General features: G+C 36.1%; 2 protein-coding genes across 2 annotated transcripts; one reads left to right on the top strand and one right to left on the bottom strand.

Annotated features, from left to right (window-relative positions):
* Positions 1-32,945: 32,945 nt before the first annotated feature.
* HRG_02141 (RNase H domain-containing protein) lies at positions 32,946-33,849 on the bottom strand (the record flags this gene model as incomplete). Its single annotated transcript, XM_044860612.1, has 2 exons — positions 32,946-33,495; positions 33,611-33,849. 2 exons carry the CDS (start codon positions 33,847-33,849, stop codon positions 32,946-32,948), a joined length of 789 nt encoding a protein of 262 aa, XP_044724245.1.
* A 14,572-nt stretch (positions 33,850-48,421) lies between these two features.
* Positions 48,422-48,610, top strand: HRG_02140 (uncharacterized protein; the record flags this gene model as incomplete). Its single annotated transcript, XM_044860611.1, has 2 exons — positions 48,422-48,429; positions 48,484-48,610. 2 exons carry the CDS (start codon positions 48,422-48,424, stop codon positions 48,608-48,610), a joined length of 135 nt encoding a protein of 44 aa, XP_044724244.1.
* Positions 48,611-72,089: the final 23,479 nt, after the last annotated feature.

Genomic DNA, 72,089 nt, shown 5'->3' with positions numbered 1-72,089 from the left:
GTAGTTAGAGTTAGGGCATTTAGCGGGGTAATAAGGGCACGACCCTCGCTAACGTTAGGTCCTAGACTAAAAGTCTCTTAGGACTAGGATTCCCTTATACCTTTCTTAGCTTTCTTCGCTAAGGGGGAACTAGCGTCGCTATAAGACTTCTAAGCTAATCGCTTACGCTTTAAGGGCGAACCCGCCGCTACCTACTCCTATATATAGCGTAGGAAATCGGCGTTATAGTTTTTTATCTTTTTTAGTATAGAAGGTATTATTATTAATAAATCGTCGATAAAAAGTAAGAAAAAAGGGTATAAGGGATTAATAAAAAAAGGTATAAAACTCTATAGTAATCGTAAGCGGAAGAGTTAAAGAAGAAAGAAAATAAAAGAAGTAAGAGATATATATATACGCTCTTTATATTATAGTTATACGGCCGATATATAAGTAATACTATAATAGTTACTTAGCGGTAACTGCTAGTATAATAACTATTAATATTATAGAGCGTAGACTAACGTATATTTATATAAGCGTATACGCGCGATATATAACCGAAACTACCTCTCTTCCTAACTAAATATATATAGCGTAGCGAAAGTAATATATATTAAAGATATAGCTAAGATATCTATATAAGAGGAGAGATAATTATAAGAGCGCTACTATGAGGTATAGGCTAATAAAGCACTTAGGTATATAGTATTAATATATTAGTAGGGTATTAGTAGGGAATCGTGCCTACCTTACTTATATATTATAGACTACTCGCTACTTTAAATAAAGAGGAGAAATCCCTCTTTTTATAAGCTTTAGTCTTATAATAAGGAGAATATAATATATATAGCGTAGTACCTCTAGCTATCTCTACTACCTAACTAATCGTACCGTAATATATATTCCCTTATACCCTTTATAACTTAGTAAAGGTAAAGTAGTTTATAAAGCTTAATATCGTTTAAGCGTTTTATAAAGTATAAATAATATATAGGGAGGAGTAGAAAATAGCGTTTTATATAAGATATAGCTTATTTAAGTAAATAGTTACCCCCTTTAGCTTAGTAAGTGCCTTAGCTATATTTTAATATTATATTAACTAAGTACTAAAGGGTTTCCTTAATAAGTTTATATTTATATATATAAATAATATTCGTATTTATTTAAGTAAGAGCTATAAAGACTATATATAGAAGGTATAAAAGGTACTAAACTACTTAGTAAAGTATACCTTATACTTAGACCTAGATAAATATAAATTTAGCGTTAAGCGTATTAAATACCTTAGCTTTATTATTATTAAGGGCGTAAGTATATAAGCGGACCTAGCTAAGATTTAAGCTATCCGCGACTAAGCGACCTTAATATTATAATAAGGTATATAAAGCTTCCTTAGCTTTACTAACTATTATTAAGTCTTTATTAAAGGGTTCTTATAGATCGTACTATTACTTAATAAGCTAATAAAAGATAAGGCCCCTTTATTTTAGGGATATATATAAGTAGAGGCATTCTAAGCCCTTAAGGACTTATTTTTATAGGCCTTAGTACTACTATAGTAAGACTTTAATAATCCCTTAACTATAAAAGTAAACTATAGTAGCTATATACTTAAGGGAACCTTATCTTAAAAAGTAAAAGGGTAAAAAAAGCTAGTAGCGTTCTACTTATATAAGCTTACTATAGTAAAGAAAAACTACTTAATTTATAATAAAGAGATATTAGCGATTATTAGCTACCTTAAGTAATAGTAAGTAAAGCTCTATAGCTATAAGAGCTTTAAGATCCTTATAGACTATAAGAACCTTAAACTTTATAACTTAATAATATCTCTTAAAGTAGTACGCGCGCTAAGTAAAGTATCTCTTATACTTTTAGTTTTATATTAAGTATAAACTAAGTAAGGAGGCTATAGTCCTAAACGCCCTCTTATAAAAAGAGTAGTACCGGCCTACCTTTATAAACCTTAATATATAAGATATATAGATAATCTTAAATAAGGTACTTTAGACTTACCTTAGCGTTACTTTATTAAGGGCGGAGGGTAACCCCTTAAGAGCGGCTAGGGTCCTAGCCCCTCTTAAAGGTACGCCCGATATCCCTTAATATATCTTCTAAGATAAAGAGCTCTAATACTTATAAGACTAGCTAGCGGTATAGGATAGTATATATATAAGCGTATACCGCGCTATAGAGGTAAGGGCGCGCTCCCTTAACTATAGCCTTAGGTTAAAAGTCTAAGTAAGCGACTACTATATTAACCCCTATAGCTACCTTTACTATAAGAGTAAGCTATAGGTCCTAAGCGCGCTAGCGATAATAGAGGCTATAGCTAAGGTAGACCCTTTAAAAGGTAAGAAGAAAGATAAGTTAAGAGGGCGGATTATATAAATAATCTATAACTTAAGCGTAATTAGCTATTCTAACTATAAGGGTATACTAGTAGTAATTAGCTAGGACTTTTACTAGCCGCTTATAATACTATATATCTACTATTTCCTTTATAACTATAATATCTATAGCCGCTTAAAGATTTAGTAAGCGCTTAAGAGGGAGCTATTAAAGTTACTATTAGTCTTTAACTAGTTCTATATATATATATAAATAGACTTTATTATAGACCTCCTCTTAATAGCGAGCGGTAACTATAATCTCTAAGTAATTATAGATAGTTTAAGTAAAGAGGTAGTATTAAAGCTAATATTATTTATAAAAGTAAAGGCTTATACTAAGCGCTTCCTTTAATACTATACTTACTTTTATTAATAGATAGCCTTAATTACTAGTAATAAAGGTACTAATTAAACTAGCTACTTTTAGTAGTACCTTTATAAGCTATTTTAAGTTACTTAGTTACTAAGTATAGCTTACTACCTATAGACTAATAAGGAGCTTAAACGCTTTAACTAAGAAGTATAAGCCTACCTTTAAAAGGTAATAGCTTATAACTAAGTAGACTAAGATAAGTAGCTTCCTATAGCTTATATAGCGCTTAATAGTAAGTTAAACTCTTTTATTAATATATCCCTTTTTCTTACGCTATATAAGTTTAAACTACTATTAGTATAGCTTATTATTATAGATATAAGTATAGAGCGCTACTTAGCTAGCTCCTTAAAAGGTAGGGCGTTTACCTTTATATAGAAACTATAATAAGTTATAAAGTTTTATTAATCCTTAATAGTATTTACTACTTAAGACTAAGAGCGGTAAGCTAATAAGTTATAAGATCTTATAAATAGGTTTATAGTAAGGGATAAGGTCTAGCTAAACCTTTATAACTATAAGTTAATAAAGCTAAAAAAAAAAGCTTAACTAGCTATATACTAAGTATATAGTAAAGAAGGTACTAAGTTTATAAACTATAGAGCTAAAGGGGCTACTTTTTAGTATTTATAGTATAATTAATATTAACCTTCTTTATCGCGCTATTATAGACCCCTTACTAAGCTAAGAGATAGTAGATCCCTAACTAGCTACTATCCTCGTTAAAGGGGAGGAAGAGTTCTTAGTAAATAAGTTATAGGTAGCCTATTAAAAGAATATAGGCCGCGGTAGAAAGCGCAAAGTCTATATTAAGTAGCGCGGCTACTAAGACTTAATATAAGAGCTAGCTTTTAAGTTTAAGGGCGCGGTAGCTTTAAATAGGTTTAAGGCCTTTTATAGGCTAGTAAAGGAAAATAATAGCTTAGTAAGTAAAGCTACCCCCTTAGCGGTAAAGCGGCTAGTACCTTAAGATATAAAGGAGACTATACCTTACCCTTAAAAAAGTAGTAGGGTATTAAGCCCGCGGCGGTTACTATACTAATATAAGCTATAAGTATATATTATAGATACCGAGACTATAGATAATAAGTAGGGCGTACTTAGGTCGGCGGTAGTATAAATAAATTATATTAGCCCTTATAAGTATACTTAAAGGTATATAGACTAAGCTTAGTAAGCCTTTTTCTTTAGTAAGGTCTTAACTATTAAATAGTTATCCTTATCCTCTTCCTTATCCTCCTCCTTATCCTCCTCCTTATCCTCCTCCTTATCCTCCTCCTTTATATAAGGCGCGGCCCTAGCTTTAAGAGCGCGGATCTAGCCCTTTAAGCTACCTAGCTAAGCGGCGGCGGCGGCGGCGGCGGTGCCGGTAGTAGTAAAAGTAGCGGCGGTAAAAGTAGCGGGGGCGGCTAAGGCAGCGGCGACGGTACCTTTAAGAGAGAGAGAGTTAGCGCTATAAAGAGTATAGGAAAAAGAGCTTATATACTTAGGTATAAGGGCGGCGCGCTTAAGGAACTATAAGTTATAGTAGGCGGCGGCGGTAGCGGTTAAGGCGCGCTTAGCTTTATTTTAGTCCTTACTTAGCTCCGCGGCGCTTTAAGCCGCGGGAGTATAAGTAAGGATAGGTAGTATAACCTTATAGGCGTAGCTAGCCTAGGTATATAAGAAGTAGCTACTTTAAGGGCGGCTAGCTTAGTTAGTATAAAGGAGGGACTATAAGGTATACTATATATAAAAGGAATTATAGGTAGCGCTTTAAGCTATAGCGCGCTTATATTAATATAAGGAGTTAGTAATACTTATAAAAATAATAGTAAAGGGGCTTATAAAGGAAGGTAGTAAGGACTTATACTTATTATTACTATTATTATTATTATAGCGGCCGGTAGTAAAGAGTATAGTAAGGGTAGTAGTAGTATAGGTAGTAAGGTTAACGGCTAAGAAGCTAGGTAGCGGGTAGCGCGGAGCGGCGGTAGGCGCGACTAAAGCGGCGGGGGTAGTAGGTAGGGTAGCTAATAAGGTAAGGGCGCGATCGATAAAGTTATCGATCTTAGTAAAAAAGTAAGATAAGGTAGGGGAGGATATATTAAATTATTTAAATAACTAGTAAAGGTATAAGCTAGCTTATATATAAGCGGTAGTATATAGCTAAGCGTTAAGAGACTTATAGTTATAGTTATATATACTACTATTAATACTAATAATAATAGTATAGTTAAGAGGAAAGAGTAATAAAAGCGCGCTAATATATTATTTACTTCCTAGCTATATATTAAGGTATAAGATTAATATTATAATAGACCGCTTATAAAGAAAGAGGTAGGGACCTTATATAAAGGTATTTACCCTTAATATAAGTTAAGGTATTAGCTTAGACCTTAGCTAATAGCGTTATAAGGTAAGGTAAGCTATATATATAAATATATATTTAATAGTAGTAAGTATAGCGTATAGTTAGATCCTATATAGTATATTATAATAATATAATAAAAGGCACTTATAGTATAACCCTTTACTTACCCTATAATAATAAGTATATACTATATAGTAGTAATAGTATTACTACCCCTTTATAAAATAAATAGCTAGCGGTTAATATAAATAAAGATACCTTAATATTAGCTACTTATAGAAACTAAGCTAAATATAGTAAGAAGATACTATTAGCTACCCCTTATAGTACCTTATACTCTAGGTAGCGGGCTAAGTATATAATAAGTAAGGAAATTAAAAAGAAAAAGACTAATAGCTACTACTTATATTATAGTACGTTTATATACTTTATATTAAAATACCTTTTCCTTTTAGCTAAGTAGCTTATAATAGTTTAAGTAGTAAAAATAAAACCGCTCTTTATCTTAAACGATAAGGAGGACCTTACTCCCTTAAGCCTAAAAGAAAAAGAGTAGCTTTAAAGTAAAAATAAGCTTTAAAGCCCTAATTACTAATACTAATAAAAGAAAAAAAGGAGTTATTTATTTATATAAAAAAAGAGCTTACTTTAATATAAGTTATAATTAATAACTTTTTACTAGTCGCTGCTTTTATAAATAAGGGCTATTAGTACTATACTATAATTAATAAGGCGTTTATATAAGAGATATAAGTAGGAGGAATAGTATTCCTATACTTTCCGGCTACTATAAAAGGTACCTTTCTTATATCCTTTATAGCTTCCTTTTACCCCTCTTATTAGAAAAGCTGATTTTTACTTAACTTTTCTACCCTTCCTTATAATAATAACGAAAACTAACTCCTTTACTATCCCTATAGTCTATATAACGATTTTAGTAAAGCCCTAAGATTAAGATAAGTAGGTAAAGGAGCTATAGGCTTATATAAATAGAACTATTTATAATTTAGTCTTCTTTAATAAGTAGGACCCTCTTAAGCCCCCTTTTTATCCTAAGGTAATAAAATTTATAGAGGGAGCTTCCTTCTTTTTTAAGCTAACCTCTATATAATAAAAAGCTTTTTCTACTACCTTAGGTAACTATAACAGTTACTATAAGGAATACCTTTATAAGATAAAGCTATTAACTACTATATATATAGCGATAATAGAATCTATTAGTACTATAAAGCTAATCTTTCTTTAAGAGGAAAAGACTCTTAAGTAGTAGCTTTTAAAGCTTAAGACCTTAATAGCTCCCTTAAGGAGCTATATAACTAACTATATTAAGACGACCTATATAATATACTTAGGAGCCTTTTTTACTAGGAACTTACTAGCTTTTTTATAGCTAGCTAAGTAAGAAGAAATCCTTAAAGAAGCTAACTAATACTTCCTTATAAAAGCTCTTTCTAGCTAGTAGCTATAGGATATATCTTTACTAATAAAGCATATTAGTAGCAGTTACTTAACTATCTTTTAAGAAGCTAGCTAGGAACTAAATAAAGAGGCTATTAAAGTATAATAGTAAGTAGTCTTATTCCTTTATAGCTAGTACTTAACCTAGATAGCTCGACCTATTACTCTTATAGCTACTATAGCCCTTATTACTATAACCCCCGCTACTACTACTATAGCTACTACCCCTCTAGCTCCTCCTCCCTTAAGAGCCTTAACGCTATTATTAACTATAGCTACTACCCTAGCCCTAGCTATATATCTTATTCTAGGTCTAGCCCTAGTCCTATTAGTTAGATTAGCCTAACTAGTCCCTTAATAAACCTTTTAGTTTATTAGTTAAAAAATTAAAGAACTAGTTAAAATTAAACCTTATTAATATTAGTAATAAAGAGTAAAGAGGGGAGGTTTTTAAGTAGACCTTTTAGATTAAGATAAGGATTCCTTAAAAAAGTAAAAGACTAGATAATAAAACGGCTGCTTAGCTTATAGATCCCTAGGCTATTAGTTATTATAATACTAATAGGTCTTTAAGGAAAACCGACTTAAAGGATTTAACCCTTTAAAGAAGCTATAAGAAATAATATAATAGTCTCTTAAGGAAGACCCCTTATTATAGAAGAAGATAGACGAGATTTAAGTTACTAAGAAATAGTAACTAACGCTATTACTCTTATTCAAGCTATATATTTAAGGAAAAATCGTTAGTATAATAAATCTAGTATTTATCTTCCTTATAGATTAGTAGGACCGCCTATTAAGACCCTTTAATTATCCCCTATAAAAATTAGCTATCCTTAACTTTAGTGCTTCCCTTAATATCTATAATATACTCTTATAATTCTAGTCCTTTAAGAAGGTATAGAGGAAATACCTTATTACTAGGGAATTAACTATATAGATAGAGGGATATAAAAGGGTGAATTTTACGATAAAATTACCTAACGGGTCTTTATAGATTCTTTAACGAAAAAGGGTAGCTTTTTACCCTTAATTTTTATCGAGCTTAATTTCCTTCCGCTTTCTTTAAAAGGAAGGAATCTTTTAGGATATAATATCTAAGCCTATAAGGCTAGTCTAGAAGAATTAGACGATTAAACTTATTAAGGAAAAATTTAGTTAATTTATTTATAAATTCCGACCTATCTTTAAAAAGGAATCTCTTAAGAAGTTAGCTTTCCTTACTTAAAGGAAGGTAGGTTTAAAGGACCTTCTTTTAGTAGCTTAAGAAAATAAACTTCTTTAGTACGTATAACTTAGTTACCTAGGCCCCCTAGCTTTATATAAGCTAGGCTAATAATAGGGCGTATAAATAAGGGGCCTAAAAACCGTTAAATATAAATACTATAGCTAAGGAAAGACTAAGAGATAAATTTCTAAACGAACCCCTTTACGGGCGGACTAGCTATATAAGGAAATTTAGGCTAACTAAACTAACGTCTTTAAAGATTAAGAAAGCTTTATTAAGGTAATATTTTTATAGATGCTTTTTTAGGGATAGTTTTCCCTTATTTCTTATAGACCTACCTAAGTAAGTATAACTAGTTTACCTTTTAAGACTTTATTAACTAAGTAAAATCCTACTTTAGTTATAAGGTAAAGAAGATATAGTTTAATAAAGAGTTATTTATAAAGGATATCTTAAATTAGCTTTAAAAAAGGGGTATTTTACCCTTCTTATTAATACTAAATACCTAGGCTTAGAATAGAAAGGTAGAAAGATTAAAAGGTACTATAATAAAAAGGGCCTATACGATAAGACTTACTATAAAGCTTCCTTATAACCTTTAAAGGGAAGTCGTTAAGACCGCCTATTACTTTTAGAACTAGACCCTTAGGGACCTTGAGGACCCTAGGGAACTAAACTAAGGAATAAACTAAAAATCCCCCCTTAAGCTCTTTATAAAAAGGAGGGCCTTACTAGCCTACCTTTATACCTATAGTTATAAAGTATATATAATAACTACCGATATATAGCTAAAAAGGAAAAAGAAAAGAAAGCTTAATTTTAAAGCCTTTATTAGTTACCTTATTAGCTATAATTCTATAAATATCTTCTAGATTTAGATTCCTCTTTTATAGAAGGTTATTTTAACTAGGGATATAATTTTCGATAAATCTAGCTTCTTTAATAAAAAGAAGGATTAATAGCCCCTCTTACTCTTTTAACGTTAGCTAATTTAGAAAATCTAAATCCCCCTTTCCTAATAGTTATAAGAAGAGGCCTTAAATAAGGAAACGAAAGAAGAAACTAACGTTAAAGTAGTTAAGGATAATACTAACTTTAAAGAAGAAAAGGAAGCTATTAGATTAAATAATCTAGATAAAGAAAGAGACTATAGGAAAGTAATAGAGCTAGAATACGCTTACCTTCCTATACCTCCTTTTATAGAATAAGAAGAAGATCTAGAAGTAGCTTTCTCTATTAGTCTTCTTATATTAACTCTTAAAAGGGTAAGAAAGGTAACTATCTTAAAAGATTACCTAGCTGCCTTTTTATCCTTACTTTAAGAAGTAAAGGAAGGTATAAGGCCTAATATAAAAGAAGACTAACCTCTTTTTTATTTCGATCGTTTTTCTAACTTTTATCTAATACCTATAAAAGACGGTTCCTATAAAGCATTTATAGTAAGCGGCTTTTTAAGCTATAGCTATTAGTAAGGAAGGTATATAAAAGAGACCTCTTAGACTTACTAGTAAACTAAAAGTAGCTAGAAAGACACCCTTTTAAAGACTAGTTTTTCTAGGCCTAAAAAGACTACCTAGCTATATATAAAGAGATAGGGACTTTTAAAGAGGTCCTTAAGGAAAGGGTAAGAGGAAAATAGGTCCTTAGCTATAAGTAGGTCTTTATCTATAAGAATAATAAATATAGCTTCCTTTAAAAGTATAAAGCCTAGTTAGTTATTTATAGGAATTAATAGGAAAAAGGGGATCTATTTACTAAAGTAACTACCTTAGTAAGGATATCTTTTTAGACCCTTATAGGTATAGTAGTAGAATTCGACCTCGAACTTAATTAGATAGATATAGTTAACGCCTTTATTAACTACTTACTTAAGAAAGAGGAGGTTATTTATATATACCTTTTACTAAGCTTTTAATAGCTAGGAAAGGTTCTATAGCTTAGGAAAGGTCTATATAGACTACGAAGATTACTCTTTCTTTAGTAATAGTATTTAACTAGTTCCCTTAAAGCCCTAGGCTTTAAGAAAGTCCCTTAAGAACTATATATAATATAAAAGGGTAAAATCACGGTCTTCTTTTATATCGACGATATTATCTAGGCCTACTTAAAAGAGGAAGAAGTAACTACTAAGGAGGCTATAAAAGGCTTATAATAAAGGTATAAGATAACTAGGCTAAGGGAGCTAAAGTAGTTCCTAGGGATATAAATCCTTTAAAATAAGTCCTAACGGACTATCTAGCTTACCTAGGACGCTTATATTAACAAGGTCGCTTATAAATTCCTTCTTAATTCCCTTAATAAGAAGCTTCCCTCTACGCTTATATTAAATAAAAAGCTTTTACTTAATCTATCTTTTTAAGCTAGGGAGTAAGAGAAATACTAATATTAATAGAAGGTAGGCTCCTTACTATTTTTAGCTATTTCTACTAAACTAAATATCTCTTTTACGGTCTCCTAACTAGCTAGGTATAACTAGAATCCTAGCCTTAGGTACTAAGAAGTATTAAACTAAGTAATCCTTTATCTTTATTTAATAAGATTATATAGTTTACGCTTAAGAGGGTAGGAAAGGAAATTAGCTACTAAATTCTTCTTTTATTTAAGCGATTCGTCCTTTATAGATAATTTATTAGATAGAAAGAGCTTATAAGGGTATATTATATCCCTTTTTAAAGGAACTATTACTTAAAGAGCTTTAAAGTAAGCTACTATTATAACTTTTAGTATAAAGGTAAAGCTACTAGCTCTTTTAAGAGCGTTAAAAGAAGCGATTTTCCTTAGCTAGCTATTAATATTTTTATAACTATAAATTCTAACCTTATTAACTATAGAATATAATAATATATAGACTATATAAATTCTTATAAAGGAAAATTATAAGCTATTAGCCTAGCTATAGTATATCGATATCTACTAGTATTAGTTACGCTAAGAAGTTTAAAAGGGACTTATTTCTATCTATTAAGTTTTAATAATATTAATAAAAGCTAACGGTCTTATAAAGCCCTTACTAAAGTAAAAGCTAGCTATCTTTTTATAGTAAATTAAGCTAGAAAACGTTTAAGAGAAGCTATTCTTAAAAGGCCCTCTTTTTAAGGACTTATCCTTAGAGAAGCCCCCCTTTCTTATAAGACTTAATATCCTCCTTAAGGCCCCTTTTTCCTAAAGTAAGTCTAAAACAGCTTAGGGCTAAAACCCGGATTTCTTAAGTAAGGGATAAGTATAAACTAAGACCTCCTTTATACGCTTACTAGCCTAGGTATTTAGCTTTACCCTTTCTATAAGGGCAGGCTATAGCTAAGGGGGTATATTACGAAGTATAGCTTAATTTTATAGTTCTTAGAGATATCCCTTAATACGAGGGACCTAGGAAGCTAAAAAATAAGTTTTAAGGAAAGAGCTAAAAGGAGGTATAGAGAGGAGGGTAAGGGTAAGAGGGGAAGTAAAAGTAGCGATAGCTTCCTATAAAGGTAGTTTAACGGGTAAGATCGCACCCCTATAGATATTAGCCTATTAAGGGGGGAAGGGATAAGACCCCTAGTACTCCCCTTCTAACTTACTTCTAAGTATACTTAAAGGCGTTATAAAGACCTCGATTATCTAATTAAGCATCTTCCTTAATTATAGTTAATTTAAATTTTTGTTTTTCCCCTTTAAAGTAGATACCGCTAGTTACGCGACTCTAGTAAAGACAAAGAGGCATAGAGTAAAGAAATCTCTAAGACTTATATTTATAACCTAAGGCCCTTAAAGCTATATATAGGCTAAATAATTAGATAATTACGTAGTTAATTACTCTGCTAATCCTTAGCTACGTACTACGCGTGCTTTAGGTATATACCCTCGTCCCCGTTAAAGTAGTAAAAGATAAGACGGATATACTAGTAACGGCTAGAAAAGAAAGGAAAAATTAGTAAAAAGCTTAGTAGTTAAAAGGATATTAGTAGCTTCTTTAAGTAAGATCTTCTTTATTAATTAAGATACTAAATAGGTATAAAGAGGGGCGTTAGATAAAGAAAGGAAGGATAATTAAGGTAATATAATAATTATTCCCTTATTATAATTACTACCCTTATAAGAATTATATATCTCTACCCTACCTATCTAACCCCTTACTTTTAATTTTACTATTATATATTTTTATATACTTTTTATATCTCTCTTTATAAGAAATATAGCTTAAGCGTTATAGCGAGATAATAGTTAAGGCCGCGATCGCTATATAATATCTATAGTAAAGTTTAATATACTAGCCTTAAGGTATACCTTTATATATATATATATAGTTACCTTAGTTTACCTAAGCTTAAAAGAGATAGGAATAAAGTTTAGTATTTAATAATTATATTATACCCTATACTTTACTAGTAAGCTCGTTATTAAAGTTATTAATAATAGTAGTAGCGCGCTAATATACTTATAGTATTTATATACCTAGCCTATATAAGTCGCCGCGTATATAAAGGCATTTTAATACCTACCTTATTATATTAGCGCTACTAATAGTACCGTTAATAGTAGTAGCCTTAACTTTATATTCATTATATATAGAATTTATACTTATTAGCGTTACTAGTATTATTAATAGCGGCGCCTTTATAGCCTTAGTTCGCTTAATACCCTTAATAACCTTAAATTCTAATTAGTTATAGCGTATATATATATATCCTAGAAAATAAAGTAGTATAACGAATCCTATAGCTAGCTATAGTATATTTATAGTAGTATATAACTAGCGAGTTTTATAGTATAGTATATAGCGAGGGCGTTATAAATATTAAGGCTCTTAATAGGCGCGACGCTATAAAGGTAAGCGGTAATTTAAAATAGCTTAAGGTCTATATTATAAAGCTAGATAATATAATTATAATACTTACTAAGAAGCTTAGCGCGGTACTTAGAGTATACTATCGAGGGTATAGGAGGGTAGTTATAGCCTATAAAAGATAGTAAGAGCTTTAGAAACTAAGCGCGCTTATTACTCCTCTTAATAATAAAGCGGAAGCTATAGTTATATTTATATATTACTTAGTTTTACCCCATATTTTAACCTATAAGCGCTAAGGTTAATAAAATCGTAATACCCTTTAGCTTATAAGTAGGTTATATAAGCGTTATTATCCTTCTTAATTATATAACTAAGGTATACCTTATACTTTAGTAAGTCTTAGGGTTATAATAGGTATCTTAGATAGCTTTCTTTTAAACGAATTCGTAGTAGTATAGATAATCTATTATAGTAGCGGCGGCGGCGGTAGTAGTAGGTATAAAGAGAGATCGTAAAGAAGCTTTACCTTTAATATTATGCTAATATAATATTATAATATTATATAGGCGTATAAAAATTATTAGAGGGAGATAGCGTATATATTAACTAAGCTTTAGTATTAAATATATTAACGAAAGGATAATTTCGCTATTTAATTAAACCTAGTAAAATAATATATAACCTTAAAGCTATAGTAATTAAGGTTTAATATTAAGATCTTTACTACTATACCGCTATCGATATCTTTACCGATAATATTTATCCCTTTTTAGTTTAAAATTAAGTATAAGACGCTATTACTAAGGGTAGAGTCGCTTATACTATCGCTTATACTACTATTTATAGTATCGCTAAAATAGTCTCTAAGCCTATTTATATATAGGATTCCTTATATAAGGAGGATAAACGATAAGGTAATTATAAGCTAAATAAACTATAGTAGCTAGGTAAGAGTAATAAGTTACTAACGATATATAAGACTAGCTAGCTAATCTAAAGTATATTCTAAGTATAAAGTAACTTTGAAGTAAAGTAAGCGGTAATATAGTTAGCGGATTTAATAGTAGTAATCCTTTAGCTACTAGACCTAGATCTAATAGTAGTATTATATATATAAATAGGAAGAGCGAGGAGACGCTATTAAGAGTAGTAAGAGAGCTATATAAATTAGCGGCGGGCTTTTATAGTAGAACTAAATAGCGAGTAAATATAGTCGCGAGGGACTTTAATCGCTATAATCTACTCTAGGAAGCTATAAGGCAATAGCTAGAAGATAAGGTAAAGTATAGCCGATTATTTACCTTATAAATAACTATAAGCTCTATAAACTACTACTATAAGGTACTAAGATATAGTAAGACTAAGACTTAAAAAGTATAATTAGTTTAGTAGTTATATTAGCTAAATAGTAAATAAGTTAGTAATATATAATATATACCTTATAGAGTATAGACTAAACTATATAGTTCTTAATAAGGGTAGCGAATTATATATTTATAGAGCGTCCCTTATTATAGGCTAAAGTTATTACTTATCTTTTAGGATCTTTAGCTAAATTTACTAATAGTAGCGTCTAAGTATACTAAATATATCCCTACTATACTAGTATATATTTCGACGATTATAGTATCTATAATAAGTAAGTAGTATAAGGGTTATAGATAATCCCTTAGATAAGTCGGTTATTATTAAAGAAGTAAGCTTTAAGATCTCTTATATTAAGGCGTATTAATACTATAAAGAGCTCCTATAGGGCCTATACTTATACAACTATATACCGCTTATTAAACTTAAACGTAATAGCGATAACGGGAGCTATATAGCTTATAGGGAGATACCTTTCTATAATAAGTAAGGAGCTAAGAAGACGCTAGGTAGGTGCTTAGGCGGCTAGGAAAGTAAGCTACCGTTTACCTTAATAGCTACCTAAGTAAGGACTTTACTAATAACGATAAGGGTTTATATTATTAGAGGTTTTTAAGGAAACCTTCTCGCTAAAGGATATAAGAGATACTAGTTTTTTTCCTCCTTTAAAAGGGTAGCCGTATAAGTACCTTACGCTATTTATACTATAGGAGTCCTTCTTATATAAAAAGTAAGCGATATTAATAGTATCTAAGCGCGGGCGCGAGAGGCGCTAGCTCTAAGAATATTATATCTTATTAATAATATATAGCTACTTCGACGATTAGCTAAAGACGTAAAATATAACGCTAAGTAGTAAGCATCTTTATTTAAAGATAGCTATTTAATAGCTAGATATATAGAAGAGGGCAGGGCGGACGAGGCGAGCGCTAAATTTATAGTAATATATTAGTTTAATAGTATCGGAAATATAACATAGCTAATCGATATCGTTTAAGGTATAATAAACCTAAACTAAGTAACGGCTAAGTTATTAAAGCTTATAGAGATAATATACTACCTCTATTAATTTTAATAATTAGCGCTATACTTAACGGCTAAGCTAAGGGCCGCTATAGTACTTAAATAAGGGGTAGGATAGATAAGTATATAGGGGCGGGTATTTTCTAGGGCCCTACTACTACTATAGGATTAGGTTAAGGCTATTAAGTTATAGTAAACGAGTACCTTAAAAGGGTAGGAGAGGATTATCCTAGGTATATAAAGTATAACTATAGTCTAAGAAAGTAATTACTCTCGCGAAGAGAGATATAAGAAGTATATAAAAATATACGAAGGTAAAATTAAAAGTAAGGGGTCGGATAGGTAAGATAGAGAGATTTAATTCTTATAAGAGTAGTAATAAAGGTAAGGGAGTAATTATTATATTTTTCTTAATTATCCTTCTTTCCTTTATTTAACACCCTTTTTTATACCTATCTAGCACCTTAATTAATAAAGAAGATCCTACTTAAAGAAGCTACTAATATCCTTTTAACTACCGAGCTTTTTATTAGTTTCCCCCCCCCCTTTTTAGCCGTTGCCGGTATATCTATCTTATCTCTCGCTACTTATACTTCCCTTAATATACCTCTTTTTAGCTCCTTCTTCCTTATTCTATACTAGGTATTTTTAGCTTTCTTAGTCCCTTATACTAAGGGATATCTCTAAGAACTACGAAATTAAGCTACGCTTCGCGATAACTACCGCGCTATATTATAGAGTATTATAGCTAGCTTTAAGGAGGACGTTATCGAAATAGTAACGGCCGACTTTAATAAGACTATATATAATATAGAGGTAGGAATATAGGTTTAAATTAGCCTAACTTTCTCTACGGTAAGTAGAGAGTTAGTAATATAGCTAATACTAAATAAGATATAGTAAATCGCTTTCTTAATTATATACCGCTAGCTTAATTTAATATAATAAAATAAAGGAGGCGATATTAGCTAGCTTTACTAGTTTATTAGTAGTAAGGGTATAGGGCTAATATTTAAAGATTTTAAAGTCGAATCGGCCTTAGGACCCTTAAATTAAATAAAGCTAAATTAGGTAAGGTCTTTAAATTTAACGAAATAAAAATTAAGAGTCTTTATTTAATTTATTTATAAAAATTATAAATAAATAGTAATATAGTTAAAACGTAAGGCGAAAAATATATTACCTTATATAGGAATTATAGTAGTTAATTATACCTATTTAAATAGGTTACGTACGCTATTATATATATAGCTATAGCTATAGAGCTAGCTTTATAGCTTCCTTTCCCTTTTAAAGATAAGATATAAACGAATATAATAATACTAAGTAACCCTAACTCTTATAATTATAGGCCTACTAATACCCTACTTCGCGGCTAAGGGGATATATAGGGAGGAAAGGGTTAATACTTAAAGCTACTTACTAAGGGCCTCTTCCTTATTCTTCCTTAGTAGACTTATATATATATTAATAAATAAGCTACTTTAACCCTATTATTAAGGGGTTTACCTTATATAGATATAGTAACTTTAAGTTCGGCCGCGCTTATAATACCGCTCTATATATTTAAAAGTCTATTATATATATTTTAGTAGATTCTACCGTCTATACTTTACTAGTAAAATCCTAGTATATTAAAAGTAAGGTAGTTAGGGCGTCTATATATTATAGTATAACGACCTTAATAGTACTTAATATACTACCGTTTTAGTAATCTTACTACCTTATATAAAGTATTAAAAAAAACTATAAAGCTTATAAATAATACTATTTTATAATATATATAATTTAAATATAGTACTACTTAAATATTCTAGATTTTCTTATTTAAATAATATAACCCTTAATAGTTATATATAGTTAATATTTACTTAGGAAATACTATATTATCTTAAAAGCAATTAATAGATAAGTAAATTTTTTTTTTGTTAAAATACTATATTTTAAGTATATATTAAGCTTAGTAACTATTACGGAGTAGGCAGAGGCGTGCGCGTAGGTGCCGTCTATAGGATGATATTAATAAGCTATATAGAGCTCTCCTATACGCGGCTAGCCCGTATATATATATGCGGGATCCGGCCCTCCGCACGTAACTATACGGCTTAGGCCGTAGCCTAAGCCTATAACCTATAATAGTTAAAGACTCTTATATAATGCCCTCCCTCGAGCGCGGCGCGGCGTTGCCCTATTAACGGCTTCCGCACTATAGGGCCCGTGCCGCTAGCTCTACCCTGCCCTTTTCCGTTAATCGTGCTGGCCCTACTAGCCCTATTATCCCCGCGCCTATTAGCCCGGGCAGCCGGAACCGGGCTCTACACTTATCGGCCGGCTGGCCGTTTAAATAGGGGCGCAACCTATTATATACGCCCCTAGGTGGCCGGCGGCCGGCCTAGACCTACGTAAGCCTTAGGTTGCCCGTCCCCTCGGCCTTAGGTAGCCTCCTCTACCTAGGGGTATATAAAGCGGCATCCCCCCTTTCCTCCTTCCTTTCCTTCTCCTTCTTCTTTAACCGTAGTAGTAGCAGTAATAGGTAAGTTCCGCTCTACCCGGGGCGTTAGTTCGTTCCTAGCTATATAGGTCGCTTTATTAACGTATACTTATAGTAATAGCCGTAGTAGCAATAATAGCCCTAATAATAATAACTTTAACTAGTAAGTTCTCCGCCCTATAGAGCGGGAGGCCGTAATCCGTGATACTAACTTCCGCGATAGATATATCTGCCTCCCCCTCCCCCGCTTCCTCCTTCTCGGAGCGTATAGAGTCGTTCGTCGACGCCGTGCTAGGCACGGCCGACGACGGCTCCGCCGCTGCCGCTGCTCCTGCCCGCGCCCCCGCGACCGCGCCCACCGCCGCCGCCTCTGCCTCTACTACGCTGGCCGCCCTCACGTCGCCCTTCCGGGTAACGACGCCGTCCCCGCCGCCGGCCGTAACGCCCGGCCCCTCCGCCCCTGCCTCCGCCACTACTACCCCCGTAAGTCCGCTGCCTAGCGAGCGTAGTAGCTATTTTCCGCTAACTTCTTAAAGCATAAACGCTAAGTGTAGGCCGGAGCCGCCCGCGCGGCCCCCTATATACGGTGCGCGTCGCAGGAGCTCCCCTACGCCGACTAAGTCGGGCGCCGCCGTGGCGGCAGTTGTTACTAGTGCGCGCGTGCCGGCCGCGCCTATAAGGCGGCGCCTCCCGTCCTGCTCGCTACGGCGTCGGCTTAGAAGGCCGGCGCGCACGGGCAGGCACGGGGGGCTGCTAAGAAGCGCCTTACCGCCGCCGCCGCCGCCTACCGCAATCTCCGCGCCCTCGAGCGCTAGGGCCTCGTCCCTAAGTAAGTTCCTCTTATCTAGCTCTTCTACTTCCGCTGCTAACTCTCCCGGCACTAGGGACACTGCCTCCGTCGCCCTGTCGGCGGTCCCTATAGCCGTGCCCGCCGCCGCCCCCGCCGCTGCTGCTGGCCGGGCCCCCCCCGCCCCCGGAGCCCCCGGAGCCGCCGCTGCCGCCGACTAGCTTGCGGGCCTAGAGGGCCGCCTAAGCGCCCTAGAGAGCGCCGCCGCTAATAAGGTAGAGGAGGACGACGAGGATAAGGATAAGGACGACGATAAGGACGAGGAGTAGGTCTAGGTAGTCTAGGGGCTCCGCCCTAAAATAAACGCTATTTTTATCTCCGCTTATATAATTACGCTCGCGTTATCGTAACTACCTACTCTACTTTACCTACTTTATAGTCCTAGCCTAGGCTGCTATCGGTGGTCCGCTAGTCTATCGTTCTTATCTACCGTTCCGAATAAGGCTTTAAACTTATCGAGGGCTATAGTTCCCGTAAACTTACGTATAGGTTCCTACGTAAGGTTAAGATACCCGCGCTACTTAACGAGGACCTCCTAGCGTTTCCCCCTACCGACCTTCTTCTATCGCGCGGCCTATATCTCTTCGACCTTAAACTCGTCCTCTCCCTTTACCTTAATTACGGGCGGTTAAGCGTCCGCTACTTCTTATCCGGGCAGCGGGTTAAAGGAGGCTCTACGAAGGAGGTCTACGTTAATCTTATTATAGACCCCCGTTAGGAGACTATCGAGCTCTATAACCTACGGGCTAATAACCCTCCGTACCGTAAACTTCGCGTATAGCTAGTTAAGCTTCTTCTTTAGTCGTGCCGACCTATAGTTACGGAGGTCTAGCTATACCTTATCTCCTACCGCGAACTTATCTGCTAGGGCCCTAGTCTTATTAGCGTGCTGCTCCTAATCTTACGCCGCGGCGGCTATCGCGGATTAGTAATAATCCGTGGTCTCCTATAGCTTTCGTACGAACGCGGAGGCGCGGCCCTCCGGTAACGAATTACTATACTGCTCCGCTACTACGTCTACGGCAAAGGGAACTAGTAAGGGTAGTTCGAAGCTATACGTTGCAAAGAAAGGGGCTATCCTAATAGAGGTATATAGTCTACTATTTAACGTAAGTTAGGCCGCGGGGAGCTACCGGTCTTAGTCTACTTAGTTGCGGGCTACGATAGCCCGTAGGTAAGCCTACGCCTCCTAGTTAACCCTCTCGGGCCCTTCGTTAGTCTATAGGTAATATGCCGTACTAAGTAGCTACGTAATCTAAAGTAGCTAGTATAGGTGCTACTAAAAGCGGCTAGTCTAATTCGATCCCCTATCGCTTATAATAGAGGCTAGCTAGCTATGCGAGCGGGCCTAGTACTATAGGAAGCGCTCTACGTAGGACTCCGTATCTATAGACGGCATCGGCTCTAATACTATAGACTTACTAAGTCGGTCCTTAATTACCTATATATAGCGGTTGCCGCCCTCTATAAGTAGGAGGTCCGTTATAAAGTCTATCTATATATACGTATAGAACCGGTCGGGCACCGGAAGCTACTTAAGTAGCCCCTTAAGCTACGCTCTCTAGATCTTTATACGGCCGTAGATATTATAGTTATAGAGGAAGCGACGAACGTAGTACTATAGGAGGGGCTAGTAAAAGTCCCTCGCAAGGCCTACTACTATACCCTATCTACTTAGGTAACCTACGACGCTAGAGTTATAGATAAGTTAGACTAGCCTCCCTCGGAGCTCGTTCCGTTCGTCTAGCTCCGGCGGTCCCTCCTTCTCCTTAGCTTCCGTAGTATACGGTGCGCCCGGTACCTATAGTCTCCCCCGCTAGCGTAGATGCCCCCGTAGGTCGATATAGTAGTCGGCTACCTATACTTTTAGCTTTAGCTTCGGATCTAGGCGTCGAGCGCCGGACTTAACGGCGCGGCGTACGCCCTCGTAGGTACGGTCTAGGGCCGCTATCCTATCCTATAAGCGTTAAAGGGCCTTATCTTAGAACACTCTCGCCGCGCGCGCCCCCGGGCCGGTCTATCCCTCCTCGCCGGACTAAGGTAAGGGCGCGGGGGGAAGCTTATTCGCTAGCACCGCGTCTTCCTTTACTAAGGAAGCTCCTATATAAGTCCGTAGTGCTTCCTACGGGATAAGCTATAGATCTTAGGCCTCGATGTCCGCTCCCGTCGGCCGGTCTTAATCCCTCCGGGAAAGCGCGTCTAGGACCGCGGAGTCCTACCTAAGGCGGTACTTAATCGAGAAGTTAAAGCGTAAGAGATACTCCGCTTAGCGGGCTTACCGCTCCGAGAGGTGCTAGCGAGTTATAAAGTACTCGAGGTTCTTATAGTCTATAAGAACCTCGAAGCTCTTATAGCTCCGGAGCTCCGCTTACTATTGCTCGAGGTAGCTAATAATCGCTAGTATCTCCTTATCGTAAATAGCGTAATTCCGCTCCGCTAGGGTTAGCTTACGGAGTAGAACGCTACCGGTTGCTTCCGCCCGTCTACCTCCCAGAGAGCGTTCCTCCGAGTGCCTAGCCGCTATAGTCCGCTTTAACTAACGTAGACCGGTCGAAGTCCTACTAGAGCAGCACCGGGGCTTAAGAGAATAGGTCCTTAAGCGTACGGAACGCTCCTTCCTATACGGGCCCTTAGCGAAAGGCGGTCCGCTTCCCGGTAATCTCGTTTAAGGGCATTATAATACGGGAGAAGCCCCTAATAAATATCCTATAATAGTTCGTAAACCTAAGGAAGCTCCGCACGCCTATCTACGTAGTTAGGGCAGCCTAGTCCCGAATCGCCTAGATCTTTACGGGGTCCGCCTATATGCCTACGCCTACGTAGATAATAAAGCCTAGGTACTTAACCCTCTTAACCCCGAATTCGTACTTATCTAGGTCGAGGTAGAGCCTATAAAGTTAGAGGCGCTCTAGGACCCTCCGTACTTTCCGTATATAGTCCTCGTAGGAGCTACTCGTATAGATAAGGATATTATCTACGTATACGGAGGCGAACTCGTCGAGGAAGTCCTAAAGCACGTTATTAATATAACGCTAGAAGGTAGCGGGCGCTCCTAAGAGGCCGAAGGGCGTTATAAGCTACTCGAATAAGCCGTAGTATATACGGAACGCCGTCTTCTACTCGTTACCCTCCGAGATCCGCACCTTATAGAACGCCTATTTTATATTAAGCTTCGTAAACCACTTCGCCTTCGAAAGGTTACGGAGCGTATCCGAGATTAGGGGCAAGGGGTAGCGGTCCGGCCTCGTAATTGCGTTTAGGGCCCTATAGTCGTAATAGAACCGTATCCCGCCCCCTAGTTTACGCACGAATAAGACCGGCGCTCCTACTTCGGAGCTACTTACTTAAATAAAACCCTTATCTAGGAGGTCCCTTAGCGTCTTCTTTAGCACTAGCAGCTCCGCGTATAATATACTATATAGCGGTCCGAATAGTACGGGCAGTTCCTGCCCCTTCTTATCGGTGCGGAGTACGATCCTATAGTCTACCCCTAGCTTATACGGGTTAAGCTTATCCGCTTCCTAGGACTCGAATAGCGGTAGGAGGTCGTAAAAGCGCTCCGGTATCTATTGCCGTAGCTTAGAGGGCGACTTTAGCTTCTTTATCCGGAGGGCCTTATCGATGTCTGCTAGGCTAACTACGTAGACCGCTACGTTAGCCGCTGCCTAGCCTTGCCCCCGCTTTACCCATCGCACGGTTCCTACGAAGATAGAGGCAAGGACTTCTTATGCCGAGTATAAAGCTCGCACGCCTAGTCCTACGCCTACGGAACCGTCGTCGTAGCGGACCTACCGTTATATAGGCCTAAACTATAGCTTCCTTTAGTACGGAACCGAGTATAACTCTATATATAATAACTAGGGTTTCCCGAGGATTAAGGGAAACTCTAGTTAGGGGATTATATAGGCCACGATAAGCTTATAGTAACCGTCGACCTCTATAGCTAGCTACGTAATGCCCCTAATTACCGCACCCTCTATCGCGCCTAAGGCGCCCTTTACTCGCCTTAGGGCGATCTTTTCTACCGGCACTTATATCTCTCGTATAAGCGCCTCGTTAACTACGGCGTAGTACTAGTAGCCCTCGTCTATAAAGGCGGCAATAGGTAAGGAGTTATTAATTATAACCTATATTAAAGTAGGCTCCTCTTCTATACGGGTAGATAATTCTTCCTTCTCCTTTACTAGTGCTAGCAATTAGGGCTCCGGAGCCTATCTTTGCTCCGGAGCTACTCTTTTTCCTCCGGGCCTAGGGGGGCGGAGTCCTCCTTATCGTCTAAGGCGAGGAGCGGTTCTATCTTCGATACTTAAACCGCTACGGGCCGCTTAGCTAAAAGGAAGGGGCATTTTAATATAAAGTGCGTAGATGCTCCGCAACGTAGGCAGCGGCCGTTAGCCTTCCTCTTCCCGATTTCCTCGCTCGTTACCTACTTCGCCCGCTACTTAGAGTGCGGGGCGGTATAGGGGGTGGTCGACGGCGTCTTCTTGCCGCGTCTAGCCCGGTCCGTGCGGGTAGCCGACATTAGGGTGTCCCCGTCCGTGTCGATAGCCGGTTATTTATCTTATAGAGGGGCGGTGATCCCGTCGCCGCTATACGGCGTGCGCTTACGGAGCTTCTAGAAACGCGGCGTCTGCTCGTAGCCCTAAGCTACCTTTATTAACCGGCTTATATACTCGCCGTAGTTAGTAGGTATAATTACGGGGATAAGTAGCTCCCGTAGGGCCGGCATAATCGAATTCCGTAGCTATATAAGCTTCGCGCTATCTTCCTATACTATAGTCCCCGCTGCCCGTAAGAGCGTCTCTTCGAAATCGGGAAGGAATTCGCTAAAGGTTTATCCGTCTCTTTACTTAAGGGTCCGTAGCCTATCTTACGCCTTCTCCCGCTCCTATACGTTGCCGAACGTATATATAAGGTATTAGAAGAAGTCTTATAGGTCGCGTCTGCCCCTAGGGCCGCCCTTATCCTAGAATCCGGAGATCCGCCGTATTTAGGGCTCCGGCAGCGTATAGAGGAGCGAATACCACGCTATATCGCGATAGCTATTTAGGCCCTATTTCTCGTCGGTTATAAACTTCGTCTATAGCCGGCTAAGGAAGAAGTAAAAGGACTCCGGCTTGCCGTCCTAAGTCGGCTAAGGGAGCGGCTTCCTCGTCGGTAGTATCGCCGCCGTAACCGGCGTTGCGGAGGTCGTAGGGGTTAAAGCCGGTCTCGCCGACGGCTCCCTTAGTACAGCGAGAACCTCGTCCTTCTCGCTAGCCGTCGCGCTTCTAATCGCTTCTAGGATAGCTGCGATACTTCCTATCCGTCCGGGGAGGGGCGGAGTGCTTCCTCGAGGGGGAGGCGCCCTCTCCGGAGAGACATCTATTAGATCTATTAATTAATAGCTTATACTATCACGGAGTAGGTAGAGGCATACGCGTAGGTGCCGTCCGTAGGATGATATTAATAAGCTATATAGAGCTCTCCTATGCGCGGCTGGCCCGTATATATACGTGCGGGATCCGGCCCTCCGTACGTAACTATATAGCTTAGGCCGTAGCCTAAGCCTATAACCTATAATAGTTAAAGACTCTTATAGTAACCTATATTCTAAATATATAATATAATAATTATACTATTATATAGCCTTTAGTAAGCTAATTTAAAAAACGCGTTTAGATCCTTTAATATCTTAATACTACGCGAATAATTAAAAGTAATATAAATTATATTAGCTTACGATTTAAAGGCTATTAAGGACTTATCTACTCCTTAAGCTTAATATAACTACTACTTATTTATCTATATAAATTAGCTGATTAGGAAGTACCCGAAAAATCTATATAATAAGGATATATTATACTAACTAGCCGCGTTTAAACGCGTTATTTTTACTTAGTTAACTACCTATTAATTCTACTACTATTAGAAAGATAAGGTCGTTAGCCTATTTACCTTTTACCTATATAGCGTAATAGTCTTTACGATAACTACTATAATATTATTTTACTATAACCTTACTTAATTCCTACTTTAATATTCTAATAGCGGCTTTAAGTTAGCTCCTAAATTAACGCTTTAACTAATAACTTATCCTACCTATTTAACCCCGACTCCTTAATACTTTATTATAGTTTATTTAGTATTATTCTAACTACCTATATTACGTTTATTCTTAAGCCTTTTAGCTAAGATTAAGTAAAACTTTATTACTCTTTAACCTACCCTTCTTATTTAATTACTTTATAAGTAGATAGCTAATTATAATATAATATATAGTATAGCCCCTACCAAAATAAAAACATTTAATATAGCGAATTTCTTTACTCTTAGGACCTAGCGTAAATTACTAACGTAGAATTATACTTATATCGAACGTCCTTAATTTAACCCTTAGAATCCTACGCGCGCGCGCGCTAATTCTAGCGTAACGCTAGCTCCTTCCTCTCTTCTTTTAACTAGTAAAGATATAATTATCTACGCGCCCCTAAGTTATCCTAACTATAAGTTAGATAATAATATACCTAACGCGGATATACTAAAGCCGCTATTAAATAATAGTTATATAACGCTTATAGAGAAAGCTAAACTTATTAAGAAGTAGGCTAATAATAAATAAAAGTATATTTATAAGAAGAGAGATAAAAATAGCTACGTTTATTAGTATATATAGAGGGAAGCTATAGATAGAAGCTTTTACTTAAAGGATAAGGATAGGCTAAAGATCTTTTAAGAGTTCTAGTAAACTTATATAGAGTACCTTTAAAACCCTAATACTCTTTAAAAAAGATTCTAGGTCCTTAAATCGAACCGCCGAGGGGTTACCTTTAGTATAAGAGACTATTTAAAAATCTATAGTATTATAAAGGAATCTTACTATACTTAAATTAATAGATACGGCCGCGCTATTAGTAAAGGAGATTATATAAAGGTAGATATATAGAGCGGTTAACCTAAGTAAAGAGTAAGACTTATAGTAAAGGAGTCTATATACTAGTAGTTTATAAAATACTAATAACCCTTCTTTATTATTAAGACTCTTACTTTTTAAGAGATATTCTTAGCTTATAATATATTATATATATATAGGAGTTATATAATATTATATAATTATATATATATAGACTTTATCGAACTTAAGGAGAAACTAAAGATTAAGCTTAAGTATAATTATACTACTATCTTATTTATACTTAATATCTAGATAGCACCGAATTAGGTGCTTATTTTCGCTATTATTATATACTAAATTATACCGAAGTTTAAAAAGAGAGAGGAAGTTATTAATCTTATTAAGTATAAAAGATCTTATACTAGTAAATAATTAGCTAAGATAGTTAAGAGGACGCTTAAAAAGCTTAGGCTTAAGCCTAAGCTTCTTATTATTATAGGAGATAACGCCGGTAATAATAGCACGCTTTATTAGTCTTTATATAATTCTCTTAAGACTAAATTTAACGATAAGGTAAGTATAATAGGGAGGCCCTATATACGCTTTTATAGTAAGAAGAGTTAGATCCGCTATCTAGCTTATATTACCTCGCTTATTTATAAGGGCGTCTTATAAGATCTTAAAGTAAGTATAGTAAAAGAAGCTAAGAAGATACTTAATAAGTAGGACAAAGAAAATAAAAGTAATAACTATACTATTTTAGGAGACTTTAGTTAAAGTAGGATTACTAAAATCCGCCTCCTTAATTTCTAGATATTAAGATCTAGGTCTAGGAAGTAAGACTTTAAAAGTATACTATATATATACTACTAGAAGCTAACCTATAATATCGATACTTACTAGAATTCGGCCTATAATATAATTAATTAATTCCTCGAGCTTAAAGTAGAGTATACTAAGTTTATTAATACTTACCTATAAGTTAAGTGCCTCCTACCCTTATTAAAAGAGATTATCGCTCTCTATTAACTATAGAAGGTTTTAAAGCCGTTTTAAGACTATACTCTAAAAGTCTTTAAAGTTATACCGCCGATCTTATAGAGTCTTAATATTTATTAGGATTTAGAAGCTCTCCTTAATAATATAGTTAAAGGAGTTAGCGACTTTATAAACCTTAATATATCTATTTAAGATACTTTCTTAAAAGGTAAAGTAAAACACGTTACTTATATAAAGAAGCTTAACGATTTAATAATACTATTTATAGCTTATATCCTAGATCTACGTTATAAAACTTACTAATTAAAAATAATAATACTAGATTAATACTCTAAGATTATAGCTAAAGTTAAGAAGTATTTTAAAATAGAGTAGCTAGAGCTAGTAGTATTAAATGCTATAAACTTAACTATAAGCTAATCTAAACTAACTAAGCGTCCTTAAGGAGTCTCTATTATATAATAGAGAGCTATCTAAATAAAGAATGTAAGGGAGGTAGAGATAGGCGCGGCGATCCCTATTTTAGAGCTTAAATAATAGTTTATAACTCCTCGAATAAAGTTTAATAAGTTTATTATAAAGTCTCTAGACTTCCTACTAAAGTAGTAGAAAGAATATAAGGTTACATAGCTACTTTTAGCTATAGTAGCGCGTAATCTTCTTTCTATCTCTAGCTTTAAAGTTAACGTAGAACGCCTCTTTAGCGGTTATAGAGACGAATTTAATATCTACCGTTACGCTTTAAAGGCAGATATAGTACGAGTACTAATACTTTTATAGAGTACTTATACTTAGGAAGATAAGATCGATTAGGCTTTAATTAAAGCGGCTATAAAGTATAATATCCTACCCTTTACTAATATTATTATTTAAAGACTAGACTATATTCTAGGTAAGCTAAAAGATAGTATAGATATACCCTTATTATATATATAGGTATATACTAATCTATATTTAAGCGAGAATCCTCCTCCTTAACCTCTTCCTCTTACTAAGGCTCTTACTAAACCCCCTACCCTTAAACCTCCTATATCCTAAGCTAATAAGTCTATAATATTAACCCCTTATCTAGATATATAAGAAGGTATAAGCAATAAGCGTAGAATCGGGTAATCGATAACGTAAGCGGAAAGAGCGGTCGAAGGAGTATAGGGTAGGATTTCGTCTAGAATTTATAACGAGTATATAAGGGGCTAAATAATATATTAAAAGAATAGCGTTGCAAAAGATGCTTGTAAACTTGCTTGTTCTATCTACTACTCCCAGGGAAATCCTTCGTTTTTTATAGACCATTGCTCGCCTACTAGTAGACCAATTAGTTAGCTTTCTAGCACATTCTATAGTGCTTAAAAAGCTCTATCTATAGTATATCTTCCTAACTTAGTAGGTGGTCTGATTGTGGCGTGATGGTTGACGTAAGACTATGGGTTCTGGCATAAGTAGTGGATTTAACTAGAATGTTCTATGCCCCACCTATTCTCGTATCGCGGATATCTTCGGAACCGCTAGGCCAAAATAGGCAATAGGGTATCCGTTCTGCTCGTAATTGACCTATGCATTTTATGTATATTTTTGTTCGTAAGGATAGGCTTATCCTAACCCGCTTTTCCTAGAGGAAGGTATAGTTATCTAGTAGAGGTCTTTGTCTTTTAAGGGTTATTCCCTTAGACTGTATTATAGAGCCTCTTTTTACTAGCTTATTCTATAAAGCCTCCCTATGCCTATTATTTCTTTATAATAGTAAAATAGGAATATAAGGGTATATTCTTATAAGATATAATAAAGGCTTTAAAGGAATAAGGCTCTAAGAGTATAGCCGTATATAGTAGTAGATTCGAACGTATTATACTAACGTATTTTAAGGATTTAGTAGAGCTTTAAAAGTACTTATTTTTAATCGATTTACCTAAGATAAGTAGATTAGTATATATATAAGTTAATTTTTAAAGTATTTAGGATTATTAACTTCTTAGAAGGCTATAACTTAAAACTATATACTACTTATTAGCGTTTTTAAGGTATCTTTATAATTGCTTAGGTATATACTAAATTTACTTTATTTAGGGGATCCCTTTAAACCGTTTATAAATAGCTTAAATCGCGAAAATTAAAGCTTAAAGATTTTAAATTAAGATCTAAAAAATTTAATTTATTTAATTTATCCTTTATTTAAAATCTTTAATAAATTCACTTTTATCTATTACCCTTACTTACTATAAAGGGGTTATAGCCCTTATAGCTTAGTACTACGAAGTAGCTAGAAGCGAGGATAATATTAGTCGCCTAAAACGAGGACTTACTATACTATTATAAAGCTAGAATCGGCCGTAGGTAACGGGAACCTAGGCACCTATAATAGGCGGAAGGGTCTAAGAGCGATACCCTATGTTTTCTATATCCGACCTTCTCCCTTAAACCTCTCTTATACGATAGCTAGTAATTTATCTTATAGTACTAATTATCCGCTAACTACTTACTTAAGTTTACTATTATTCCGCTATAAGATAGAACCGCTACTAGATATCTAAAGGTATATATTTAAAGGCTTATACCGGCGGTATAATTATAACCATAGCTAGCTAAGCCCCTACGAGTAAAGTCCCCTTAGCTAAAGTATCGCTTCCTAGAAAATAAGGCGATAACGACGATAATAACGATAACTTTAAAAGCGGTATTAATACTTAGGCTAATAACCTAAGGACACGGCCCTATCTAAGCTTAAAAGCTCTCGTAGGACGAAAGCCTTATACGAACTAATAAGCGTTAGATAGTTATATTACCGGCGAACGATAATAATACCTTACGCGAGCCTAGCTACGTTTCTACTATAAGCGGAGATATAGGAGGCGTTATAACGACTACCTAGCAGGGCTATAGAGCTTTCTAACTAATTAGCGGGGGCAATATTTACCTTTATAAGTTCTATTATACGCGCTATCTCGCACTAATATATCGAGGCTTAATAACTCCCTATATAAGATCGGGGCAGCGGAATCCGACCTATAGGATTATAGCTAGATACTAGAGACTATAAAGCATTTTCTTTTTCGATATTAAAAGTAGATAGCGGAACGCGAGATTATAATATAATATATAAACTAAAGATTAGGAACCTATTATACTTTAATAGAGGGAAAATAGTATATAAGTTAAAGAATTAAGCGCTGGATATATAAATAGTTAAAGCAGCGATTAAATTTACTACCGCGATAGGAAGGCTCGACTAAGAATAGGGACTATAGTTAAGGTAATTATAGATAAGTTAATACTATTATTAAATAGCTTTATATAGTAATAGACCACGCTTTAGCTACTAAGGATAAGATACTAAATACTTAAAGAATATAGCCTTTAACTATACCTATTTATTAATATTAATAACGTAGGAAGTAAGGACTTATAGGTAGTTAAGAGGAAGTATAGTTAGCTAAACGTCTAGGCTATATAGGGGCATAGGCCCGTTAAGCGATATTTATTTATTTATTCCGTGGCTGGCCCCTGCGACGGCTATAAACGCCCCGACGCTTACTTAAGAGCTAAATACGCCTTAGCTACCTACTCTTAGATACTGCTTAGACCTATGCTTATATCCTTACCCTTCTAGCCCTACCTTATATAAAGTATAAATAGTCTTCGAGGAGTTCTTCGGGCCCTATTCCCTCTAGTACTCTAAAACCTATCCTAAGGTATACTATACTCGATCTCGACTCTATTTAATAGCTCGTTCTTAAGATACCCCTTAACTTCGAACCGATAGTAATTATTAGATATTAGGACGTAGAAAGTTAGCTATAGCGAACTGATTTCTTCCTAGTCGTCCTACGGCGAGGTAAATAGGCTATATAAGTTATTATTAGGTACGGCGTTAGGCGACTTAGTTTCGATAGGCGGACTTCTTCTAGCATTTCTCGCTTCGTAATATATAGAGCCTAGGTTCTAGGGCAAGGGGGCCGATAAGCTATCGTTGGAAAGCACTAGCCCCTAGTAATCACGGCGGTAACCTATCTACTTACGAGGAAGCGGCTCCTCGTTAAGCGAGTCTATATCTTTAAAGACTATTAAAGAGCTCGTTAATATAGTAAGGAAATAGCGGTAGGGCAACTCGTGTATTTCTTTGCTCCTACGTCCAAAGGTAGGGGATACCTCGCGCTTTAAATCCCTTACTATAGCTTGCCTAATATTAGGCAGCGCTAAAAGTCCGTTCCTAGGCAGCAATAACTTACCGGCTACCTAGAGGTATATAGACTAGCCTTTCGTGGATATCTGCCCTATACTATAGTAACTCGTTCTTTAAAAAGCTATAGAACGGTCTAGGCATCTACTTACTTATTTATATCCCTCTTTTATAGGCAGTTAACGCTTTAGTCCGCGTATAGGAAGGCAAGTTAGTACACCTATATACCTAGGTCTTAATACTATGGTAGGTTCAAGCGAAATGCTAGTTAAGGTATATGCAGCGGGCTAAATAATATCATATGCGTCCTTAGGATAGTAAAGCCGACTCGTGCGGCTTAAGTTAAAATTAAACACGGCCGGCCTTAAGCTAAGTCCGGGAACTTTAGAAAGGAGCAAGGTGCTACCGGGTCTAGAGCAGCCATTGAAACTAGAGACGGTTCAATGTTGCAAACCGACACCCGAGTTAGGGGTCATGAGCTCTTCCTGCCCTAGTGTCTTGCCATCTTCCTCCTAGCTTATTATGCCCTATAACGCTGCATATAAGGAGTGACTGCTCCGCCAAGGAAAATAGGGGGCACCCCTATTATAGGGCATTTTATGGTCACTTATATAGGCATCTATCTCGCCAAAGTAGCAAATAGTGAGCTAAGTCCTATAAGAGCGGGCCCAACAAAAAGGAGTCGAGCGAGCACTTTGGCTGCCTTGCCCCCCTCCCTTCACACAGGATTCAGGCAACAGGCATCAACCCTGTTGAGCCGGCGCAACATCCCCGCCTACGATCTTTTCTTGCGTTGAGAAATCAGTTGATTCCCCGCTCTTCTGATGCCTCGGCTTCGTAAGTTGGCAATCTCGGCAGGTGGAGACATAGCGACGCACATCTCAGCGCAATCCGGGCTAGTAGTACTGCGCCTGGATCCGCTTGCAACTCTTGGTTCCGCCTTAATGGCCGGCAACCTCATCGTCGTGAAATAGCATTAAGATCTCGTTTCTCAAGCCCGCAGGCACGAAGATCTTTTCGCGGCGACACAAAAGCCCCTCATCGTTGGTACTCTAGACCTCTGATGAGAGCTCACCGGCGGTAGCGCCTTAGGAGGCACTCACAAGACGCTTCTGCTGGGCAACAAAGGCGTCCCCTTGCTGTGCCGCCAGTAGGGCCTATAGAAGTGACTCCTGCAACGCTGGTGCCGTTATAGCGGTGCCCCCCTCCCAGGACGTCGTCCGCGACGTCCTCAAGACTCGTGCAATACGCCTAAGATGGTCGAGCTTATCTCTTCCATCAGCGATAGGGATAGCCGGTCGCGAACCGGTCTAATCGCAAAACCCGATAACCTATCTTAAATACACACGGTCCCTACCCGTAGATTTATAGGGAAATAGCCGGTCAATCTTTCTAAGGGCGACGGGGATAGCCGGTCGCGAACCGGACTGATCGCCAATACCAGCAGCCGATCTTGAACACACACGGTCCCCTTCCGCAGGTTCACAGGGAAACAGCTGGGCAAATTTTCCAAGAAATGACGGAACGCACGCGCTTGCCAAGGTTGGACCCAGGTAAAAGCAATGCTCAACATGGTATTTGTTGGACAGGGTTGTCTCCAGAGTGAGCCTCATGATCCAGGGTCAAAGTTTCGAGCTGAGGCGACCTAGGCCCCGCGCCTGCAGCTGACCACCATGACAGGGGGAGAGGGGCGGCGCGGTTGTTGCTATTACTGCTTTCGTATAAGGAAGAAGATGGAAGACAAAAGAGGAGGCAGGGCAAGGGGCATAAATAGGAGCATACAGCAGAGAGGGAGACGAAGAAGGAATGAACACATGCACCCCAAATTATGCCCTCTGCCCTGCTCTCTTCGCGAGAGAAGGCGCCAGGTTGATCTCAGCCAATGGACCGCCCTGAAGATGGACGCACTGTTCGTGAAAATGTCAATCAGATCACGCCACTGACGGCGCTTGACTCGTCGCACGACTCTCTGGAACTTTCTTCTCGCCAGTTGGACCTCTCGGTTGAAACCAGAGAGTGAACTCTCCTCACGGCGCGATACTCCACCGCGGCCAAGGCGCATTCCTTCGCCACTGCGCGTACCCTTGCGGGCGGGCGGGCGGCTTTGGCGGCGGACTGAAGTAGGTTAGTCGCTGCTGCTAAGGCGAGTGAACCCAACTCGTGAGGAGAAGCGGTTGACGGCTCGATCGCCGCTGCGCTCTTTCCACCCATCACGACGAGACCTCCTAATCCCTCGCCAGAGGTAAAACGAATCTTCCCAACCGGTGGAGGCGCTGCAGCAAGCTCGGGCTGGGTGATGGTGAGCGTAAGCGGTCGGAGCTGGTAGCGAGGTGGTCCTCGACCACCGCATCAGCCAAAGCAATGTTCGAGAAGGCGAGGTCTATCGTGTTGGCAGTTGCAGTATGAGTTTGTCGGCACATTGGCGGGGTAGAGCAGGAGGCTATTGGCGCACGCCCACGAGGCCACAGCCTCGCCGCGGCCTGCTATGCGGCCGGCTTGCCAACTATATTATTTCTTTAGCTTAGCTAGTCCACTAGTCGGGAAGAACGACCTATGTGTAAAGAGCTCGTCACGAGGATGAACGGGATTCGTGGTCTATCGTGTCGCCGTCCCTGATCTAACAATTTATCCCGAAAACTTCTCTCCACTCATCAGGTGCATCCACCTCGGCGGCAGCGTCCTTCGCAGCTGCATCAGCAACGATGTTCCAGTCTCTCGGGATTTTCCAGAACTGGACAGCCATCCCGTAGTCCTTGTATCCCTCGATCTCACCCAGCAACACCTCCCACAGATCCCTATTCTTGACGTCGGCCCGTCCCCGTGTCGTCCAGCCATTCTCGATCCACGTCTTGGCCCATTTGGTTGAACCCTCAACCGCATACTCGGAATCGGTGGCGATAACAAACGTGTGGAACCCCTCGCCTGGCCAGTGTCGGAAGCGCAGGGCTGCAATAACAGCGCGGAGCTCCGCCCGGTTGCTAGACTGAATGCTATCGTCGCCAAAAGGTCCCTTTTTCTCTAGGTGGCCAGAGGCGATAAGTCGCTTGCCCAAATGATCAAGTCCGTGCCAGAAAGCCCAGCCGGCCTTTGGGTTTGGTTGGCCGTTGTTCAGACATGCACCGTCGGTGCGGATGAGGACTTTGCCGTGGTCATTTCGGAAAGTGTATCTGATAGAGTATGTTAGCTTTATCTTCCATCAACTATGCATTTACTTTCCTTGTGACAAGTATATGGGTCTTCCGGCCCGAAAATAACTCTGAGGGCGTTCCTGAAGCCGGCGACGGGACGAACTTGGTTGGAAAGTGCCGACCATTACCTCGTCTCAATCTAGGACCCAAAAGATCAAAGGGAATTTGAGGGGCTTCTACCATGATCGGCAGATTGTTCGAGCGACCCGCAGTAGAACTCGCAGCGTGCGAGTCGTTGGCGGCTAGTTCCAAGTTGGTGGTCTCGTCGTCCGGATCAAGGTGAGCACCATCGTCGTCGTCGTCCTCGCTGTCGTGAGCAAGAACGTCATCCATGAAGCTGTAATCTACACAGCACTTCCCGCAGGACACCAGACCATGCGGACCACAGACCAGCCTGCCGTCCGGGAGCTCACAGGGACCCTCGTCGTCATCGCTGCTACTTGGGGTGAGCGGTGTTAGCCCCTGGGCTAGGTACCATCCAAGAGGCATGGGTTCGGGTTGTTCCGAGGTGTGTAGTTGGCGAACTTGGGTGGGCTTTGTGAGAAACTGAAGACGGAGTTGATGGTGGAGACGTTGGGGTCCATATGGCACCGACGTGTCAGATAAAGAGCGGTGAAGAGCACCGCCAGCCACGACCCTTATCGGTGTATCTGGGGACGCACATGATAAGCGAGTGGGCCAGACAAAGCAGCTCAAACTCCTATCTGTGCCACGCCTCACATTTATTTGGTTTGATAGTGCGAGGTACATAATAACGGACCTTCCCCAATAGATCGTCCTGGCCCCAAAGTACCTTTCGTCTGCGCTAAAGCCTGCGCCTCTGGCAAGTGCTGCCTATGCCATAAGTTTCGCGCCAAGCAATTCTCCGACATCCACGGGCGAGGTAACCGCTCCACCCCCCTTCCCCCTCCATTCAGTAAAAACAACAACTCGTGGACTCGTGTGCGCATAGGCCGGCATCCTCCAGCAAGCGTTGATAGAGGCGCCGCATCTATTCTATATCCCTTTGCCACGAGACCTCGACGACGCTACTATCCGACAAGGCAAGAAGAGGCTTGCAGGCCCGACGGCGTCTCGAGTACGGAAGCAGCCGCGAAAACACAAACAAGCTCCATCGCCATCGCCGTCGTCGTCGCCGTCATCATCGCCAGCAGCCAACGGTCCGTTGCCCGACCCGTCTCGAGAACAGCTGCTCGTCAAGGCACGCAACAACTCACCACCTCGACTGTCCCCTGCCGCCGCCGACCTGGTCAAGACGTATTCGCCGCACAGCGCAACCAGCGTGTTTGGAAACGGCCACGAGCTCGACATTGGCCAGGTGGGTGGCTGCTCTACCGGCGGCGCCGTTGTCAGTGTCTTCCTGGCCATTGAGAGGGGCAACACGAGCATGAGATCCAGCAGCTGTTTCGACGCATTTGCTGATACGCCTTCGCCCAGCTATACCACAAGGGCCAGTCGGTCGATCCCATCGTGCGCGAAATCGAGAATGCGTTGCCATTTGTCAAGGGCACTAGGCATAAGGTCTATCACATCCTCCGCATCGGCTCCAGATGGGCCGCCATTCTCCACCACTTTGGCCCCGTCGTCAACCGCCCCCCCGCGCAGCTCACCGGCCTTCTCTGCCTGCTGCGATCCGCATCCAAGTGAGTGCAGCCAACGCCATGGCTACATGTAGCTCCCCTGCTTATCCGCCTGTAGCTGGGAGAGAGCGTCGACTAAGGACTACCTAGCTGCCCTCACAAGCCTCTCCGTCAGCTCAGATATGTGCCACAAGATTGCAGACTTCACCCCCTTGATTAACATCCTTAATAAAATCATATGTACAGCCCCTGGCCGTAGCCACGGTTCCTCGCTTAGTACTAATCGTCATTAGTGGAGTCCGCCTTTATTAACGAGACATATAGGCTTATGCCACATTCGGCACCTTTTCCTAGTACTATGACACTGCCTCGAAGCAGCCCAAGCAAAACAAGCACCCTTGAGCCGCGCATCGTCTCTCCGTCTCGCCTCGGACAATATTCCTATCGACGTGTTGCTTCGCGGAGCCAGGCCGCGAAAAAGATGGACTGCTCAAGGCGAAATCGAGCACGTAGGCGTAGTTGCCTCGGGTCTTGCCCCGGACTTGGCCAGTCTGCTTTTAGACGGCTCAAGACTAGGCAATGCCTTTGAGGTGCTCGAGTCCTCGTCAGTCGTCTCGAGAAAGCACGACGACACCTACACTTTGACCAAAGATATTTCCGACTCGGTCCGTGAAATGCTGCCAGCAGACCTTGTCGTTCGGCCCGCTTGGCTCTCGCCCTAGCCCCGGCAGAATCATCTTGCGAGTCTTTCCCACCTCTATGGAATCTACCAGCCAAGTAACTGTAATCTCTAATACTACCAGGGCTACTTCGGACAGTCGATGCATTAGAGTGAGACTCTTGGATGGGTCGTTCGCTGCACGGGAGGCGAGGGAGCTAGTGCCCTGAAGAGCCGCCGGCTTTGTTGGGTTGCTGGAAGCGGCGTGCCTAATACAACATGAGGCTGGCTGCTGTGCTCTCTAAACAAGCTTCTAGCTACGGAAGATTGTTGTTGTAGTGTCTCTGGCGGCGTTGGACGAGTTCCCGACCTATCCTTTGTAGGCGATAGGCCGGCATCTTCGTCCGTTCTCTTCGAAGCGAGAGAGCCACTTGACGTAGGAGCGGTGATGAGGCTCCTTAACCTTAGGATCGCGCCTCTGGACCTAGCGTACTTTAATTCGTTAGTATTGAACCTCCAAAGTGGGAGACTGACCTAACATGAGAAGTGCGCTAGTCGCGACAGCTCAGGCAGTTCCTAGTTGCCCTAGCCGAGCTCCTGTTGCTGACGAAATCAACCGCCGGCCTCTCCTCGCTATAGCGGGCATAGATAATAGGCACTATCATCGTAAAAGCCCTTGGGCAGACGTAGGACTTATGGTAAATGACAGTAAGAATATCAAGATGAGGAGTGTTGGTGATAGGGGTAAGTATGACCTAGGGTATTGCGAGCTACCGAATTCCGGCCCACTTTTTGAGGACCATCATTCAGTTGCGGAACGATGCGCCCTTGCATAAACAAATTCTAAACCAATTAGATCTAGGAAACCTTATAATCCCTGTCTGCACCAAACCCTCACTTGCTCATCCTCCGTGCGATAGCATCACTGGCCCCCGTTCTTCACTCTCTGTTTCGTCGTGATTGTGCGCCTTACAATGAGGGCCTGCTGATTTAACGATAGAATAAGTGGATGGCTACGTGCTTTCTAAACAATGTCTACTATTATTATCTTCTATCTCACTATTCTTATAGCCTCTAGCTATTATACAACGGTGTTTTTAATGCTATAAAGACAGCCTACCGGAAGGAGCTTAATAGACTGACTTCTTTAACGGATTCTACGCCTATTAATAAGGTTAATTTTATACGTGCGTATGCTACGGCACGTTAAACGGGAATAATAATAAGAAATATCTTATCCGGTTAAAGAACTACTAGAAATTAGCTAATCTCGCGTTCTAAGGCTTTAGGCTATCCTAAGATCTAAGAAGATAAAGTTACGGCATCCCTAGAATATAGGCCGTTTTTAGACTCTAATAATACCCCGAAATCTAGCCGCTATATTTATAATCTTAGTAAGAATAGAATACCTATAACTTAGAGGCGATATACTAAGATAGCGAAAGGCTAGGAAACTTAAGAATAGATACTAGTAGAATATAGTAGTAAAATTACTAGGTTAGAGGAGGAAGTAGATAGGCTAAAGAGAGGAAGAAAGAGAAGAGCGATCCCTAACCTAAATAGACGCTTTATATATCTCGCCGAAGCTTTAGCGGCCGGTAAGGCTATCCTCGAAATTAAGAGTCTAAAGAAAGCCGTTATAGTAGATTACGACTAGTTAGAGGAGGTAGTAGAGTCGGAGATAGAGATAGCTTTAGTAATTAAGGTTAACGTATCTAGGCCTCCTTAGTATACTACCTAATAGGGTCGCGTTATAAAAAGACTTAAGGCCTAATTAGTATATTTAATTCTTATTTAAATAATATATCTTTTATATTTATATATCTATAGTTCGCCGAAATATAAGTAGTTTAAAAATTAGATTTTTTTAGTAAGGTTTATCTTATTTAGTAGAGTATAAGGGGGGGGGGTAAGTAGAAGGGGGGGTAAGTATAGTAATATTACTATCGATATATTATTATTCTAGTACTTATAAGGTAAGGGTAGTATAAGAAGGGATAAAGATATATAATCTAGCTAAAAAGAATCGGCTATAAGGCCTTATTTATACTATAGTTAGAGGGACCCTTAAGTAACTTATATAGGCACTAAACTAGCCCTATATATAAGGTCTTTATAGGTCCCCGATATATAGCCTTATAATAATCCTTTAAGCGGCCCTCCCTTAATCCTCTAGGTAACCTATTAATAGCGGGGCGTTTAATAGCTAATAAATATAAGTAGCCTAGGTAGTAAGTAGTAAATTCGCTACCCTAAGGTAGTTATATTCCTTAGGATTATAAGATAGCCTTCCTTTTATTATTATACGTTCTTAGTATATAATTATTAAGAAAGTAGCGTAGTTTTAACTAAATTGCTTAATATCTATATCTTAAAGCTATTAAGCCGCGCTTCGCACTAGCTTCGGTAGCGGCTATAGTATCTACTATAAGCTTGTATACTAGCTTAGATCCCTTCGATCTAGGTACTTATACCCCGCCTAACCTTACTATACTAGCCTATACGGCTTAGCTCCGAACTAACTCCCCGGTACTAATCCGCCCGATCGGTGTCTTACCCTAGCGACCGGCGTAGACGCCGCCGCTATAGAAGGAGCTTAGTATAAATCCACGCCTTATAAGATAGGAGCCGCCGAGCTTATTACTCTCTAACTAGTTTCTATCGTCGATAGGGCTAATAAAGTCGCCTAAGAGTAGACTAATATATATAACGCTAAACTAGTAGTCTTTTAAGCTTTTTATAAGTTATTTAACTAAGCCGCTAAATAATTTACGTCTAGGATTAAGCATAGCTTTATAGAGTAGTTCGCTAATAGCTTTCTTAAATTCTAGTACTAGTCGCTCTCTATCTTACTATCTACGCCTATACCGATATATAGCTATAACGACCGGTATTATTCCTAAGGGATAAACCTATTAAGGGGTTTATATGAGTAGATATAATAGGGCGTGGTCTAAGTAATAATAAGTATATTATATTAGTAATAAGTTAAAGGTTATAGACTATAGACTATAACTAGGTAATTAAGTAATTAGAATTAAAGATAAGATTATAATAGAGATTATAATAATTATAATATATATTAAAATTAAGCTATCTATTTAAAGGAGTAAAAGTAGGTAGCTATATATACCTATAGAGACTATCCTTAGATTATAGGCCTAGCTATAATCCTTAATATTAGATTATATAAAGTATAGTAATCTTATTAATCCTAGATTACTTAGATCTCTACGATCCCCTTAATCCTATATCTATTAAATAGTTATACTAACTATTTATCTATTAAACCGTATTACGTGCTTAACGCGGTTAACTATTAGCGGCTTAGTAGCTATAGTTATAATATAATATCTCCCTTCCTTTTAGTCTTATCTATAAGACTTACTATTATCACGAAAAAAGATATAGCCGCCTATTAGATATAAGCGACAGCGTTAATTAACGTATATAGAGTACGCGATATACCCCCTTAGGGATATCGGGTTGATTCGTCCCGGGATACCTAGATATCCTAGACTATAGCGGGAATTTTTATATAGGCAGGCCCTATACTAAAACCGCGCTTAATTGCGCTAGCGGGACTCGAACTACGGGCCTTCGGGTAATGCGCGCTAGGCTAGCTAAAAGTGCGTGCGTAGTTACCGGGAAGTTCCCGGAGGGGTAACCCCTCCGCCCGGGCTTATAACTATCACGAAAAAAGATATAGCCGCCTATTAAATATAAGCGATAGCGTTAATTAACGTATATAGAGTACGCGATAACTATAGCTACCTTAGCCGCTATATATAAATATACCTTTATTATATTATATATAAGTATATCGTTCTTTATTTCTTTATTCTTTTAGGATATACTACTAATAGTATATTTAGTTATATACTAAAAAATCGTTCTAAAAAGCCTTTAAGCGCGCTACTCTTATTAAATATATCGACTTAAGTAGAGATCCTATTAATATACTATATACTTAATACTTTAAGGTAAAAAAGATAAATTATTAAATAGCTAAAAATTCTTTACGCTATAATAATTATATTACTAGTAGTCGTCCCTATTATAATAGTATTTTAGTAGCCTCTTCTTATAAGTATCTTTTAATTCTTTCTATATATAGTAGCTAATATATTTCTTTTAGTAACTAAATTATTAGTAGAGTAGTATAGGCTATATTCTAAAGAGGAGGAAGCTAAGGAAGCCTTATTAAAGCTTTAAGTATAGCTTATAAACCTTTAGTCGTAAATATCTATTACTATTAATCGTTTAGCTTATATTTAGAAGATTTAAAATTATATAAAAAAAAAGAGTTCTAAGTTATTTCGTTATAGTATTTAAGAAGTAAATACTAAGGATAGCGTTTTACCTATACTTAATATATATAAGTATTAGGTAGTAAATAACTTATAATTATTAAGCGTTCTTAATAAAGCGAATTAGTTTTTATTTAGTATTAGTAAGGAGTTTATAGATCTTAGTCCTTTAATCCCTTTTAAACCTTCTAGTAAAATTATTAAAGTAGAGAGCTATAGTAAGTTAAGTGCTTAAGTAGTTCCTAGGTATTTTCCTTTAGTCTATATCCCTTTTACTTAATAAGGTATTCTTATTACTAACCTTATTTTCTTATATTTAGTATTTATTCTACTTTATATTCTTAATTATTATTAACTTTAATTTTCTCTTATAGTTTAGCGTTTTATAGTACTAGTTCTAATAATAAGATATAAAATATTAGGTATATCTATATTATTATTAATAGCGAAAGTTTATAGTTAACTTTTAAAATAGTTTTCTTAACCTTAAACGGTCTAAGTTTCTTAAAATCTAATTTATTACTTAGTCGTTTTATTTTAATATTTTATTATATAAGGTAGACTATATCTCTCTCTTAAAAGATTAGTCCTTATAATCTTTTCTAATTATAGTAAGTAGATATTTATTCTTTAATAAATTAAAGTTCTTATTATATTTCTTTATATAATTTTTATAGTTAATCTACTTATAGTATCGCTCGTTCTACTTATAGTCCTTATTAAGTAACTTTAAATACTTCTAGGTTATATCTATAATTAGTATATACTAGTAAGAGCTTAGTTATTTTTATAACTAAGCTATTATAAGCTTTAGATTAATAGCTATTTAACTTAATTATTTTATTTATAGCTAGTATAGTATTATAAATATTATTTAAGCGTTTAGTTAAGTCGTTTTATTTTTCTATTTATTTATAAGTAATAAGTAATACTAAGTATATATTTCGTCCTTAATTATATTATAAGAGCTTACTAAAATTTAGCTATAAATATACTTCCTTTATTAAAGATAATTTTATTTAGTAGTTTATAATTACTAATAATTATTTATAGGAATATAAGACTAAGTAGACCGCGCTAGGATAAGAGGTCGAGCTTAAGACACCCGCTAGCTAGTAGGGCTAGGGAGGCCGAACTAAGTATAAACGATATTCGTAGGTATAATAGATAGAGAAGCGCTAAGAGATAGAGCGCCTCCCTCCCTATATAGACGACCCCTTTTACCTTAACCCTACCTATATATAACTAAAAGTACTATTCTAGAATATATAGAAGAAACACGAGCTAGCTTAGTTAGCGCTTTACTACTAGGCCGGCTTCGACCTAATAGTACTATAGGAAGTAGAAGCTATACTAAGAGGCGGCCCCCCCCCCCTAGAGCGGCGCCCTATAGCCTAGTCTATAGGGAGGGGAGGTGCGCGCTATACGTATATAAAAGGCTCGGGCCGGGGACTTAGTCGCCCTAGTCCGGACTAGACTAAAGCGAGGTAATTTTCGGGGATAGTACTAGACTATAGGCAATTTACTTACTACCGGGGGCCGCGAGGGTAAGAGCGCTACGTAACCTACGTATAATCGAACTAAAGCACCCTATAGTAATAGTAAGGGACTTTAATATCTATTACCCGCTCTAGGATAGATATAATAGAACCTTAGATAGCGCGATATAACTTATATAGGAGGCAATAAGGCTATAACTTAAACTCGCTACCTTAAGAGGGGAGTATATAAGATTTTTCTATAGCTAAAGGGATAGTACTATCGACCTAGCTTAGGTAACGCTAGAGACTAGAATATAGTATACCGGGCCTAACCTAGACCTAACTAGGTTAGACTATATCCCCTAAACTATTATATTATAGGTCGATACCTAAGCTTAAGCACCTAAACCGGCCCTAAGGTAGAAAGAAGTAAAAGTAAAGCTAGTTAAAGCTAAGACTATATCTTAGCTAAGACTATACTAGCTAATACTCTAAACGCTTAAGGATATTAATAAGGACCTAAACTATATCTTTACTATTTTAGCGTAGATCGCGATAGCTATAGTTCTACGCTAAGGGCGAGTATTACCTAAGGGCAATATATAGTTTACCTTAGAGGTAGGGAGGGCAATAAGGAAGGCTAAGAGGGCGAGGAGGAAGTATAAGCGGGAAAGGAATAAGGCGAACTAGGAAGACTTATATAAGGCGTCTATAGCTTAAAAGTAGACCGTTTATAAGGCGAGGAGGGCCTACTAGCGCGAGTTCTTAAAGGAATTTAGCGCCGATAATACTAAGCTTTAGAATATAGAGAGGTAGGTAAGACTCTATAATAGGCTACTACTAGAACTAACCTATATCTTACTATTAGTTAAGGAAGGTAAGGACCGACTAATAGAAACCTTTAAAGGGAAGGCCTAGCTACTAGCCGCTAAGTTCTTCTTACTAAAGGCTAGCACGACCTAAGGGCTACCCCGGCCTATAGCTAAGGCGACCTTTATAGTTAACTAATAGATCTAGCTAGCTAATATTATAAGGGCGCTAAGTAAGATAGTAAGCTAAAAAGTAATAGGTTTAGATAGCGTCCTTTTAAGGTTTATTAAGAAGTATAGCCTAGCCTTAGTCTAGCGACTAGCTATAATCTTTAACGCTTATACCCGACTCTTATATTTCCTAGGTTAGTTCTATAACGCGAACGTAGTAGTTATTTTAAAGCTAGGTAAGAAGCTAGACGCTTACTATATATTAAGGGGTTAAAGACTAATTTCCCTCTTACCTATAATAGGAAAAGTACTTAAGTAGATACTAGCTTAAAGGATCGCGGGAGTAGCGGAGGCAAACGGTATCTTACTAAATAGATAAATAGGGAATAGGAAGGAACGCTCTATAGAGGCGGCGATCCTATTAGTAACGGAACTAGTATACGCGACGTAGGCCTAGAAGGGCATCGTATTATTCCTATAGCTAAATATTAAGGGCGTATTTAATATAGTTAACTATAATAAGCTTATAAGGGAACTAAAGCTTAAGAGATACCCTAGGTAGCTTATAAGCCTAATATAAAGCTTTATAAGTAATAAGAGATCGACCTTTTACTTTAATAGGAGGACTTTAAAGCTAACTTAAGTATTAATAGGAGTCTTTTAAAGCTCCCCCTTATCCTTAATCTTATTTCTATACTATATAACCCCCCTATATAAAAGGCTTAGTATAATATATAGTATTTATATTATTAGCTTCGCCGATAATATAAATATAGTTAGTATTAAACCTAATAAGGCTACTATAGTAATACGCTTAAAGGAAGCCTAAAGGGTATATATAGAATAAGCGACTAAGTTCGCGGTTACTTTCGAACTATTAAAGAGCGAATTACTATACTTTATATAAAGGAGATAAGCGATAACGACGCCGGTCTACCTTAGGGCTAACGTAGTAACCCCGGTCTAAGAGGCCCGCCTATTAAGGGTTTAGGTATACTAGAAACTATACTAAAAGGTATACTTAAAATAACTCTAAGCGAAGTTAAAGCGCTAGACTATAGCCCTAACTAGGCTCGCGGTATCTACGTAAGGCTATACCTTACTACGCGCTAGGGAAGTCTATAGTAAGGTAATATAGTCCTTAATCTCCTATACTATAGTTATATTTTACGAGATAACGCTTATAAGGGGGAAACTATATAGAATCGCGTAGGACCTTACCTAGGACTAGTTAGCTTACCTTTAAGTAGTAATAGGTACCTACTACGCGACCTTAGTCTACTAAGTTAAAGTAGAGGTATAGGTGCCCTTAATCGACCTTTACTTAAACTAAAGAATAATAAATACCCTTTAGAGGCTAGAGGACTTAGGGCTCCTAGGCTAAATCTAACGCGCGTTTAATATAGTCGTAGGTATACTTAAAAGGAGGCGATGCTAGAGAGAGGGCAGACCCTTAGCGGTATTACCTTTAAGTAGACCCCCCCTTACGAAGGAGATAAGGGGGGTCTAAAGCTAGATAGGATTAAACGACCTCTTAGATAAAGCTAAGTCGCTTAAAAGGCTAAATAAGGAATAGGCCGCTTAATAGAACGCTAAGGAAGATATAATCCGATAATACTAGACTACCCTTTACCTTACTAACTTCCTACCTTAGTTCGATAAAGCGATAATACTAGACTATTATAAGGGCCTCCCTAAGTATATTAGTATAGTAATTACCTAGATATATATAAGAAAGATCGGGCTTAATAACTTCTTCTTTAACTAATAGGTCCTTAATATAGTTTCGCTAATATATACCTATAAATAAAGATAGGATACTATTTACTATATAATAATCGACTATTTACTAATAGTAAAGGTAAGGGAGTCTCTCTTAATATAGGCCTAGGATATAAGTAATATAAGAGCGGGCCTTTAAAGGAAAAGGATAGTAGCGCCGTTAGCGTAATAGTTCCTTTACTTAGGTAAGCTCTATTAGTTTAACTTAGCTTAGAGGCTATATATAGATATACTAGATAATAAAACCGGGGTCGCGCTAAGGATAGAGCGGCCTTAATTAAAACTACCTTAGCTAACTACTTCCTTTACTAAAGCGACCTAGGAAGAAAGAGAACTTACGATTATAAGACTATAGCTTTAACCGAACAAGACCTAAACTAAGCGTAAACCTCGCTAATTAAACTATAAACTAAATAGAACTAATATAACCTAACTAAACTAACCTTAATAGCTATAAAATAAGACTTACTACTAAAAGACTATAATTAAATAAGACCTAACTTAGAACCGAACTAAGATAAAGCCGATAACTAGCCCCCCCTTAAACTATAACCTTAGCCTAGCTCGTTAGTAGTAACGTCCGCCTTATTATCGCGGTAGGAATAACGAGACCCCCTTAAGGTAGCACGCGGAGTATAGGAGGGAGTAACCTAAGGCTTACGAGGAGTATAGGGACTACTACCGCTATAAGAACCTTAACGATAACTAAATAGACCTAACCTTAAACCTAAACTAGAGCTAGCTTAAACGGCTAGCTTATAAGATAGAGTAATAACTAAGGTCTATACTAAGGTAAGACCTATACCGGCGGCGGTATAAAGGTATTTACTATAGCCTATATTATAACTATAGATCTAATTAAGGTTAAGACTAATAACGATCTTAGCTAAGACTAAACCGTAACGGCTATAAAGACGCTATTAAATAAAGTTAGGAGCGTTAGTAAGATTAGTAAGCGACGTAAGATAGGGACGCTTTAGGGCGGGCTTAGTACTAGGAGAACTACTAGGCTATAGCTCGGCGTTAAAAGGAGACGCGGTTAGCTCTTAAGCCGGCTCTACGATAGCCGTAGGTATAGATACCTTAGCCTTAGCCTTAAATAGGGCCTTAAACGCGGCTACTACCTTACCCTTACCTTTACCCTTCCCCTTATCGATAGGGACTAAGGCTAGAACGGGCCTAGTAAGACTAGTAAGATTAAAGCCGCTATCTTCTATATTAAGGCTATCGCTAGTAATAAGATAGAAATAATCGGCGAGATTATTAACTGCTATAAGAGTCTTTTAGGTAACTAAGAGCAACTTAGGCTTAACCTAGGCTAGGGTTTTAATAGCGTCGCTAAACTTACCTAAGTACTTTTCTAAGGACTTATATATATAGTAGGTATTATCTATAAAACGGGTAAAAGCTAATATAAGCGTTTCTATATTTTTAGTAACTATAGCTAGACTAGGGGCAGACTCGCTTAACGCGCCCTTACCCTTAGTAGTAGGGGCCTTTTAACTAATATAAATATAAGTTTCTAAAGTAGTATAATAAAGGCGCTCTTATACTAAACCCTTAATAAGGGAAGGGCTATTAACCTTAAACTATACTTAGTAAAGGGTATTAGCGGCCTCCTTACCTTTAAAGGTAATCTAGAATATAGATTAATACTAAACTTAGATAGTACTATAGTAGGAAGGGGTTACTTACTTAATAATAAGACTAGTTAAAGTTAGCGTAAGTAATATATACTTTAGCCTTTATAGCTATTAAAGTTAGTAAAAATACTAAAGGTAGGACTAACTTAAGATAAAGCTAGGATTAATATATATAAGACTAGTTTTAATAGCTAGTAAAGGACTTATAGGTAAGCTTACTAGTAAGACGCTTAATATATATAAAATATAGGATAAAGCGCTCCGATCCCGCTACTATAGCGACTTTCTTATAAAGAAGGGGTTTTAAAGGAAGCAAGCCGCTACTACCTAAGTCGGCTTCTTAGTTAAATATTATAACGCAACGATAAGTAAACTAGATATAGTATTAAGGAGACCTAGAGTTATAGGAATAAGGTAAGTAAGGTAGTAGTTAGGCCTATAAAAGAGATAGATAATAAAAGGATAGGAGGAGGTATATATAGAACTAAGGGGGAAGGGTAGGTATATATAGGCGCGAGCTAAGCGCGCTTAATTAGTAACTATAAGATAGAGGGTAAATATAGGCCGCTACGCCTTTAATTAAGAAGTTATATAGCTAGATAAGAACCGATTTACGATTAGCAGAGCCGGCCGACTAAATTTCGATTAGCCGGCCCTACCTAGGAGCGACCTATACTAGCGCCCGGCCTAGTAACCGGATATTACCTACCTTACTAACTAACGGACTAATAAGCTAACGCGACCGCGGCTACGCGGCTATAACGCGGGAGCTAGGGTAAATAGAGGCGCCCGCGAGTTAGGCCCTTAGAGAGAGACTACTACCTATAACCCTAGGCCCGGGCTAGCGAGCCCGGGCTATAGCCGCTTAGGATAGTAGCGGCTATAGCCTAAGAGGGCCTACGCTAAGATATAATTTCGCGGGAGGAGCCTATAGTAGCTAGCGTAAATTTCCTATATACTACTACTATAACCTTATTTAAGGCGGACCTATATTAAAAGAGAGGAGGGTTTTCCCCTAGGTACTTTAGTTTTTCCCTCTTATTTAATATTAAAGTTCTAGATACTTTTAGCTAGGTCCTTAGCGTAATCTTAATAATAATAATAATAAAATAATTCTACTAGCTTTTATTATAAAGTAGGCAGAGGCGTATACGTAGGTACCGTCTATAGGATAATATTAATAAGCTATATAGAGCTCTTCTATACGCGGCTAGCCCGCCCCTATACTTACGGTATCCGGCCCTCCGTACGTAACTATATAGCTTAGGCCGCGGCCTAAGCCTATTACCTATAATAGTTAAAGACTCTTATATAATACCCTCCCTCGAGCGCGGCGTAGCGCTGCCCTATTAACGGCTCCTATATAATTAGGCCCGTGCTACGGGCTCTTCCCTACCCTTTCCCGTTAATAGGGCCGGCCCTACTAGCCCTATTATCCCCGCGCCTATTAGCCTAGGCAGCCGGGACCCGGCTCTATACTCGTCGGCCGGCTAGCCGTTTAAATAGGGGCGTAACCTATTATATACGCCCCTAGGTAGCCGGCGGCTAGTCTAGACCTATATAAGCCTTAGGTTGCCCGTCCCTTCTGCCTTAGGCAGTATCCTCTACTAAGGGGTATATAAGGCGGCATCCCCCCCTTCCCCTTTCCCTTCCTTCTCTCCTTTCTTTAACCGTAGTAATAGTATTAATAGGTAAGTTCCGCTCTACCTAGGGCGTTAGTCCGTTCCTAGCTATACGGGCCGCTCTATTAATATATACTCGTAGTAGTAGCGGTAGTAGCAATAATAGCCTTAATAATAATAATAACTCTAACTAGTAAGTTCCGCGCCTTATAGAGCGGGAGGCCGTATTCCGTCGTGCTAACTTCCGCGATAGATATATCCGCCTCTCCCTCTCCTACCTCCTCCTTCTTAGAGCGTGCGGAGTCGTTCGTCGACGCCGTGCTAGCCGCGGCCGACGACGACTCCGCCGCTGCCGCCGCTCCTACCCGCGCCGCTGCCACCGCTCCTACCGCCGCCGCCGCCGCCTCTACTACGCTATTCGCTCTTACGTCGCCCCTTAGGGTAACGACGCCGTCCCCGCCGCTACCCGTAACGCCCGGCCCTCGGCCCCGCCTCTATCTCCGCTACCCCTATAAGTCCGTAGTTAGGTAAGCGTAATAGACGTTATCCGCTAACCTCCTATAGTATAAGCGCTAAGTATAGGCCGGCGCTGCCCGCTCGGCCCCTTATATACGTTGTGCGTCGTAGGAGCTCGACTGCTCCGACTAGGCCGGGCGCCGCCGCGGCGGCAGCTGCTACTAGTGCGCGCGAGCCGGCCGCGCCTATAAGGCGGCGCCTCCCGTCCTACTCGCTACGGCGTTAGCTTAGAAGGCCGGCTCGCACGGGTAGGCGCGGGGGGCTACTAAGAAGCGCCTTACCGCCGCCGCCGCCGCCTACCGTAACCTCCGCGCCCTCGAGCGATAGGGCCTTATGCCTAAGTAAGTCCTACTCCTCCGCTCCCCTATTTCTGCCTCTAACGCACCCGGCGCTAGGGATACTGCCTCTATCGCCCTATCGGCGGTCCCCTTAGCCGTGCCCGCCTCCGCTACCGCCGCTGCCCCTACCGCCGCCGCTAGCCGCCGCCCCTCTACCCCCGGAGCCGCCGCCGCCGCCGACTAGCTTACGGGCTTAGAGGGCCGCCTTAGCGCCCTAGAGACCGCCGCCGCCGCTAATAAGAAGGAGGAGGCCGATAAGGACGACGATAACGAAGATAATAATAATAATAATAATAAGGAATAGGCCCGGGTAGTTTAGGGGCTTCGCCCTATAATAAACGCTATTTTTATCTCTGCCTATATTATTACGCTTATATTGCCTATATTGCCGTAACTGCCCCCTCCGCCGTGCTTACTTTATAGTCCTAGCCCGGGCTACTATCGGTAGTCCGCTAGTCCGTCGTTCTCGTCTACCGTTCTAAATAAGGCTTTAAACTTATCGAGGGCTACGGTTCCCGTAAACTTATATATAGGTTCCTACGTAGGGTCGAGATACCCGCGCTACTTAACGAGGACCTCCCGGCGTTTCCCCTTACCGACCTTTTTCTAGCGCGCGGCCTATATCTCTTTAACCTCGAACTCGTCCTCTCCCTTTACCTTAATTACGGGCGGTTAGGCGTCCGCTACTTCTTATCCGGGTAGCGGGTTAAAGGAGGCTTTATAAAGGAGGTCTACGTTAATCTTATTATAGACCCCCGTTAGGAGACTATCGAGCTCTATAACCTACAGGCTAATAACCCTCTATACCGTAAACTTCGCGTATAGCTAGTTAAGCTTCTTCTTTAGCCGTGCCGACCTATAGTTATAGAGGTCTAGCTATACCTTATCTCTTACTATAAACCTATCTACTAGGGCCCTAGTCTTATTAGCGTGCCGCTCTTAATCTTACGCCGCGGCGGCTATCGCGGATTAGTAATAATCCGTGGTCTCCTATAGCTTTCGTACGAACGCGGAGGCGCGGCCCTCTAGTAACGAATTACTATACTACTCCGCTACTACGTCTACGGTAAAGGGAACTAGTAAGGGTAGTTCGAAGCTATACGTTATAAAGAAAGAGGCTATCTTAATAGAGGTATATAGTCTACTATTTAATATAAGTTAGGCCGCGGGGAGCTAACGGTCTTAGTCTACTTAGTTGCGGGCTACGATAGCCCGTAAGTAAGCCTACGCCTCCTAGTTAACCCTCTCGGGCCCTCCGTCGGTCTATAGGTAATATACCGTGCTAAGTAGCTACGTAATCTAAAGCAGCTAGTATAGGTACTACTAAAAGCGGCTAGTCTAATTCGATCCCCTATCGCTTATAATAGAGGCTAGCTAGCTATATAAGCGGGCCTAGTACTATAGGAAGCGCTCTACGTAGGACTCTATATCTATAGATAGCATTAGCTCTAATACTATAGACTTACTAAGTCGGTCCTTAATTACCTATATATAGCGGTTGCCGCCCTCTATAAGTAGGAGGTCCGTTATAAAGTCTATTTATATATACGTATAGAACCGGTCGGGCACCGGAAGCTACTTAAGCAGCCCCTTAAGCTACGCCCTCTAAATCTTAGTACGGCTATAGATATCGTAGTTATAGAGGAAGCGGCGAACGTAGTACTATAGGAGGGGCTAGTAGAAATCCCTCGCGAGGCCTACTACTATGCCCTGCCTACCTAGGTGGCCTACGATACTAGAGTTATAGACGAGCTAGACTAGCTTCCCTTAGAGCTCGTTCTATTCGTCTAGCTCCGGCGGTCTATCCTTCTCCCTAGCTTCTATAGTATACGGCGCGCCCGGCACCTATAGTCTCCCCCGCTAACGTAGGTGCCCCCGTAGGTCGATATAATAGTCGGCTACTTATACCTTTAGCTTTAGCTTCGGATCGAGGCATCGAGCGCCGGACTTAACGGCGCGGCGCACGCTCTCGTAGGTGCGGTCTAGAGACGATATCCTATCCTATAAGCGCTAGAGGACCTTATCTTAGAATACCCGCGCCGCACGCGCCCCTAGGCCGGTCTATCCCTCCTCGCCGGGCCGAGGCGAAGGTATAGGGAAAGGCTTATCTATTAGCGCCGCGCCTTCCTCTACTAGGGAAGCTCCTATATAAGTCCGTAGCGCTTCTTACGGGATAAGCTATAGATCCCGGGCCTCGATGTCCGCTCCTATCGGCCGGTCTTAATCCATCTAGGAAAGCGTATCTAGGACTACGGAGTCCCGCCTTAGCCGGTACTTAATCGAGAAGTTAAAGCGTAAGAGATACTCTACTTAGCGGGCTTACCGCTCCGAGAGGTGCTAGCGGGTTATAAAGTACTCGAGGTTCCTATAGTCTATAAGAACCTCGAAGCTCTTATAGCTCCGGAGCTCTACTTACTATTGCTTAAGGTAGCTAATAATCGCTAGTATCTCCTTATCGTAAATAGTATAATTCCGCTCTACTAGGGTTAGCTTACGGGAGTAGAACGCTACCGGTTACTTCCGCCCGTCTACCTCCTAGGAGAGCGTTCCTCCGAGTGCCTAGCCGCTATAGTCCGCTTTAACTAACGTAGACCGGTCGAAGTCCTACTAAAGTAGCACCGGGGCTTAAGAGAATAGGTCCTTAAGCGTACGGAACGCTCCTTCCTATACGGGCCCCTAGCGAAAGGCGGTCCGCTTCCTAGTAATCTCGTTTAAGGGCATTATAATACGGGAGAAGCCCCTAATAAACATCCTATAGTAGTTCGCGAACCTAAGGAAGCTCCGTACGCCTATCTACGTAGTTAGGGCAGCCTAGTCCCGAATCGCCTAGATCTTTACGGGATCCGCCTATATACCTACGCCGGCGTAGATAATAAAGCCTAGGTACTTAACCCTCTTAACCCCGAATTCGTACTTATCTAGGTCGAGGTAGAGCCTATAAAGTTAGAGGCGCTCTAGGACCCTCCGCACTTTCTATATATAGTCCTCGTAGGAGCCGCTCGTATAGATAAGGATATTATCTACGTATATAGAGGCGAACTTATTAAGGAAGTCCCGAAGTACGTTATTAATATAACGCTAGAAGGTAGCGGGCGCTCCTAAGAGGCCGAAGGGCGTTATAAGCTACTTAAATAAGCCGTAGCGTATATAGAACGCCGTTATTACCCTCCGAGATCTATACCTTATAGAACGCTTGTTTTATATCTAGCTTTATAAACTACTTCGCCTTCGAAAGGTTATAGAGCGTATCTAAGATTAAGGGCAAGGGGTAGCGGTCCGGCCTCGTAATTACGTTTAGAGCCCTATAGTCGTAATAGAACTATATCCCGCCCCCTAGTTTACGCACGAATAAGACCGGCGCTCTTACTTCGGAGCTGCTTACTTAAATAAAACCCTTATCTAAGAGGTCCCTTAGCGTCTTCTTTAGCACTAGTAGTTCTAGGTATAATATATTATATAGCGGTCCGAATAATACGGGCAGTTCCTACCCCTTCTTATCGGTATAGAGTACGATCTTATAGTTTACCCCTGGCTTATATAGGTTAAGCTTATCCGCTTCCTAGGACTTAAATAGCGGTAGGAGGTCGTAAAAGCGCTCTAGTATCTACTACCGTAGCTTAGAGGGCGACTTTAGCTTCTTCGCCTAGAGGGCCTTATCGATATCCGCTAGGCTAACTACGTAGACCGCTACGTTAGCCGCTGCCTAGCCTTCTTCCCGCTTTAACCGTCGCACGGTTCCTATAAAGATAGAGGTAAGGACTTCTTATGCTAAGTATAAAGCTCGTACGCCTAGTCCTACGCCTACGGAACCGTCGTCGTAGTAGACCTACTATTGCGTAGGCCTAAACTATAGCTTCTTCTAGTACGGAACCAAGTATAACTCTATATATAATAACTAGGGTTTCCTAAGGATTAAGGGAAACTCTAGTTAGGGGATTATATAGGCTATAATAAGCTTATAGTAACTATCGACCTCTATAGCTAGCTACGTAATGCCCTTAATTACCGCACCTCTATCGCGCCTAAGGCGCCTTTTACTCGCCTTAGGGCGATCTTTTCTACTAGCACTTATATCTCTCGTATAAGCGCCTCGTTAACTATAGCGTAGCACTAGTAGCCCTCGTCTATAAGGGCGGCGACGGGTAAGGAGTTATTAACTATAACCTATATTAAAGTAGGCTCCTCTTCTATATAGGCGGATAATTCCTCCTTCTCCTTTACTAGTGCTAGCAATTAGGGCTCTGGAGCCTATCTTTGCTCCGGAGCTACTCTTTTTCCTCTAGGCCTAAGGGAGCGGAGTCCTCTTCGTCGTCTAAAGCAAGGAGCGGTTCTATTTTCGCTACTCGAACTACTATAGGCCGCTTAGCTAAAAAGAAGGGGCATTTTAATATAAAGTATATAGACGCGCCGTAACGTAAGTAGCGGCTATTAGCCTTCCTTTTCCCGATTTCCTCGCTCGTTACTTACTTCGCCCGCTACTTAGAGAGCGGGATAGTATAAGGGATATTCGAAGACGACTTCCTACCGCGTTTAGCTCGGTCCGTGCGGGTAGCCGATATTAAGGTATCTCCGTTAGTATCGATAGTCGGCTATTCCTCTTATAGAGGGGCGGTAATCCCGTTACCGCTATATAGCGTGCGCTTACGAAGCTTCTAGAAACGCGGCGTCTGCTCGTAGCCCTATACTACCTTTATTAACCGGCTTACGTACTCGCCATAGTTAGTAGGCATAATTATAGGGATAAGTAGCTCCTATAAGGTCAGCGTAATCGAGTTCCGTAACTATATAAGCTTCGCGCTATCTTCTTATACTATAGTTCCCGCTACTCGTAAGAGCGTCTCTTCGAAGTTAGGGAGGAATTCGCTAAAGGTCTACCCGTCCCTCTACTTAAGGGTCCGCAGCCTATCCTACGCCTTCTCCCGCTCCTATACGTTGCCGAACGTATATATAAGGTATTAGAAGAAGTCCTATAGGTCGCGTCTACCTCTAGGGCCGCCCTTATCCTAGAATCCGGAGATCCGCTATATCTAGGGCTCCGGTAGCGTATAGAGGAGCGAATACCACGCTATATCACGATAGCCGTTTAGGCCCTATTTCTCGTCTATTATAAACTTCGTCTATAGCCGGCTAAGGAAGAAGTAGAAGGACTTAGGCTTGCCGTCCTAAGTCGGCTAGGGAAGCGGCTTCCGTATCGGTAGTGCCGCCGCCGTAACCGGTGTTGCTAAGGTCGTAGGGGTCAACGCTAGTCTCGTAGACAGCTCCCTTAGTATAGCGAGAACCTCGTTCTTCTCGCTAGCCGTCGCGCTTTTAATCGCTTTTAGGATAGCTATAATACTTCCTATCTGCCTAGGGGGTAGCGGGGTGCTCCCTTAAGGAAGCAGCACCCTTTCCGGGGAGATATCTATTAGATCTATTAGTTAATAGCTTATACTATCACGGAGTAGGTAGAGGCGTATGCGTAGGTGCCGTCCGTAGGATGATATTAATAAGCTATATAGAGCTCTTCTATGCGCGGCTAGCCCGCCCCTATACTTATAGGATCCGGCCCTCTATACGTAACTACACGGCTTAGGCCGCGGCCTAAGCCTATTACCTATAATAGTTAAAGACTCTTATAGCTTTAAAGCTATTATTATCTTAAAGATAAGAAAGAAAAAGTAATACTTAATATATTAGTCTATAATTACTAAGATCGTATTAATATCTTATTTATTATACTATACTTTAAGTAAACTTATAGTAAAGTCTATTAATAATTCTTCTTATAGTTATATAGGATATAATAATAATTATATAGTACTATAAGGGCAATACTTCTTAGATACTATACCTTAATATACTAAGTATAACTTAATATATTTATTTATAATTTATTTTTATCTTAGTAAAAGTTCCTTACTAGTAGTTTACTAGTATATTAAGAGCTAAAGTATTTTATTAATAAATTTTTATAAATAAGCTATACTAGCTCTTATTATAAGGCTACTTTTAAAAGTACTATAATATAACCCTTTTATAGTAATAGTCTATCTAAGTATATTAACTAAACCCCCCTTTTTTTTTAAGAAGTCTTTAGTTTCTTTTAGCTTATTAATTACTATATTAACTAACTAAGTATATTTTAGTAACTTTAGTAGCGGTTCTAGAACGTTTACTATATAAACCTTTATATAGTAAGCTACTTTTTTAGCGGTCTTCCTTAAAAGTAACTATTTATAACTAGCTCTCCCTTTAGCTTAATTAGCTAATTATCTAAGTCTTATACTTAAATTATTATAGTTTTACTATAAATAAGCTTATATATTTTCCTTATATAAAAGCACTTTACTTTACTTATATTAACCTAAGGTTAAGTATCTTTTTACTTATAAAAATACCTTATTATCCCTTTATATAAATATAGTATTAATTATAGCTAGCTTCGCTTATAGCTTTAGTAATAGTTTTATAAATAAGGGCTTCTTACCTTTATATTTAAGTATTCTTAATAGCGCGTTTACTAAGTTTAATTTACTTATATAATACTTAATTATAAAGTTAAATAGTACTAAATATATATACTATCTTACTTACTTTTTATTTAAGGAGGTTTAGTATATAAACGTTTAAAGGTTATAGTAGTTTAATAATACCTTTACTTTATATATTACCCTTTTAATATAATATTACTAGTATTTAAATAACTTAATAATAGTAAATAGTTCTTAGTTTAAAATACTATAATTAAGTTTAGCTTTAGTAAACTTCCTTAACTAAAATATAATTAGATAGTAATATCCTTTATTATTAAATTAGGAGATAATCCTTACTATTATAAATTATAATATATTTATTTTAATATAAATATATTTTTTTAGATTATAATATTAAAGGAGTAAGGCTCCTTAAAAGGTATCTTTAAGAGCCTAAAACGCTACCCTTTTAATAAGATTTAGCTCTATACTCCCTAGCTTTTTTTTATTCTTACTCCCTTTTAATAATATAGTTATAGGCGATATAACTCTTAAGTACCTATATATAAATCGTTAGTAAAAATTATAGAACTTAAGGAAAACTAAATATTATAGTAGGTTATACGTTTAAGCTATTAAGCTATTACCTTTACTTATTAAGGGTTTATTAATACCTTATTAATAGATAAAATAAACCTAAGGAACTTAACTAACTATTAATAAAAGATATACTTTAATAGTTTTATATAAAGCTTTATAGCCCTTAACCTTTTTATTACTTATTCTAAGTATTTAGTATATTCTTTTCTTATCTTAAAGTATATAAAGATATTATTAAGGTAAACTATATAGATTATATTTATAAGCCCTTTAAGCACTTAATAAATATAGCTTTAAAATATAGCTAGTATATTAGTAAGTTTAAAAGGTATTACTAGGTATTTAAAATATATATAATACGTTTAGAAAGCAGTTTTTTATTTATCTCCTTCTTAAATTTAAATATATTAATATATATTCTATATATTAATCTTAGAAAAATACTTAGCTCCTTAATAGTAGTTAATAATCTTTAAAATAAGGGGTAAAGGGTATTAATTCTTTTATATAACCTAGTTAAGTCTTTAGTAGTCTATATATAGCTTTAAGGTACTATAGTTCTTTAAAATAAAAAAGATAAGCGCCTTAGCTAGGCTCTTTAACTCTTAGATTATTTTCCTTCTTATTATATCTTAGATCTAGTCGTATAATACTTAGAGTTCCCTTTATAATAAAAGGTAAATCGGTCTATAAAGGGGTTTTATATTAAGGATTAAATTAATTAAGTAATCTATTCCCTTTTTAGCTAGTAGTAAGTTAGATTTATTAGCTAAGAAAGTATCTTTAAACTAATAAAGAGTTAATAGGATTTTAGCTTATTCTTCTTAAAAAATCCCTTTATCTTTATTATTATTTAGTAATAGGATTAGCTTAGGATTAAGCGCTATTATATATACCCTTACCTTATTTTTATATTCCTAAAGGAATTTATAAGGAGTTTATAAGGTTTCGCTACTTAATTAATACTTAAACTACTACTATTATTTCTATAGGATAATATAAATATATATATCCTTTAAGGTAGTAACTAATAAAAGAATTAATACCTAATTATTTAGTATATTATTATTAGTATTAATATAAAAATAAGTAATTATCTTTTTAGTACCTCTTATATTTACTATTTAAAGTAATACTAACTATACTCTATACTCCTTTACCTTACTATTAATTAGCCTTAATAAATTAGGGTATAATAGCGCTATTTATAGTAATCCTTACTATTAAGTAAAGTATACGTTTATAAAGTTAATAGTACTATAAGTATTTAAGTATATAAGGACTTTAATAGGATTTCGCCTTAATATTATTATAAGAGTTTTAAGTAACTATCTTATAAGTATTAAGTTTATAAAGAAAGAGGTATTTACCTTAATATCTTACCTTTTCCTTATTTTATAGTATTAAGTCTAAGAATCTTTACTAAGGTTTTTACTTTTAAAGAATTAGTATATTTTATAAATAAGTATCCTAGCTTATTATATTAGAAATATATAATTCCTAATTAAGTAAAAGATTATTTTTCTTAATAACGTTCCTTAGTTTAGCCCTTAATAAGTATATTACTAGCTTATTAGTTATTAGTTAAATCGGTAGTATTTCCTTAATAATTTAGCCTAGCTTATTACCCTCTTTAATTCCTCCCCTTATATATACTATCTTAGGGTATAGTACTATTTTTATTCTTAGTTCCTTTAAAGGTAAAAGTAGTATAAATATATTACCTTTTATTAATAGTAGTATCTTAATATTATTAAGCGACCTATATACGCTCTTTTTATTAATAAGTATAAATAGGTATTAAATAAAGGTTAATATAGTTTTAAAGTTATAGCTCTAGCTTAGCGAAATATATAAGAGTATATACTTTTTTAATAGGCGTTTAAAATACCTTTTTAAGGAGTTAAAGTATAAGCTAAACTTTAAAGGGGACTAGCCTTCCTATTAGTAAGCCTCCTTTAATTATATTACTAATAGTATCTCTTTATTTATAGTATCCTTAATTAAGATAAATATTTATTCTTTAAAGTATACTTAATTTATACTATATTTAGTTTAGTTAAGCGGCGTTTATTCTTTAAGGTATTAGCGCTATCTCGCTTTATAGTCGCTATATATATAATCTACTATATAAAAGAATTTTATTTTATTATAAAGAAAACGTCTAAGCGCTACCTTAAAAGCGTCCTTTAAATTATAAGTTTAGTTTAAACGTTTTTATATATTAATAAGTTAAGATAATTAAGCGATATTTTTAATCTTAACCTTACTACTATAACTACTATTTAATTTAAAGGAGTAAGACTATTAACGCTTTCTTAAATAGATAGTAATAGTACTAGCGCGTTTAGTAATTTCCTCCTTTAATTATATAACGCGATCTTATAAGCGTTTTATTTCCTTTAGCTCCTTAACGCGCGCTTATAAAGCTATAAGCTTTTCCTTATAAGATAGTTATCTTATACTTATAAGTAATAATATATTTAATATAGTTATAATATTATTTATAGTAAGGGTCTATTTTAAGGATATATCTTCCTATTTATTATCTCTTAAGTAAATACTTAATATATATAATAAAGAGGCCTTAACTAGTTAACTACTATATCGCGCTATAAGAGCGTTATATAGTCTTCTTTAAGTAGCTATCTTTCTTAAGTAACTAAAAAAGAAAGCTTTAGAAATTATAAGGGAATATATATTATAGTATAATTAATTAGGTAGTAGAGATAGCTAAAGGTACTACGCTATATATATTATATTTTCCTTATTATAAAACTATAGCTTATAAGGAAAGGGATTTCTCCTCTTTAATTAAAGTAGTAAGTAGTCTATAACTTATAAGCGGGGTAGGTATAATTCCTTATTAATACCTTACCGATATATTAGTACTATATACCTAAGTACTTAGTTAGCCTATACTTATTAGTAGCGCTCTTATAATAATAGCTAAGTACTTAAAAGAACGCTTTCTTAAAAGGTAAATAAGTAAAAGTAACTAAAAGCGTTTTACTCTTATAAGCTAACCTTAGTAAAGTAGAATTATATTATTTATAATAAAGAGATACTAGCGATTATTAGCTACCTTAAGTAATAATAAGTAGAGCTCTAAAGCTATAAGAGCTTTAAGATTCTTATAGACTATAAGAACCTTAAGTATTTTATAACCCGCTAGTACCTCTTAAAGCGGTAAGCCCGCTAAGTAGAGTATCTCTTATACTTTAACTTTTTAATTAAGTACCGCTTTAAGTAAGATTCTATAGTCTTAAACGCGCTTTCTTAAAGGGATTAAGACTAGCTAATAAAAGTAGATATTAAGGCGTAAGACCTATAGCTTATCTTATAAGAACTGCTATAGACTTATATAAGAGCTTCCTTAGTAAAGGAAGGCATAGTATTAGTAAATAAGCTTTCCCTTATACCTTTACTATTAAATAAGCTTCCCTTTATACTTTTACCTTAGTTTAGTAAAGAGGGATAAACTAGCTTAAGGGTATACGCGGCGAGAGTATTTTAAGATAAGGCCCTTTAACGCTTATAAGATAGGATAGCGGCTCTAGACTATACTTATAAGGGCGTGCGCCGCGCTATAAAGTCTAGCGCTCGATACCTAGATATTACGACTATAGCTACTAGGCCGCTAACGGTCGACCGCGTTAAGTATATAATATAGTTTAACGGATAAATAGTCGGTATAACTATCTAATAGATATAGGATTAAAGGGATTATAGAGATCTAAGTAATCTAGGATTAACGAGATTACTACGCTCTATACGATCTATATAAGAATATACCCTTATATTCCTATTTTACTGTTATAAAGAAATAATAGGCATAGGGAGGCTTTATAGAATAAGCTAGTAAAAAGAGGCTCTATAATACAGTCTAAGGGAATAACCCTTAAAAGACAAAGACCTCTACTAGATAACTATACCTTCCTCTAGGAAAAGCGGGTCAGGATAAGCCTATCCTTATAAACAAAAATATGCATAAAATGCATAAGTCAATTACGAGCAGAACGGATACCCTATTGCCTATTTTGGCCTAGCGGTTCCGAAGATATCCGCGATACGAGAATAGGTGGGGCATAGAACATTCTGGTTAAATCTACTACTTATGCTAGAACCCATAGTCTTACGTTAACCATCACGCCACAATCAGACCACCTACTAAGTTAGGAAGATATACTATAGATAGAGCTTTTTAAGCACTATAGAATGTGCTAGAAAGCTGACTAATTGGTCTACTAGTGGGCGAGCAATGGTCTATAAAAGACGAAGGATTTCCCTAGGAGTAGTAGATTAAATAAGTAAGTTTGCAAGTATCTTTTGCAACGCTATTCTTTCAATATATTATTCAGCCCCTTATATGCTCGTTATAAATTCCAGACGAAATCCTACCCTATACTCCTTCGACCGATCTTTCCGCTTATATTATCGATTACCCGATTCTACGCTTATTGCTTATACCTTCTTACAATCTAATATAAGGGATTATAACTAGGCCTATAATCTAAGGATAGTCTCTATAAGTATATATAGCTACCTACTTTTACTTCTTTAAATAGATAGCTCTCTAGCTTTTAATATAGATCTTTATTACGATTCTATCTTTAATTTTAATTACCTAGTTATAGTTTATAGTCTATAACCTCTAACTTATTACTAATATAATATACTTATTATTACTTAAACTACGCCTTATTATATCTACTAATATAAACCCCTTAATAGGTTTATCCCTTAAGAATAATACTAGTCGTTATATATTAAAAGCTCTTATTTAGTATAATACTACGTTACTTTAAGTAATATCGTAACTATTAATATACTTATATAGTAAGCTAGATTAACTAACTCTAGAGCTACTATATTACCTTAGGATATAATACGCGAGATTATTACCTTTTAATATAAGGTATAGTTACTTAGGATTAAAGGAAGTAATAGATAAGTTAGGGACCTTAAAGAAGTAGTTAAACTAAAATAGCTAGGACTATTTAATAGTACTTATAGTATACTTTAAGACTTTCTTACTTAACTTAAGGCCTACTATTAGTTTTACCCTATTAAACTCTTAAACCTAGTCGAAAAGGTACTCTACGTAGGAAATTATTTATCTAAAATAGCACTCGCTTAGTTTAGACCTATAATAAGGGATTTTCTTAATAGCTAACTAGCGCGATAAGATAATAAGATAAATAAAGTTTTTACTAGTTTCTAAGGATTTAAAGAAACTATTATAAAGGTATTTAAAATAACTAATAAGAAACGAGAAGCTAAATAGAAACTTTAAGAACTTTAATAAAGGATCTTAATATTAAATTATACTATAAAGTTCCGTTAAGTTACCTTAAAGCTTAATTAGGATAATAAACCTCTTATATTATAATTTTATAATAGGCTTAAAGAAGAAGTTAAGGACGAGCTTTATAAGGAAAATCGACCTAATAACCTCTTAGACTATATTACTATAGTAGTACGAATTAATAATAAATAGTATACTTAATACTAAGAAAAGAAATAAGGAAGAGGAAATTAAAACCCTTCTTATAAGAATAACTTTAACTAATATACTAACTATAAAAAAAAGCGCGAAACTCTTATTACCTATACTTATATAACTAACCTAGGTAGGATAGATCTAGATATAATATAGAAAGGTAAAGGAAAGTATTTTAATTATAGGAAACTTAAATATTACTTTAAGGAATATAAATAACCTTATAAGGAAAAGAAAACCTATTAAGTACTAGCCTTAAAAAGTAAGAAATACCTAAATACTATTAATAGATAAGAACTAAAGTATAAAGTCCTTAGTTAAACTATATATTATAATAACGAATATATAGTATACTTAAGTAATAAGAACGGTACTAGATAGTTCTTAAAGCTATTAAAGACGACCCTTATAATAATATAATAAAGGGATCTTAAAATATAGAAATAAGTTAAATTTATAGAACTAAAATACCCCTATCTTAAAGGAGTCTTTTAAAACTAGGTTAAGAAAAATAATAAACGATTCTAAGAAGATATATAAAATAAAAATCGATAATAATAATAGGCAGTCTATAAATAATATAGTAAAGAAGATATAGATATAGCTCTTATACTTATAAAACTTAGATAATAACTTAAAGAGAAAGAATAAAGTATTAATAATATAAGCTTTAAAGAATAAGAAATACTTAGAGAAATAAAAGATAAGAACGAACTTATATTACTACCCTTACTACTAAGGGAAAATACTATAATTAGAGAATATACTTTATACTTTAAAGACTTTAAAGAAATACTTAAAATTAAAACTTAATAAATACTTTAAATTCTTATAGAAAACTAATAAGCTATATTAATTTAATATTAACTAGTACTATATAAAAGAGACTATACTATAGCTATTACTATAGTTAATACCTTTATAGCTTTATAATAAGAATAGTAACTATAAGGAGAATTTAAAGATAATCTATAAATACTACTTACTTATAAGTACTATAAGTATATTTTATAGATATTATATATCTACCTAGATTATATAATATACTTTTAAATAAAGGTATAATATAATGCTTTTTTAGTTAGGTTTAAGGGATAAGTACTTTTAAAACCTTACTTAAGTATAGAACTAAACTACTAGAAAATTAATTAACGCTACTTAAATAACTAAGTTATATTATTAGAACCTAATTATAGTACGCTACTTAAATACCGCGATAATTATAGTTTATTAATAAGATATCTTTTAGAGATATATAAAATCTATAAATACGCTAAAATAAAGGAATAGTATAATACTACTTACTTTAAGGTATCTAAACCCTTAATCTTTTAAAGACTTATATAATAGGTTAAATATAATAAAGAAGATTATAATAAATATATATACTTAAACTATAAAGTTTATAAATATAAAAAGGCATAAGTATAATATAAACGATATAATAGTATATTAAAAGATTATTAATAATATATATAAAGGCTATAAGCTATATTTAACTAAGAAAGAATTAATAAGGAAATACTATATAAAAAATAAAAAGACGCTAAATAAAAACTTAACCTTTAGTATAAAAATAAATAGAATTATAAAGTATAGGATATAATTAACTATAAAGTAGTATAATATAAACGATATAGTATTAAGAAATAAGAAATCTTTAATTAGCTATAAGAAATTAGTCTCTTAAGCCCTAATATAATACTATATAACGAAAATATAAAGAAATAATATTAATAATAAATTAAAGAAGAATACTTAAATAAAATAAATAAGGACTAAGTAAAAAACAAGGTATACTATCTATAAAAGGGCTATAAACTAGTATAATATAATAAGATCTAAGGACCTTATATATAGTAATAGTAAGCTATAGTAACTAAATAGTATTAAATATCTAAATTATAGGATATTATATATATATAATTTTAGACTATAATATAATAGGTAATTACGTTTTACCTAAAGTCGTTAATTATTACTAACTTATATAGAGATATAAGAAAGATCTATATAAACTTATAAATATTAAAGGAGAGGCTTTTAACTATAATAATAGAATTATTAATATAGAGATTAATTACCTTAATATTAATATTTAGGGCTACGATAAATAAGTTAACTTTAATATTATAGATATTAAAGAATATAATTTTATATTAAGACTTCTATAGCTATAAGAGAGTAACCTATTAATTAACTAGAGAACTAGCTAGCCATATTAAAACGAAGATATAAGTTTCTAGGACTAATAGATTTAAAAGAAAGTAAATTTTTATAATAATTTAGCTATTAAATAAGATAAAAGGGATAACTATTTAAGTAAATTATTATAAGCTTTAGCGATATAAACGAAACTAATAACTAAACTAGCGGATATAATAAAATCGACTAATAAGACCTATATATTAACTAATATAGCTATATAACTTAGTATTTAATATAAATTAAATAAAGGATATAATATAAAGATCTAAAGAGTTATTACTACTTTAAGGAACGACCTTAAATAAATTAATAAAGAGCTTAAGTTAAGAGAAACTAGCTATTAAAAGAAAGAATAAAGCCTATAAGATAGAATAAAGAATATCCCCTAAGAATACTAGAAATATAATAAACTCTTTAAGGAAGAACTTAAGATAGGGTTACCTAAATATAGCTAATAGGACTATAAAATTTATCTTAAGGATAGAATAACGCCGACGTTTTATAAAATCTATAACTTAAACGAAAAGTAACTATAAACGCTATACGACTACTTTAATAAGAATTTATAAAAGGGATATATATAAACGTTAATATTTAAAGTAAGCTACTTAGTTATATTTATTTTAAAGAAAAACAGTAAGCTATAACTAGTTATTAACTATAAACGCTTAAACGATATTATAATAAAAGACTAAATACTATTACTACTTATATTAAAACTATAATATTAACTATATAGTAAAAAATAGTTTATAGCCCTTAATCTTAAAGGCGCCTATAACTTAATATATATAAAAAGGGATATAAATAGATAATAGCCTTTAAAACGAAATTTAAACTATTTTAATATCTAGTAATACTATTTAGACTTATAAATATACTAGCTACCTTTTAACGGATAATTAATAATATCCTATATAAATACTTAGATATCTTTATAGTAGTATACTTAGATAATATCCTAATCTTCTTAGATACCTTAAAAGAATATAAGGAATATATCTATAAGGTACTTTATATACTTTAGAATATAAAGTTATTAATTAAACTAAAGAAAAGTAAGTTCTATATATAGAAAGTAAACTTCCTTAGATATATAATCTTACTAAGAGAGATATAAATATAATAAGATAAGATTAACTTAGTTAAAGAATAGCTAATACTAAAGAACGTTAAGGATATATAAAGTTTCTTAGGATTTATAAATTACTATTAACGATTTATTAAAGATTTTAGAAAGATTATAGTACTACTATATAACTTAATAAAGAAGGAAAAAGAATTTATATAGGACGATAAAGCTAATAAAGCTTTCGAATATATTAAAACTATAATTATATAAGAACTAGTCTTAACTACCTTTAATCTAAAACGATAAATCGAACTTAAAACCGATATATTAAACTTTACTTTAAGAGTATAAATCGGATAAAAAGATAATAAAGAAAGACTATAACTAATTATATTCTACTTAAAGAAGCTATATAGTATAGAACTTAATTACCCTATCTACGATAAAGAATTCCTTATAATTATTTAAGCTTTTAAGGAATTTTAATACTACCTTCTTAAAAGTAAATATAAAGTTAAGGTCTATATAGACTATAAGAATATCTTATATTTTATAATAACGTAATAGTTAAATAGACGATAGATTTAATAGGCTAAATACTTATTAGAATTTAACTATAAAATAATCTATAAAAAAGGAATAGAAAATAGTCGAGCTAATACCCTTAGTTAATAAAGTAACTATAATATAAGAGTATATATAGCGGAAGGATAGCTCCTAGAAATTAATAAAAACGGGAACTACTAGTAACGATAGCTAAATATAATATTTAAAGTATAACCTAACGACTTAATATACTAAAAGATCCTAAAATAGATAAAAGAATATAAAGTATTAAATAGATATAATATAGAATATTTAGAAGTTCTAATATATAAAAATAAAATCTAGATACTACTAGAATTATAAGATAAAGTTATATAAGATATATATAAATATTTAATATATAGATACTAAGGAATCTAAAGAATAATAAAATAGATTAAATAATAATATAGCTTTTTATAGCTTAAAGAAATAGTATAATAAGTTATTAAAGAATATAAACTTTATATATAAAGTAAAGCTAAACGATATAAACTATATAAAGAATTATAACCGCTATTAATACTAAAGAAACTATAGGATTTAATAGCTTTTAACTATATTATAAAGCTATTACTATTAAAAGAACTTATAACTAACGTTAAGTATAACAGTATATTTATTATTACTAATAGATTAATAAAGTATAAATACTTTTTACTATATAAAGAAGTAAGTAATATAAAAGAGCTAGTATATATATTCCTATAAATAATTATTAGTAATTATAAACTATTAAATAAGATTATCTTTAATAAAAGAAGTATATTTATAGCTAAGTTTTAGTAAGCTCTTATAGTTTAATTAAGGACGAAATATAAGCTTAGTATAGCTTATTACCTATAAATAGATAGATAAATAGAACGACTTAACTAAACGCTTAAATAATATTTATAATACTATATTAGCTATAAATAAAATAATTAAGTTAAATAGCTACTAATAGTATAACTAGCTTATAATAGCTTAGTTATAGAAATAACTAAGCTCTTACTAGTATATACTAATTATAAATATAACCTAGAAGTATTTAAGGTTACTTAATAAGGACTATACGCGGAACGAGCGATATTATAAGTAGATTAGCTATAAAAATTATATAAAGAAATATAATAAGAACTTTAATTTATTAAAGAATAAATATCTACTTACTATAATTAGAAAAGATTATAAGGACTAATCTTTTAAGAGGGAGATATAGTCTACCTTATATAACGAAATATTAAAATAAAACGACTAAGTAATAAATTAGATTTTAAGAAACTTAGACTATTTAAGGTTAAGAAAACTATTTTAAAAATTAACTATAAACTTTCGCTACTAATAATCATATAGATATACCTAATATTTTATATCTTATTATTAAAACTAGTGCTATAAAACGCTAAACTATAGGAAAGAATTAAAGTTAACGACGATTAAGAATATAAAGTAAAATAAATACTAAATATAAGAAAATAAGGTTAGTAATAAGAGTACCTTATTAAGTAAAAGGGATATAAACTAAAGGAAAATACCTAGGAACTACTTAAGTACTTAACCTACTATAGTTCTTTACTTTAATAGTTTTACTAAGCGAACCCTTACTTAGAAATATAAGGTTACTAAGAATAGTATCTTAGTTTAATACATTTAAGGTACTAAACGATTAAACCTCGCTAATAGTAATTGTTTCCTTATTTAATAAACGAACTAATTCGTCTTAAGAAGAACGTATTATACTATCTTTTTTATTAATAGCTTATATACCCTACTAAAATAACTTACTGCTTTAGTCCTTTAGGAAATACTTTTATTTATTTCCTAATCTAAGCTAAGTAAGCTATTACTTTCTTTAACGCTTCTTTTACTTTCCGTTTATTTAAATTAATCTTTTACTATTAATTTATAATATAACGAACTAGAAAAAGAAGGAATATTAGTAAAAAAGAACGATAGGAAAGGAAAGGGATAAAATAAATAAGCGGACGCTATATTATACCTATTATAAGAACGGCCTATAGAGGTATATTTAGAATACCGATTAAAACGCTCGCTAACCTTATAAGTTAGGCCTAACCGAAAATAATAAGAGTAAGGTATAATTTTAATACTATAGATCTCGGTCTAAGATACTAGCTTTAATTATTAACGCGATTTATCGAAATTATAAGAATAGGATTTTTAAATATAACTAAATATACTATTAGTAATATATCCTAAAAGGATAAAAGAATAAGGAACGATATACTTACGTATAACGTAATAAGGGTATATTTATATATAGCGGCTAAGGTAGTAGGTCTTAAGGGTAAGACTAAAAGGAGGGGAGGCATCCTATTACGACTATAGTCTAGCGAACCGCGGGGACTAGTATATATTATAAGGATACGTAACGTAGGGAGTAAGGAATATTAGATAGACCGACGGGCTAATTAAATTTAGAGCGATAGGTTACTCTAGCGCTCTAACGCTTTACGGCTAAGATCGTAGGATCGCTCTAGCGCCCTAGCGCTCCTAGGCGACGGGATTACCTAGTGCTTTCGGCGATCTAAGGAAGCTCTCGAGATATATAAGGAAGGAATAAAACACTCCTTTAGATAGATAGCTTAATAGCTTTTAATATAGATCTTTATTATAATTCTATCTTTAATTTTAATTACCTAGTTATAGTTTATAGCCTATAACCTCTAACTTATTACTAACGTAATATACTTATTATTACTTAGACTACGCCCTATTATATCTATTAATATAAACCCCTTAATAGGTTTATCCCTTAAGAATAATACCGGTCGTTATAGTTAAATAGCTACTAATAGTATAACTAGCTTATAATAGCTTAGTTATAAAAATAACTAAGCTCTTATTAGTATATACTAATTATAGATATAACTTAAAAGTATTTAAGGTTACTTAATAAGGACTATAAGTAGAACGAGCGATATTATAAGTAGATTAGCTATAAAAATTATATAAAGAAATATAATAAGAACTTTAATTTATTAAAGAACGAATATCTACTTACTATAATTAAAAAAGATTATAAGGACTAATCTTTTAAGAGGGAGATATAATCTACCTTATATAACGAAATATTAAAATAAAATAATTAAGTAATAAATTAGATTTTAAGAAACTTAGACCGTTTAAGGTTAAGAAAACTATTTTAAAAGTTAACTATAAACTTTCGCTATTAATAATAATATAGATATACCTAATATTTTATATCTTATTATTAAAACTAGCGCTATAAAACGCTAAACTATAGGAAAAAATAAAAGTTAATAACGATTAAGAATATAAAGTAGAATAAATACTAGATATAAGAAAATAAGGTTAGTAATATAAATACCTTATTAAGTAAAAGGGATATAGACTAAAGGAAAATACTTAGGAACTACTTAAGTACTTAACCTACTATAGCTCTCTACTTCGATAATTTTACTAGAAGGTTTAAGAGGGATTAAAAGACTAAGATCTATAAACTCCTTACTAATACTGAATAAAGACTAATTCGCCTTATTAAAAACGCCTAACGATTATAAGTTATTTATTACTTAATACTTATATATATTAAGCGTAGGTAAAACGCTATCCTTAGTATTTACTTCTTAGATACTATAACGAAATAACTTAGAACTCTTTTCCTTTATATAATTTTAAATCTTTTAGATATAAGCTAAACGATTAACGGCAATAAATATTTATAACTAAAGATTTATAAGCTATACTTAAAGCTCTAATAAGGCTTCCTTAGCTTCCTCCTCTTTAAAATATAGCTTATACTACTCTATTAATAATTTAGTTACTAAAAGAAATATATTAGCTATTATATATAGAAAAAATTAAAAGACACTTATAAAAAGAAGCTACTAAAATACTATTATAATAAGGACGACTACTAGTAATATAATTATTATAGCGCGAAGAACTTTCGGCTATTTAATAATTTATCTTCTTTACTTTAAAGCATTAAGTATATAGTATATTAATAGGATCTCTACTTAAGTCGATATATTTAATAAGAGTAGCGCGCTTAAAGGCTTTTTAGGAACGATTTTTTAGTATATAACTAGATATACTATTAGTAGTATATCCTAAAAGGATAAAGAGATAAGGAACGATATACTTATATATAATATAATAAGGGTATATTTATATATAGCGGCTAAGGTAGCTATAGTAGGTCTTATAGATAAGACTAAAAGGAGGGGAGATATCGTATTACGACTATAGCTACTAAGCTACTAAAAATCGACCGCGTTAAGTACGTAATACGGTCTAATAGATAAATAGTTAGTATAACTATTTAATAGATATAGGATTAAAGAGATTATAGAGATCTAAGTAATCTAAGATTAACGAGATTACTACGCTCTATACGATTTAATATAAGGGATTATAGCTAGGCCTATAATCTAAGGATAGTCTTTATAGGTATATATAGCTACCTACTTTTACTTTTTTAGATAGATAGCTCTCTAGCTTTTAATATAGATCTTTATTACGATTCTATTTTTAATTTTAGTTACTTAGTTATAGTCTATAGTCTATAACCTCCGACTTATTACTAACGTAATATACTTATTATTGCTTAGACTACGCCCTATTATATCTACTAATATAAACCCCTTAATAGGTTTATCCCTTAAGAATAATACTAGTTATTATACTAGATCTAAAGCTAAAGCTAAAGGTAAAAGTAGCCGATTACTATATCGACCTATAAGGGTATCTATGCTAGCGGGGGAGACTATATATACCGGGCGCACTATATATTATAGAAGCTAAGGAGAAAGATAGACCGCTAAAGCTAAATAAATAAAATAAGCTTTAAGAGAGGCTAGTTTAGCTTATCTATAACTTTAGTATTATAAGTTACTTAAGTAAGTAAGGTATAGTAGTAGGCCTTATAAGGGACTTTTACTAGCCCCGCTTATAGTACTATATTTATTACTTCCTTTATAACTATAATATTTATAGCTATATAAAGATCTAAAAAGCATAGCTTAAAAGGCTACTTAAGTAGCTTTTAGTACTAAACTAGTTCTATATATATATATAGATAGACTTTATAATAGACCTCTTACTTATAAAAGGTAGTAACCGCTATATATAGGTAATTAAGGACTAACTTAATAAATTAATAATACTAAAGCTAATACTTTTTATAAATATAAAAACTTATATAAAGCGCTTCCTTTAATACTAAGCTTACTTATATAGCTAGCTACCCTTTATTATAAGTAATAAAGGGTCGAACTAAACTAGCCGCTTTTAATAGTACTTATACTAGCTACTTTTCTCGCGAAGAGAGATATAAGAAGTATATAAAAATGCACGAAGGTAAAATTAGAAGTAAGGGGTCGGATAGGCAGGGCAGAGAGATTTAATTCTTACGGGGGCAGCAATATAGGTAGGGGAGTAATTATTATATTGCCTTAATTATCCTTCTTTCCTCTATCTAACGCCCCTCTTTATACCCTTCTAGCATCTTAATTAATAAAGAAGATCCTGCTTAAAGAAGCTACTAATATCCTTTCAACTACTAAGCTTTTTACTAGTTTTTCCCCTCCTTTCTAGCCGTTGCCGGCACATCCGTCTTATCTCTCGCTACCTCTATAAGAAGCTATCGCTACTTCTACTTCCCCTTATGCCCCTACCCTCCTTTCTATACCTCTTTTTAGCTCCTTCTTCCTTCTTCTACACCGGGTGTTTTTTAGCTTCCTTAGTCCCTCGTGCTAAGGGATATCTCCGAGAACTATAAAATTAGGCTACGCTTCGCGACATACCCCCTTAGCTATAGCCTGCCCCTTAAGGGCATAGCTAATACGGCTTCGGGCTAGTAAGCGTATAGAGGAGGTCTAAGTCTGCACTTCTCCCCTACTCGAGAAATCCGGGTTTTAGCCCCGGGCTCTTTTAGACCTACTTTAGGAAAAGGGGCCTAAGGAGGAAATTAAGTCCTATAAGAAAGGGGGTCTTCTCTAAGAACAAGTCCCTAAAAAGGGGGCCTTTAAGAAGAATAAGTCCTAATTAAGCTAAGGGCCCTCCTTTAGGATAAGTCCTAATTCCTCTCTTCGGCTATAGACGTCTCCTTCCTCCTACGTGCTATTAGCTCCTCTCGTAGACTCTTAAGGCGGGCTTCTAAGGATAGCTTCTCTCGAACGTCTTCTAGCCTAATTTACTATAAAAAGACAGCTAGCTTTTACTTCGGTAGGGGCTTCGTAAGACCGTCGGCTTTTATTAATACTGTTAGAACCTAATAGACGGAAATAAGTCCCCTTTAGACCTCTTAGCGTAACTAATGCTAGTAGATATCGATATACTATAGCCGGGTCGATAACTTACTATTTTCTATAAGAATTCGTATAGTCTGCGTATTATCGCATTCTATAGCTAATAGGGTCGGAATTTACAGTCGTAACAATATTAGCAGCCGGCTAAGGAAAATCGCTTCTTTTAACGCTTTTAAAAGAGCTAATAGCTCTGCCTCCGTACTAGAAGTCGTAACGGTGGCCTACTTCGAAGCTCTCTATATAATGCTTCCTCTAAAAAGGGATATAATATACCCTTATAAGCTCTTTCTATCTAAGGAATTGTCTATAAAGGACGAATCGCTCGAATAAAGGAAGATTTCGGTAGCTTATTTCCTTCCCTGCCCTCCTAGGCGCAGACTATATAATCTCGTTAAATAGAGATAAAGGATAGCTCTGTCTACTACTTCTTAATGCCTAGGGCTAGGATTCTAGTTATGCCTAGCTAGCTAGGAGACCGTAAAAGAGATATCCGGTCTAGTAGAAATAGCTAAAAAAAAGCAGGGAGCCTACCTTCTATTAATATTAGTATTTCTTTTGCTCCCTAGCTTAAAAGGACGGATTAAGTAAAAGCTCTTCGTCTAATATAGGCGTAGAGGGAAGCTTCTTATCGAGGGAATTAAGGAGGAATTTATAAGCGACCTTATCGATATAGGCGTCTTAGGTAAGCTAGATTGTCCGTTAGGACCTATTCCTAAGGATTCGTATCCCTAGGAACTACTTTAGCTCCCCTAGCCTAGTTATCTTATACCTTTATTATAGGCCTTATATAGCCTCCCTAGTAGCAGCTTCTTCCTCTTTTAGGTAGGCCTAGATAATATCGTCGACGTAGAAGAAGACCGTGATTTTACCCTTCTATATTATACACGGTTCCTAAGGGACTTTCGTAAAGCCTAGGGCTTCGAGGGAACCTATTAAATGCTATTGCTAAAGAAGGGGTGATCTTC

Source organism: Hirsutella rhossiliensis (genome assembly GCF_020360975.1).
Source record: "Hirsutella rhossiliensis strain HR02 chromosome Unknown scaffold00002, whole genome shotgun sequence".
In the NCBI taxonomy this organism is placed as follows: domain Eukaryota; kingdom Fungi; phylum Ascomycota; class Sordariomycetes; order Hypocreales; family Ophiocordycipitaceae; genus Hirsutella; species Hirsutella rhossiliensis.
This window is presented reverse-complemented; position numbering and strand designations above follow the sequence as displayed.